At 44.7% G+C, this 72,089-nt stretch overlaps 1 protein-coding gene across 1 annotated transcript; it reads left to right on the forward strand.

Moving 5' to 3' along the window:
• Positions 1-22,681: 22,681 nt before the first annotated feature.
• Positions 22,682-57,949, forward strand: LOC141272091 (uncharacterized). Its single transcript, XM_073682398.1, has 7 exons — positions 22,682-22,834; positions 27,772-27,918; positions 28,048-28,227; positions 28,310-28,433; positions 28,517-28,614; positions 31,051-31,141; positions 54,103-57,949. Exons 2-7 carry the CDS (start codon positions 27,841-27,843, stop codon positions 57,060-57,062), a joined length of 3,531 nt encoding a protein of 1,176 aa, XP_073538499.1. The 5' UTR covers positions 22,682-22,834; positions 27,772-27,840; the 3' UTR covers positions 57,063-57,949.
• Positions 57,950-72,089: the final 14,140 nt, after the last annotated feature.

The raw sequence follows: 72,089 nt of genomic DNA on the forward strand, positions 1-72,089 counted from the left end.
ATGCACTGTCACTTTAGTCCTTTCCCCTAATATGTGGTAGCTATCATGTATTTAGCTGTTATTATGAACAGTAGGTAGTCCTTCCACATCCACTTACTCTATCAGTGCATTGTTATGATACATAATGGAGGGGACCCTTTCAGATAGATCTGTTACCAGTTTGTATCCTGCGTACGATATTCCTCCTGTAGGATCTTTTTTGCTTTTGTTTGTTTCTTTATTTTTGGTTTCATGTTTTTATTGATGTAACAAATATTATATGTTCACTTTATTCGATGTGGTGTAATTGTCTGTAGGTACTGTGATTTTCATGATTGCACGACTACTATATATTGTTTCTTACAGTGTTTAGCTATGCCCCTCAATATAATGTGATGGGCTCGCTTATTACAGTATGATGCTTCCAAAGTCCCATTAATTCAGTAAGATGCTCCCACAGTGCACCTCCAGTACAGCATGGCGCCTCTCGATTCTCAGAAAATTGTACTGCCCCCAAAAATTATTCAACAACTTCCTTTTCTACTATGCAGTGTTCCAGTCTGTGCTGCGTATGAATGGAGGCTCTGGGCAGCAGTCTCAATCTAGTGACATAATCTTGGCTGCTGAGCCAGAGCTGAGATGGACCAGGTGAATGGTGGAGCAATGAGCAAACGGCTCCACCATTGTGTTTAATTGTATCTGCAAATACCATTGAATTTAGGACATCCGGAAGGGGGCAGGGCTGTTTGAACTTCCTGGATGACAGCTTCTGTAGCGGTCATGTGTTCTGCCGACATTGGCAGTCCACCATTGATTAAGACCAGTTTAGAATCAAATAACTGCCTCAGCAACTCTTCCGATTACGTGCAGTAGCATCTCCTCACTCAAGTAGAACAGAGCGGCGTTGGGCAAACCCTTTCAAGCTTCTCACCAATCATTATTAAACATCTGGTTTAAAATCTTTGTGTTGAAATCTTTTTTCTTTACATGTTATGATATTATCATAGAATCTAAAGATCTGTTAGAGATTTTTGCAGAAATAGTGAAGGGAGAATTAGATAGTATCCTATTACAGTTGAAAAGTGATGATTTAAAAAGATAATCTGTTTTCTTAGTCTTGTCTGCAGAAAAACACATGGGGAAATTCTTTACTCTGTTAGCCCATAATACAGCTGAAAATGACTCATGTACAGTATATAAGGTGCTTTAAAGTTAACTCTTTGTGTAATTAAACTTTTATTAACAGGCTAAGAATGTTACAGGAAGGGAACTCTTGTTGCTGATGGGACAATGGAAAAACAGAGTACGTTGTAAATCATCACTTCCCCTACAACAGCACAACTTGTAGGTATATAGCAAACAAATCCCTAAGGCCTTCTTCAGACGCCCGTGTTTGTTCACAATCACATAGGCAAAAAATAGAACATATGTTATCAGTGTTTTCGATCCATGTTTCATCAGTCTGTTTTTATCATCCGTGTTTCTGTTTTTATCATCTGTGTTTCATCAGTAATTTTAACATATGGGTAAATAAATTACAAAGTTTCTCCTATCCGTTGCAGTGTTAAACAGGGACTGCGCACTGATGTTGTGAGTAATTTTTACGGACCTGTATACTGATATTGGCCCTTTTCATCCGTACTGCCAGAAAAAAACAGACATGTCTCCTTGAAATTTGTACAGATTCGCGATCCTCAAAAAAACACAGACATGTGAATAGCACTATAGATTATAATGGATACACGTTCTATCTGTGAAAATATACAAGCCTCTGAATAAAGCCATGTGAGCAGGATTCTTATACTATTACCAGACAAATGTACTTCCTATTGGAAATTCCCATCAGCTGCCCTCTTCTCACAAACATGTTATGAAATTTTGTTAGCTATCATTTCTTTTTCAGTATACTACCCCTAACACAGTTTTCTCAAAACATTGTATAAGAGTTAATAAAATATTAGACCAAATAAGAAACCTTAAGAGAAATATTAGAAAAAATATAAGACTGAGACTAGTTAATACTAAAAAAGATAGACTATAGAGGAAAATATTTATCCTTCTATATCAGTTTCCAACTTTGTAAATGGTATAACCTTTACTACAGAGTAAGTTGATATTCACCCACTGGATTCAGTCTCATGGGTCTAGTAACCATAAGGGGACTTCTTACTTGCTGCACCCATTCACCCTCAGTGTGGACACCCACTCCCCATCAGCAGTGGTTATCTGGGGCCTATAATACATGGATAATTCCGTACTGGAATTCTTGACACATACAGTGCCTACAAGTAGTATTCAACCCCCTGCAGATTTAGCTGGTTTGATAAGATGCAAATAAGTTAGAGCCTTCAAACTGCAAACGAGAGTAGGTTTTATGAACAGAACCATAAATCTTACAAACCAAAAAGTTATGCTGCTCAGTTGAATTTTATTAAATTTTAAACATAAAAGTGTGGGTCAATTATTATTCAACCCCTATGTTTAATATTTTGTGGAATAACCCTTGTTTACAATTACAGCTAATAATCGTCTTTTATAAGACCTGATCAGGCCGGCACAGGTCTGTGGAGTTATCTTGGCCCACTCCTCCATGCAGATCTTCTCCAAGTTATCTAGGTTCTTTGGGTGTCTCATGTGGACTTTATTCTTGAGCTCCTTCCACAAGTTTTCAATTGGGTTAAGGTCAGGAGACTGACTAGGCCACTCCAACACCTTGACTTTTTCCCTCTTGAACAAGGCCTTGGTTTTCTTGGCTGTGTGCTTTGGGTCGTTGTCTTGTTGGAAGATGAAATTACGACCCATCTTAAGATCCTTGATGGAGGAGCGGAGGTTCTTGGCCAAAATCTCCAGGTAGGCCGTGCTATCCATCTTCCCATGGATGCGGACCAGATGGCCATACCCCTTGGCAGAGAAACAGCCCCACAGCATGATGCTGCCACCACCATGCTTGACTGTAGGGATGGTATTCTTGGGGTCGTATGCAGTGCCATCCAGTCTCCAAACGTCACGTGTGTGGTTGGCACCAAAGATCTCGATCTTGGTCTCATCAGACCATAGAACCTTGAACCAGTCTGTCTCAGAGTCCTCCAAGTGATCATGAGCAAACTGTAGACGAGCCTTGACATGACGCTTTGAAAGTAAAGGTACCTTACGGGCTCGTCTGGAACGGAGACCATTGCGGTGGAGTACGTTACTTATGGTATTGACTGAAACCAATGTCCCCACTGCCATGAGATCTTCCCGGAGCTCCTTCCTTGTTGTCCTTGGGTTAGCCTTGACTCTTCGGACAAGCCTGGCCTCGGCACGGGAGGACACTTTCAAAGGCTGTCCTGGCCGTGGAAGGCTAACAGTAGTTCCATAAGCCTTCCACTTATGGATGATGCTCCCAACAGTGGAGACTGGTAGGCCCAACTCCTTGGAAAGGGTTTTGTACCCCTTGCCAGCCTTGTGACCCTCCACGATCTTGTCTCTGATGGCCTTGGAATGCTCCTTTGTCTTTCCCATGTTGACCATGTCTGAGTGCTGTTCACAAGTTTGGGGAGGGTCTTAAATAGTCAGAAAAGGCTGGCAAAAGAGATCTTTAATCCACACATGTGAAGCTCATTATTCTTGGTGCCTGAACTACTTCTTAATACTTTAGGGGGACCAAACAGAATTCTTGTGGTTTGAGGGGTTGAATAATAAATGACACTCTGAATTAACTTTTAACGTTTTAAAAAAAAAAAAAAAAAGCAAAAACAAAATTTGCTGCAGTGCATTTCCCACTTCCAGGCTGATCTACAGTACAAATGTCACAATGCCAAGTTAATTCCGCATGTGTCAACCAGCTAAATCTGCAGGGGGTTGAATACTACTTGTAGGCACTGTATATGTATTACCAAAGCTTTCGAATAGTATATCAGCACTTTTACAGCTACATAGTGCAATAAATAAATTAATAAAATCTGGATGCAAGTCTGTATAATGTCAGAAACCCAATGCACTAAACCCTTAACCCTCAACTGGTGAGGTGGGGTTTGCCACACCCCAGGGAATTTTTGTTCGGCTGCCATTCATTGAAAAATGCTGGTATGAGGATACGTGTCTCACTAGCTTCCATCCATTTGTGGGTGTCAAAAATTTGCTATAATCATGTGTAATCAATCGCCAATAAGAAAACGATTAAAACAAACGTGATCTTTGTATTTTCTTGTATAGGAAACCCCCATCACCAGTTGCATGACAAAAACCTCACCTCACCAGTTGAGGGTTAAACCAGTTGGTCAGATTCAAATAAGAGAATGTATTCCCCCTCCAGGAGTCTTTGTTTGCATTGTGTTCTAGTAACCATTTATCTCTACGTTCACATATGTAAATCTGCTTTGACCCAGAGATTGCCTGTAGGGTCAATATAATGGCAACAGGTGGAACCAATTATTTGGCACATTCCCCGTTCTTTTGCTGTGAGGTAGTCTACCACTAAAGTATGTTGGTTAGTGACTATGATTAATTGTTTCTGTATTGAATTAGTGTCATTAAGAACCTCAAGGACCTGGAAAATTTGATCATGCAGGTAGTCAGTGGCCTCCACTAACTTGTCCCACATTTGTGTTATGAATATTTTGTTTCCTACACCCATTTCTACTATATGAGGCCTACTATTTGGCCTGCTCCTATATCTACTATACTATGAGGAATTATGAAGGTGGCCGGAGTTAGTCTGGCAAGTGTGCAAACCCTCTTATGTCTAAGCGTACCCACTTGTAAGCACGGTGTATAAAAATATTCCTTCTGGGAGGATACAAATGTGGGGTCTGTAATGCCAGTCCTTATTTTGGTGACCAGTCACCCTACATACAGATTGTACTCACTCCACCAGATCTCTTTCTTAGATCGCATTATATTAAACTGGAACTAGGGGTCAGTGATCCATCAAGCTATCATGGAATCCAGCTTTCGTTGTGTATACAGTGTGGCGTTAATACCTCCCACGGTTCCAGAGGTAGGACTAAGTATGGCTTAATCCTGGAAGATATTGGACTGTGTGTGCAGGTCCAATAGGCCTTTGGGTTTTCTCCTTCCATGTCCTTTATAAGAGAAGTATGGTGTTGTATACACTGACAATGGGTAACAATGTTTTGAACTTTTGACTTTCACGTTGCATATCTCAGCATCAACTAGAGGTTCTAACGGGAGCCTACAATCATTTTATAGACAATCATCTTGGCTATCTCATACATAAACTTGACTTGCAATTATTTAGTATATGATTGCCAATTAATCCTAAATGGAGGTAAAGGAGGAACATGAGCAGTAAATTTGACCCTGCAGGGGGTGAGATAAATTGGACAGCAGATGATTTTTGAGTTCTTTCCAAATCTCAGTTAAAGGGGTTGTCCTGTGTAACACTACAAGTCTTTAGTCAATCTGTGTGAATCCTCACATCGTGCGCACTGCAAGGATTCTCCAGTGTCAGCACAGAGAATGGCGGTCATGTGACCACAAGTATGCAATATGAATACTCCCGGCAACCATTCTTCTAGACTGTTTCCGGTCTCGCTCAATACACTTGCATCGAGCGAGGTAGTGCCCATCTAGACACATTGTGTGAGTGAGTATGCATCTATAATATAACCGGGGATGCGTCCCTCTGTCTGAAGCCTCGATAGACTGCGCATGCGTGACGCGCAGTCTGGCTCCAGACAGAAGCAGGCATCCAGCCATTACAGGTAAGAGGAGGTGTATGGCGCCGGAGATCGTGGTATGCATAGGCACTGAACGCATACCGCGATCTCTGGCGCCATACTTGCATAGTTACCTGACCGGGAGGAGCGTTGCCGTTTCGCCTCTCTTCGCCGGAGACCGGGGCAGGCGTGAGGCGTCGGATCGGCGCGTGCACATAGCGCTATCCTGTGCCATTTTACTGAAGACACATTTACAGTGTGTCTTCAGCAAAATGGCGCCGGACAGCGCGGTGCTCCGGCGCCGCACTGCCTCCGGCAGAACAGGATGCAGCAGAGCTGGAGTACAGAGAAGAAAGGTGAGTATAACTTTATTTTTTTTGTATGTGTGTACAGTGTGAAAGGGATGAGGGGACCATGCATACCAGGATTGGGGGATGAGGGGTGCCACACATACCAGGATTGTGAGGTGAGGGGTACCACACATACCAGGATTGGGGGATGAGGGGTGCCACACATACCAGGATTGTGAGGTGAGGGGTACCACACATACCAGGATTGGGGGGTGAGGGGTACCACGCATACCAGGATTGGTTGGTGAGGGGTACCACGCATACCAGGATTAGGGGGTGAGGGGTACCACACATACCAGGATTGGGAGGTGAGGCATACCACACATACCAGGATTGGGGGGTGAGGGGACCATGTATATCAGGATTGGGGGTGAGGGGTGCCACACATGCCAGGATTGTGAAGTGAGGAGTTCCACACATACCAGGATTGGGGGGTGAGGGGTACCACGCATACCTGGATTGGGGGTGAGGGGTGCCACGCATACGGGGATGGGATTGGTAAGAGGGGTGCCACGCATACCGGGATTGGGGATGAGGGGTGTCACGCATACCGGGATTGGGGATGAGGGGTGCCACGCATACCAGGATTGGGGGGTGAGGGGTACCACGCATACCTGGATTGGGGGTGAGGGGTGCCACGCATACGGGGATGGGATTGGTAAGAGGGGTGCCACGCATACCGGGATTGGGGATGAGGGGTGTCACGCATACCGGGATTGGGGATGAGGGGTGCCACGCATACCGGGATTGGGGATGAGGGAGCCACGCATATTGGGGATGAGGGGTGCCATGCATACCGGGATTGGGGATGAGGGGTGCCACGCATACCGGGATTGGGGATGAGGGAGCCACGCATACCGGGATTGGGGATGAGGGATGCCACGCATATCGGGATGAGGGATGCCACGCATATTGGGGATGAGGGGTGCCACGCATACCGGGATTGGGGATATGGGGTGCCACGCATACTGGGATTGGGGATGAGGGGTGCCACGCATACCGGGATTGGGGATGAGGGGCGCCACGCATACCGGGATTGGGGATGAGGGGTGCCACGCATACCGGGATTGGTGAGGGGTGCCACGCATACCGGGATTGGGGATGAGGGGTGCCACGCATATTGGGGGTGAGGGGTGCCACGCATACCAGGATTGGGGGTGAGGGGTGCCACGCATACCGGGATTGGGGGTGAGGGGTGCCACGCATACCGGGATTGGGGGTGAGGGGTGCCACGCATACCGGGATTGGGGATGAGGGGTGCCACGCATACCGGGATTGGGGATGAGGGGAGCCACGCATACCGGGATTGGGGATGAGGGGAGCCACGCATACCGGGATTGGGGATGAGGGGTGCCACGCATACCGGGATTGGTGATGAGGGGTGCCACGCATACCTGGATTGGGGATGAGGGTGCCACGCATATCGGGATTGGGGATGAGGGGTGCCACGCATACCGGGTTTGGAGATGAGGGGTGCCACGCATACCGGGATTGGGGATGAGGGATGGGGTGCCATGAATACCAGGATGAGGAATACCATGCACTCCAGGATAGGGATTAGGGATGGGGTACCATTCATACCAGGTTGAGGGATACCATACATACCAGGACAGGGATGAGGGATGGGGTACCATGCATACCAGGAAAGGGATGAAGGGTGCCACGCATACCAGGATTGGGGATGAGGGGTGCCACGCATACCGGGATTGGGGATGAGGGGTGCCACGCATACTGGGATTGGGGATGAGGGGTGCCATGCATACCGGGATGAGGGGTGCCATGCATACCGGGATTGCGGGTGAGGGGTGCCATGCATATCGGGATTGGGGATGAGGGATGGGGTGCCATGCATACCAGGATGAGGGATACCATACATACCAGGATAGGGATGAGGGATAGGGTACCATGCATACCAGAATGAGGGATACTATACATACCAGGATAGGGATGAGGGATGGGGTACCATGCATACCAGGATAGGGATGAGGGTTGCCACGCATACCAGGATTGGGGATGAGGGGTGCCACGCATACTGGGATTGGGGATGAGGGGTGCCACGCATACCAGAATTGGGGATGAGGGGTGCCACGCATACTGGGATTGGGGATGAGGGGTGCCATGCATACCGGGATTGCGGGTGAGGGGTGCCATGCATACCGGGATTGGGGATGAGGAATGGAGTGCCATGCATACCAGGATGAGGGATACCGTACATACCAGGATAGGGATGAGGGATAGGGTACCATGCATACCAGAATGAGGGATACCATACATACCAGGATAGGGATGAGGGATGGGGTACCATGCATACCAGGATAGGGATGAGGGTTGCCACGCATACCAGGATTGGGGATGAGGGGTGCCACGCACACCAAGATTGGGGGTGAGGGGTGCCATGTATACCAGGATTGGGGGTGAGCGGTGCCACGCATACCAGGATTGGGGGTGAGGGGTGCCATGCATACCAGGATAGGGGGTGAGAGGTGCCATGCATACCAGGATAGGAGACAGGATGGGGGCAGCACAAATACAAGGAGGGGGGCAGCACATACCAGCATGGGAGACCATATACCAATAAAAATGCTCGCCACCCAGGCGTAGAACGGGTTCAATAGCGAGTATTATTTTATACTTGTGGTTACATGACTGCTGTTCTTGGCGCTGACACCGGAGAATCCTCACAGCGCGCATTGCGCACAATGTGAGGATTCACAAGTCCGCAGTTACATATAGTGACTGCAAACTTGTAGTTTTAGACTGGACAAGCCCTTTAACCCCCTTAATGACCACCAATATGCGTTAAAGGGCCTTATCCTGGATCGCCATTTTAAAACGGCGGTCGACAATAATTGAATAACACACATCCTCTCCCCCGCGGGAGCATTTCCTGCAGGTGACAGCTGTACATGATAGTTGACACCCTGCGGTATCGGCCACGGACAGTTTTGGAGCCGATTAACCTCTTAAATAACGCTGACAATTGCGACAGCAGTATTTAAGTGGTTAAAAGGGCGTTAAAAGATACCAGATGGCAGGATTGACCTCACGCAATCGTAATTGCAGCTTCCGATCGTTGCCTTGGTGCCCTGAAGTCATCTGATGACTACGGTGGCCTGTGAGTTCCAGTTATAAGCAGAGTCTCACAGGCTGTGTCAGTGAGTCACTGACAGGTCTCAGGCACTGCAGTACATGAGTATTGCAATGCATGAGACCAACAATCAGAGTAAGGCCACAGCCCCACTATCAGTATTTGGTCAGTACTTTTTCTCAGGAGTGGGAGCCAAAACCAGGTGAAGAGCAATCACAGAATAAGTATAATAGAAACACGTGCACCAATTCTGCATTTATCATATATTTACCATATATACCAGGATGGGATGGAGGTGCCATATACACCATGATGGAATGGAGGGGCCATACACACCAGGGGCCCTATATACCAAGATGGGATTAAGGGGCCATAAATACCAGGATGGCATGGAGTAGCCATATATACCAGGATGGGATGGAGGGACCAAGGGACCATATACTAGGTTGGGATGAGGGGCTATATACACCAGGATGGGATGGAGTGACCATATATACCAGGATGGAATGGAGGGGCCATATACCAAGATGAGGCCATATATACCAGACTGTAGGAGCCATATATACCAAGAGGGAGGGGGTCATATATACCAAGATGGAGGGGGCCATATATACCAAGATGGATGAAAACGTCTTCCAGAGTGCTCTGGACCTCAGACTTGGCGGAAGGTTCATCTTCCAACAAGACAATGACCCTAAGCACACAGCTAAAATAACAAAGGAGTGGCTTCAGAACAAATCTGTGACCATTCTTGACTGGCCCAGCCAGAGCCCTGACCTAAACCCAATTGAGCATCTCTAGAGAGACCTGAAAATGGCTGTTCACCAACGTTTACCATCCAACCTGACGGAACTGGAGAGGATCTGCAAGGAAGAATGTCAGAGGATCACCAAATCCAGGTGTGGAAAACTTGTTGCATCATTCCCAAGAAGACTCATGGCTGTACTAGCTCAAAAGGGTGATTCTACTCAATACTGAGCAAAGGGTCTGAATACTTATGACCATGTGATATTTCAGTTTTCTTTTTTAATAAATTTGCAAAAATGTATACTTTTCTGTTTTTTTTTCAGTCAAGATGGGGAGCAGAGTGTACATTAATGAGAAAAAAAAATAACTTTTTAGAATTTACCAAATGGCTGCAATGAAACAAAGAGTGAAACATTTAAAAAGGTCTGAATACTTTCCGTACCCACTGTATATGGGGTCATTATACTGTAGGGCACTATATGGAGCCGTTATACTGTGGGGCACTATATGGGGCCGTTTACAGAGGACTCGGCGACTCTGATGAGCTGTGTTGTTACTGACATCACTGTTCATCACCGCCACCGAATCTCGAGGGGCACAGCGGGTCCTGGAGTGGCTGCTGCTACAGCCTATGGAGCGTTGCCATGTACTACGTCAGACCTGGATGGTAACTTTAAAAAAAATAATAATAATTGTTGACCGAGGGACAGTGCTTTGTCTTTATTTATTTCATTTTATGTTTTTCAGGTTTTCATTCGTGGACTACGGCAGACCTGCATGTTGTTTTTTTCCCAAAAATAAATTGGTAAACCATGGATCGTGTCGGGGAGTGTTTTTTTAAATACTATTTATTTCTCTGCCTCTGCTGCTTTTTTTCATTATTGGGTTAGTAATGGGGGTGTCCAATAGACACCTCTCCATTACTTACCCCAGGGCTTGATGCCGAATGTGATTTTTGACAAATCTCATCTCAGCTGTCATGAACTCCAACTACCATTACCCCTGTTGCCACCGCACCAGGGCAGTTGGAAAGAGCTAGGAAAAGCGCTAGAATTGGTGCATCTAATGTGATGCGACACTCCTGGGGCGGCTGTGGGATAGTATTTTTAGGCTGAGAAGGGTCCAATAACTAGGGACCTTCCCAGCCTGATAATATCAGCACATAGCTGTCTGCTTTGCCTTGGCTGGTTACAAATAATAGGGGGACCCTACATAGTTTTTTTCATTTATTAAGGTAATCACCCTTTAGTATCAAAGGAAAGGCATTAAAGAGTGCAAGTTTATTGTATGTAGGGGGCTTGTGAAATCATATATCTACTGGACATTTATATATTCTATCACACCACTGCTCCCATACTAGTGGACAGAGCACGGTTACACATTTCTAAGGGAGCAGAGGTGTAATGTATGACCCTGCTCTGTCCACTTATATGCGAGCAGTGGTGTAATGGACCCCGCTCCATCCATGGGAGCAATGGTGTAATGTGTGACCCCGCTCCATCCACTATAATATTGCTCCCATAGAAATAGACAGAGCGGGGTCACACATTAGACCACTGCTCCTATAAAAGTGGACGGAGTGGGGTCATACATTACACCACTGCTCCTATAGAAATGGAAGGAGTGAGGTCACACGTTACACCACTGCTGCTATAGAAGACGGAGCGAGGTCACATGTTACACCACTGCTCCTATAGAAGTGGACGAAGCGGGGTCACACATTACACCACTGCTCATATAGAAGTGGACGGAGCGGGGTCACACATTACACCACTGCTCCTATAGAAGTGGACAAAGCGGGGTCACACATTACACCACTGCTCCTATAGAAGAAGACGGAGCGAGGTCACATGTTACACCACTGCTCCTATAGAAGAAGACGGAGCGAGGTCACATGTTACACCACTGCTCCTATAGAAGTGGACGAAGCGGGGTCACACATTACACCACTGCTCATATAGAAGTGGATGGAGCGGGGTCACACATTACACCACTGCTCCTATAGAAGTGGACGAAGCGGGGTCACACATTACACCACTGCTCCTATAGAAGTGGAAGGAGCGAGGTCACACGTTACACCACTGCTCATATAGAAGTGGAAGGAGCGAGGTCACACGTTACACCACTGCTCCTATAGAAGAAGACGGAGCGAGGTCACACGTTACACCACTGCTCCTATAGAAGTAGACAGAGCAAGGTCACACATTACACCACTGCTCCTATAGAAGTGGACGAAGCGAGGTCACACATTACACCACTGCTCCTATAGAAGTGGATGGAGCGCGGTCACACATTACACCACTGCTCCTATAGAAGTGGACGGAGTGGGGTCACACATTACACCACTGCTCATATATAAGTGGACAGAGCGGGGTCACACATTTATAAGGGAGCAGTGGCGTAAAACGTGACCCCGCTCTGTCCACTTCTATGGGAGTAGTTGTGTAATGTGTGACCCTGCTCTACTTCTATGGGAGTAGTAATATAGTGGACGGAGCGGGGTCACACATTACATCACTGCTCATATAGAAGTGGACCGAGCAGGGTTACACATTTCTAAGGGAGCAGTGGTGTAAAACGTGACCCTGCTCTGTCCAGTTCTATGGGAGCAGTGGTGTAATGCGGGATACTGCTCTGTCCACTGCTATGGGAGCAGGGTCACGTATCTAACCCCAGCTTTTGAAACAGTGACCAGCACCAACTAACAGAATCGGAGCTGCCTGCTGTCCTTGGTGACACTGTTTACTTGTCAGTATCACTGGCAGTAACCAACAAAATGTACGATACGCCCAAGACCAGTGTATCTAATCCCAACATGCGCAATACGCCCCAGACCGGCGTATCTAATCCCATCAAGTGTGATATGTCCCAGATGAGTGTATCTGATCCCATCATGCGTGACATTCCCCAGAGTGATGTATCTAATTCCATCATGCGCGATACACCTCAGGCCGGTGTATCTGATCCCATCATGCGCGATACACCCAAAACCGATGTATCATATCCCATCATGCGCGATACACCGCAGACTGGTGTATCTAATCCCATCATATGATACACCACACTGAGCCCTGTATCTAGATATGTGTAGTGTATCGTGCTGTGAATAATCTCAGTGTGTGTTACACTCCATGTATCTAACCCCAGTTTATGATAGTGCGGCTTGCTGTAACAGAATCGGTGCTGCCGGCCGTCCTCGGTGACACTGTACTTGTCAGTATCACTTTGGAGTCACCAATAAAATGGCTCTACACTGTGATCCTACACTTCATTCTTTCTTATCTTTTTGCAAACACCCAGAAGGGGAGGAGAGGAGTGACATCACACACATGTGAGCAGATTCGGCCAACATTTACTGCAGTCGTAATGTGAGCTAGTTGTATACTAGGTTTTCATGGTAAATTTCAGCAGCTGCTCCCCCTAGTGTTTAAAATACTAAACTTTTTACAATTATTTTTCATATTTTACTTCATTAAAAACAAATGATATTTAAAAAAAAATCAAAACATTAATATTTTACAGATTTTTAATTGTTGAAAAGTTTTGTTTCGATGGCACCTTCCTTTTAACAAACTGAATGTTATGTCCCTTGAATGGGAAATTTATGGACTATGTTTGGACTTCTTGCAGTTTCCATTTATTGCGGGTTATTGAATTGCTGTAAGGTTCGCCTTCCTTAAGTTTGTCCCTTCTCTCTCCATGTCTCCCTCTCATGTGACTGTGTTGTAGCTAACCCCTCCCTTCTTTTTCCCTGTCTTTCCTCATTCACTATCTTGGCACCATCAGAAGCTCATGTGTTTCACAGCCTGTCTAAGAAAAGTTTCTTTTTACCTGCTGCTATGTATGCATTCTCACAAGATTCATGCAAGAAAAATAAACATTCTTCTGGATTCTTCACGTGTGTGTGCCTGCAGCTGAGTTAAGCTGTTACCATCGCCATTGTAAGTACAGGTTGAAGAGACAGCGTCTCACGGAGCCATATATTTACAGCACAGCCGTGGGGACAGAATAGTAAAAATAAACTTTCCAGATTCATCTGTAAAGCCTGCCACAGCTTCTATAAAGCTACAGAACATTCAGCAGAGTATCTGCTCTCAGCATATAAGAGATCACCCAGTCACCCAGTGCTCCTTCTCCCTGTAAATTAAGATGGCTTCTCTCAAGCTACCACCAGAGGGAGCCCTTGCACAACTGTGTTCAGATATCAACTGTATATAGAAACAACAGATGAATATGTCACCATTTTACAAAAACTTAACCCTGCTGTTTCTTGTAAAGAGCCGAAAGCTTTCCAACAACTTAACTCAGAGAGAATGCATGGTACGTTTTATTAAAGCCAAGACAGAGGAAAGAATTGCACTAATGGCCGAGATGTCATCTGGCATTTCTGGCTCAGCCAGGCAGTCAAAGCGATCATCTAAGTCACACTCTTCAAAATCTTCAACCCTCAGCGAACAGCTTTATAAGCGCACGTGCAGAAACTGAGGCCACTGAGGTACAAGCTGCCTTTTCTCAAAAGAAAACTGAGATGGAGGTAGAGGCAGCCAAAGCAGTGCGCAGAAAGGCGGAAATAAAGGCAGAAATGGAAACCAGTGCAGCACACCAAAAAGCGGAAATGGAAGTGAAAGCAGCCGGAGCAGCACGCAAGACGGCAGAAATGGAAGCCAGCGCATCATGTAAAAAGGCAGAAATAGAGGCCCTAGAAAAGGAATGTGAACACGCCACAGCCATGGCAAGGTTAAAGGTCCTGGAATAAGCAGTAGGAGCCAAAGAGACAGCATCAGTTTAATTGAGCTTGATACTGAAGACCCCCTTTAGCGTACAAGAGACTATGTACAAAGCCAAAATAGTGCACCCCTGATTCCAGCAATCATTCCTGATGCCACAGACGTTCCTCTAGGGCAACAGGGCGCAGAGCATTTATCAGCATCCTGCATTCAAGGTCAGTGCAATATGTTGCCAACCCTTCATCCTGATCCTCCGTGCACCGGAATGTACCAGGCCCCTGCACCTCACTAAAACCTATACACAGAAGCACACATGCAGGCCAATATGCAGGCAAGTCATCACATTCCGGTCAGCCACACAGTTCCAGCTCCATGTGTGGCAAAAACTAAGTACATTAAGCAAGTTACTGAACTGAATGCCTACGCTGCACCATACTTTCCTGCACTCCCAGGTCAAAACACCACAAACTGTATGAACAATGCTACCCAGCCAGCAACTGGCTTTCCAAACTCAGAGAATACCGACATGTCTGCCTTTGCAAGATACATGATTCACCGTGAGGTCTTACTAAGTTTGATGATCAACTTGAAAACTACAGGGGTTGGAAATGCACCTTTAAAACAGCAATTAGCGACCTCGGCATCACCACTGCTGAAGAGTTAGACCTGCTGATCAGGTGGCTTGGGCCACAATCCACAGAACGGGTCAAGAGACCTAAATCTGTCCACATCGGTAATCCAATGGCTGGTCTCACTGCTGCATGGGAGAGACTAGAACGACGCTATGGTAGTCCTGAGGCCATAGAAAATGCCCTGTTCAAGCCTCTAGATGACTTTGCAAAAATATCCAGTAAGGACAGTCTAAAATTACAAGAGCTCAGTGACCTCCTGTTAGAGCTTCATCTGGCCAAAGCAGACCCGCACCTGCCTGGCCTCTGCTCGTGGGGTAATCCCAATAGTTTCTAAGCTACCATTCAATATCCAAGATAGGTGGGTCATGCTTGGAACAAAATACAAAAGGGAAAACCAAGTCTCCTTTCCTCCATTTTCTTACTTCTGTAAGTTTATCAAAAATATTGCAGAGTCTAAGACTGACCCAAGCTTATTCCATGGCGAACCCAGCGGCTCTGGTTCATCCCCTCCCAAGTATGAATGTCCACATGCAAGCAGCAGTCCAGTGTCAGTAAAAAAGACTGATGTTCTTCCCACACCTTCACCAGCTCCAGACAAGAGCGAGGTATGTGAAAAGGTTGAAAATCCTAATCGAATATGTCCCATTCATAAGATGCTACATCCGCTAAAGAAGTGCATCGGATTCAGAAAGAAACCCCTCCAGGAACGCAAGGAGCTTCTAAAGAAGTTTGGGGTATGTTACAGATGTTGTGCGTCTACTGAACACTTTGCTAAAGACTGTAAAATTTCTATTAAGTGTTCTGAGTGCGACAGTGAGGACCACGTACAAGCACTCCATCCTTTCCAACCTGACTCTGCACCGCTTCCGAATTCTCCCACCACAATGCATGGCGGGGAAATTGAAGAGCAAGCAGCAAGTCCTACCACAATATCTTCTTCATGTACAGAAGTCTGTGCAGAAGACTTGTGTGACAAGTCCTGTGCGAAGATATGTCTGGTGAAAGTGCATCCTAAGGACCATCCAGAGAAAACCGTACACCGTTCTGGACGATCAGGGCAACCGATCCCTTGCAAGGTCAGAACTCTTTGATCTATTTGACTTAAAGGGAAACTCTCACCCCTACACTCTGGGCGCCTGTAGTGGTGTTACAGAGGTCTCTGGGAGAAGAGTCAATGGACTCATAGTATCTTCTCTCGAGAACAATGTAAAGATACCCCTACCCCTTTAGTCGAGTGCAACCAGATACCATCCAACAGAGAGGAGATCCCAACTCCAGAGGCTGCTCTTCATCACCCCCATTTAAAGACTATAGCCAACAAGATTCCAGCTCTTGACAACAGTGTGAATATCTTGATTCTCCTTGGCAGAGACATTCTGCGGCTACACAAGGTACGTCGGCAAATCAACGGGCCATATGATGCTCCATTTGCTCAACGCTTTGATCTAGGCTGGGTTATCATAGGTGATGTCTGCATGGAAAGGAGACCTGCAAGGATCTTCTCATTTAAGACTCATGTCTCACCAAATGGTTGCAATACTCACTCTCTATCATGCCCACATCATTACTGGGTGAAAGAGAAGCCGAGTAACTGTAAGTGGCAGCTATAAAACCGTAACAACATAAACACGTTCCCGTCCTGTGATGATAACCTCGGGTCAACGGCGTTCAATTCTTCAAGTGAAGACAACCGGCTGCTACCTGCTAGAGAAGACAGTGGAAACTATCTCAAACTATTGGACACAAGGACAATGACGTCCACAACGAGGTTATAGACTACCGGACAAAGGTACATGTCTTCGGCAACAGCCCCTCACCTGCTGCAGCAATCTGTGGACCGAGACAGACAGCCCAGGAAGGTGAGAGAGTATGAATCTGATGCTCCTCCATCTGTGGAGAACTTCTATATAGATGATGTGCTTAAATCTCTACTCACAAGTAAAGAGACAATTGATCCGCTCTCTGAAGCACAGGAATTGTTGTTAGCAGCAAACCTCAGACCTCACAAGACCATCTCCAGCATCCAGGAGGTAATGAAGGCATTTCCATCTGAGGACAGTACAACGAGCTTAAAGAATCTTGATCTGGGTTCTGACGTACCTTCTATGCAACGCAGCCTTGGCCTGCTCGGGAACATTAAACAGGACACATTCTCATTCCAGGTGTCAGTCTGCATTAAACCCTTCACCTAACCAGGAGTCTTACCTATTGTGAACAGTATCTACGTTCTTCTTGGGTTTATAGCACTCATCACCATTCAAGGCAAGATCCATATACCAAACACAAATCAGGTCTACAAAATCATGGATGTCTTTTCATGTACATCCTCCAATGTGGTGTACATGATACAATGTACAAGGTGCCCAAAAGGAGTTTATATTGGAGAAACTATGCAAAGGCTGCAAACGAGGATGAATTTACACAGACACACAATTAAGAATGAACTGGACACGCCTGTGGGAAAATATTTCTCTAGTCAAGGACACTGTATGAAAGACCTAAAAGTTTTAGTACTAAAAGGTCACTTCAAAGACGACAGGGAGAGAAGAATCTGGGAATTCAAACTGATAAAGATCTTCAATTCACTGACAACAGGACTCAATCTAACACCTGCGTTTTTGACTCACTACATGGAGTCAATGCACACCTCCACCAGATGGTCTCCAAATAATTAAGCATTCCCACAGACATCTCTTGGACTTATTAGGAGGCATCACCCCCTCCTCCTCATGAACAAATGTTGGACTGTAACATCTCTTAAATGTTGTGCCCCTTGTCTTGTGAATTCATTTGTAATATTGCCTGAAGAAGGAGCCTCTGTGCTTTGAAAGCTTGCACATATATCTTTTTCTGGTTAGCCAATAAAGGTATCACTCCAAGAATACTTTTGTAATTTTTGGGTATAAAAGTATTTACATTGATCTAAAAGGAATACAATTTTTATCCCTATGTGTAATAGACCCCATTCTTAGAGGATTATCTAAGATGTCGGTCACAGAGAGAACAAGTGCCGCATTTAAAATTACCAATAGGTGTACAGTATACATGACACCTATTGTTATGACACCTTTTATAAGATATAATAGGTTTGTGACCAGCAGTCATTGCAAGGTCTTTGGCACTCTCAGTAAGGTGCCAGTTGTTATTTATGACTTTCCTTATGATGGCATCTAAAGGGCCATGTTTGAAATCAAACACAAATCTATTTTGTTTGTGGGTTTGTCTATTCTTCGATCTGTATAGTAAATCCAACTGGGGAATCTTTGCGGCTTTTTCCAAAGCCGTATTAAGTGCTGCCTCAGGATAACCTCTATCTATAAAGTAGGATATCAATTCATGTGCATGCTCAAAAAAGGTGTCATCAATATTATAAATTTTTCTGAGCCTGAAAAATTGGCTATAAGGCAAACCAGCTTTTGTGTGGACAGGGCACTACAATAATGCAAAAATGAATTAGTCGATGTCAGCTTTTTATAGACTGTTGTAGGTATCTCACCATCTTGTATTGAAATAGACACATCCAAAAAATTAAGAGTATGGCCCCCAAATTCCGAAGTAAACTGCATATTAAATGTATTAATGGTAATCAAATAAGAAACAAAATCATGAATATCTTTAGCAGTCCCAACCCATACAATGAAAATGTCATCTATATATCTTAAAAATAATTTAATATATTTAATGTAAGGGTTCTCAACTGTACTGATATATTTACTCTCGAAATAAGCCAAAAAAAGATTTGCATATACGCAAGCGACGGGTGTACTCATCGCCGTGCCGGTGCTTTGCTTATACCATTTTTGTAAAAATTGAAAACTATTGTGAGAAAGAATTAATTCTAAACTTTCACTAACAAAAGCTATATACTCATCACTTTTGTTGGATTGTGATAAGAAATGCTTAGTAGCTTCAATTCCAAGATGGTTAGGAATGCTGGTATATAGACTGACAACATCTATAGAAACTGAAAAGAAATCTGGCTGCCATACAAAATCCTTTATTGCCAATATAAAATCCCATGTGTCCTTGACAAAAGATGGGACACTTTTAACAGCGGTTTTAGCATCCAGTCTAAATACTGGGAAAGTAGCTCAGTGATGAACCTTGTTGCAGCTATAATTGGACGTCAGGGGGGATTTGATGGAGATTCATGAATTTTTGGTATAGTATACCAATAAGGTTTATCTGGAAATTCTGGAAACAATTTCTCTGCCCATTTTTTTTTAGACAAAACACTCCTTTCAACATATCTCCTAAGCAAAGACCACAAGATGTTTTTATACTTAGTTGTTTGGTCTCCAGGTAATGCAATGTATGTTGTGGTGTCAGACAACTGTGTGAATGATTCTGCGATGTAATCATCCCTGTGTAGGAGGACAAGATTGCCCCCTCTTATCCGCCTTACGGATGACAACATCACGCCAGGATTTAATCTTATTCAGTGCTGCGGATTCGTTAGACGTTAAATTAGGAGATACTGATTTATATATTAATGATTCAACCTCCCTGATGACGCGGCTTTGGAAACAATCCACCATATTTCCAGGAGAAATCGGCTGCATGTAAGAAGATGGCAAACGACCTGTAAAGGGAGAAAAATCATTATCGTGCAAAGAGGCTAGTTCAGTCTGGGATACTGCACGAAAGTCATGTGTAGAGTGTAAAGAATATAATAAGGTGGCATCCTCTTGTACCAATCAGTCGTCCGGATTAACCACGGTAAAACCCAATATTTGTGGACTGCATGGGATCTCTCCTTCAGGAATTACTGATGTGATTTCAGATGGACTCTTTTGGGCAAAAGCCTTGTGCTAATGCAATTTCCTCGTTGCCTTGAATAGGTCAATTTTAAATTCAACAGGATCAAAATTCTCTGGCAGTCAATAGTTTAATCCTGTATTTAATACTGCCACATGATCTTTAGATAAACAGTGATCTGTCAAATTAATAATTGAATTAGGGGATCCTTGGTTCTCAAAGAGACCTGTTTCCTCTTTGTGCCGAAGTTGTTGCTTCCATTTCTTTCTGCCCCTTCTGATTTTTTTCCTAAAGAGCCATTAGATGATGAAGCTTGGGCTACTTTCAAACTTGTATCCATTTTATCATTCGAATCCTCTGCAATGCTAGAATCGGAGTCTGTTGTTCATCCATTCTGTACAGACGATTTATTGAATTGGGAAAATCTGTTTGTATTATTTCCTTGTTTGTTTTTATTCCAAGTGAAAACACAACCTGATTCAAAGTCTTTTTTTATCACGTATAAATTTGATTTCAGATTGAATTGGAACAAGTTTCTTATTTAGTTTAGAAAAAAATGTTGATGCCTGCGAGTCCGAGAATCAGGAGTGGATTTCTGTTTCAGCTTGTGCTAATTCATTTCTAATGAATTAGTGTTCTTTTTCATTCCTTTTGAGGACTAATTTCATTAAATCACTCGAACACCTCAAATGAATAGCCTCCCATTCATGCTGAAATTCAACATCGTCTTGAAATTGAGAAATCTCCTTATACACGTGAAGTCCGCTTGGTGGGATCCACATAAGATTTGAGATAATTTATAGTCAAAAAAATTCTGATCTTTTTCGTATAGAGATCTTATATTCTAAGGATTTCAAGCCAAGCTCTTGTATGTCAGTCAGAATTTTTTGGACTATAAATTTCATCTTCAACTTGCTTAACCGTTCACAATAACAGTAATTTTGACCAGGGGTGTCCAAACTTTTACATGCCACTATACTTAGAGCAGATTGTACAGCCGAGGCTCTATATCATATTACATGGGGTTTGGGCAGGATTCATCAGGTGACAGGTTCCCTTTAAAAACTCTGTTCAAATAATAAATCATTAAAAAAAAATCCCACTAGGACTCTAGGATATCGGCGAATCCTTGCTGCACATCTATAAAGGATAAGAATCCGTCGGAGCTGGAGAAAAACATGAAGAACTCTCCACAACCACGAGGGAAGATCTGTGGGGGTATATTGGGATATAAGCAGAAGAATTAGGTCTCATTCACATGTCCGATTTTTGTGTTTGGCTTCACTTGCGTCATGCACACATTGCTTCACTTGCGTCATGCACACACACAGGGCTCGGCTCCGCGCGCGCGCGCACACACACACAGGGCTCGGCTCCGCGCGCGCCCACACACAGGGCTCGGCTCCGCGCGCGCCCACACACAGGGCTCGGCTCCGCGCGCGCCCACACACAGGGCTCGGCTCCGCGCGCGCCCACACACAGGGCTCGGCTCCGCGCGCGCCCACACACAGGGCTCGGCTCCGCGCGCGCCCACACACAGGGCTCGGCTCCGCGCGCGCCCACACACAGGGCTCGGCTCCGCGCGCCCACACACAGGGCTCGGCTCCGCGCGCCCACACACAGGGCTCGGCTCCGCGCGCCCACACACAGGGCTCGGCTCAGCGCGCGCACACACAGGGCTCGGCTCAGCGCGCGCACACACAGGGCTCGGCTCAGCGCGCGCACACACAGGGCTCGGCTCGGCGCACACACACAGGGCTCGGCTCAGCGCGCGCACACACAGGGCTCGGCTCAGCGCGCGCACACACAGGGCTCGGCTCGGCGCACACACACAGGGCTCGGCTCGGCGCACACACACAGGGCTCGGCTCAGCACACACAGGGCTCGGCTCAGCACACACACAGGGCTCGGCTCAGCACACACACAGGGCTCGGCTCGGCGCACACACACAGGGCTCGGCTCGGCGCACACACACAGGGCTCGGCTCGGCTCAGCACACACACAGGGCTCGGCTCGGCTCGGCGCACACACACAGGGCTCGGCTCGGCGCACACACACAGGGCTCGGCTCGGCTCAGCACACACACAGGGCTTGGCTCGGCTCGGCTCAGCACACACAGGGCTCGGCTCGGCGCGCACACACACAGGGCTCGGCTCGGCTCAGCACACACAGGGCTCGGCTCGGCTCAGCACACACACAGGGCTCGGCTCAGCACACACACAGGGCTCGGCTCAGCACACACACAGGGCTCGGCTCGGCTCAGCACAGCACACACAGGGCTCGGCTCGGCTCAGCACACACAGGGCTCGGCTCGGCACACACAGGGCTCGGCTCCGCACACACACAGGGCTCGGCTCCGCGCACACACACAGGGCTCGGCTCGGCTCAGCACACACAGGGCTCGGCTCCGCGCACACACACAGGGCTCGGCTCGGCTCCGCGCACACACACAGGGCTCGGCTCGGCACACACACAGGGCTCGGCTCGGCTCAGCACACACACAGGGCTCGGCTCAGCACAGCACACACACAGGGCTCGGCTCGGCTCAGCACACACAGGGCTCGGCTCCGCGCACACACACAGGGCTCGGCTCGGCTCAGCACACACAGCTCTGTTACAACCACACTGTAAATCCATCATGATCCTACACATAACCATCAGCTCCTCCAGCAGAGTCCTGCATACAGTCACCTGATCATGTGACCCCCTGACTCCTCCCCTCCTGTGACCTCATCACAGGTCCTGTACGTTACACGTCTTGCAGCAGTTTATTCCTGGTTACCCATCACACACGTGCACTGCTGTGAGCGCGCCCTTTCCTGTGACGTCATCATTTACAGGAGCAGCTCCATTCAGACTGTATATCTCCTGTGCGGCTCTGCAGGTGGAGGTATGTGCAGATTCCCCATTACTGGGCGCAGGGGACATTAACCCCTTCACTGCTTAGGCTGTTTAGGTGCATTTGTATCTCTGCAGTGTAATAGTCAAAACTTTTTATTTTTGTTTATATTTATTCACTGTACTTTGAAGCACAGGACACATGTTGCCCCCTCAGTACAATATTCCTTCGTGCCCCTCACACAGTATGATGCCCCCACAGAGCACCTCCCCCAACCCAAGCAGTACGGCCCCCCTCCTTCCCCTACAGTCTCTGATTATCCCGCGCTGAGTGCGGCAGATCTACAGGTGGCGCCACTGTGCGGTGTGTGGTTTGCTGCATCTGGGGTGATACAGCCAAGATTGGAGTCATCTCTGCTCATGACTGTTACAACAGGATCCAGTAATCAATTACTGGAACGTCAAGGTGCTCAAGTCAACGTTATATTAATCACAATCATTGTATAGGCTGACTAGCAGTGTCTGTGCAATCACTCCTAAGCCTCAGGTAAAATGGAGGCGGCCCTGTCTCTCTCTGCGCGCCTGAGGTAAAATGAAGGTGGCCCGGTCTCTCTCTGCGCGCCTGAGGTAAAATGGAGGTGGCCCGGTCTCTCTCTGCGCTCCTGAGGTAAAATGGAGGCAGCCCGGTCTCTCTCTGTGCGCCTCAGGTAAAATGGAGGTGGCCCAGTCTCTCTCTGCGCGCCTCAGGTAAAATGAAGGCGGACCGGTCTCTCTCTGCGCGCCTGAAGTGAAATGAAGGCGGACGAGTCTCTCTCTGCGCGCCTCAGGTAAAATTGAGGTGGCCCGGTCTCTCTCTGCGCGCCTGAGGTAAAGTGAAGGCGGCCCGGTCTCTCTCTGCGCGCCTGAGGTAAAGTGAAGGCGGCCCGGTCACTCTCTGCGCGCCTGAGGTAAAGTGAAGGCGGCCCTGTCTCTCTCTGCGCGCCTGAGGTAAAGTGAAGGCGGCCCGGTCTCTCTCTGCGCGCCTGAGGTAAAGTGAAGGCGGCCCGGTCTCTCTCTGCGCGCCTGAGGTAAAGTGAAGGCGGCCCGGTCTCTCTCTGCGCGCCTGAGGTAAAGTGAAGGCGGCCCGGTCTCTCTGCGCGCCTGAGGTAAAGTGAAGGCGGCCCGGTCTCTCTCTGCGCGCCTGAGGTAAAGTGAAGGCGGCCCGGTCTCTCTCTGCGCGCCTGAGGTAAAGTGAAGGCGGCCCGGTCTCTCTCTGCGCGCCTGAGGTAAAGTGAAGGCGGCCCGGTCTCTCTCTGCGCGCCTGAGGTAAAGTGAAGGCGGCCCGGTCTCTCTCTGCGCGCCTGAGGTAAAGTGAAGGCGGCCCGGTCTCTCTCTGCGCGCCTGAGGTAAAGTGAAGGCGGCCCGGTCTCTCTCTGCGCGCCTGAGGTAAAGTGAAGGCGGCCCGGTCTCTCTCTGCGCGCCTGAGGTAAAGTGAAGGCGGCCCGGTCTCTCTCTGCGCGCCTGAGGTAAAGTGAAGGCGGCCCGGTCTCTCTCTGCGCGCCTGAGGTAAAGTGAAGGCGGCCCGGTCTCTCTCTGCGCGCCTGAGGTAAAGTGAAGGCGGCCCGGTCTCTCTCTGCGCGCCTGAGGTAAAGTGAAGGCGGCCCGGTCTCTCTCTGCGCGCCTGAGGTAAAATGAAGGCGGCCCGGTCTCTCTCTGCACGCCTGAGGTAAAATGAAGGCGGCCCGGTCTCTCTCTGCACGCCTGAGGTAAAATGAAGGCGGCCCGGTCTCTCTCTGCGCGCCTGAGGTAAAATGGAGGCGGCTCGGTCTCTCTCTGCGCGCCTGAGGTAAAATGGAGGCGGCTCGGTCTCTCTCTGTGCGCCTGAGGTAAAATGGAGGCGGCCCGGTCGCTCTCTGCGCCTGAGGTAAAATGAAGGCGGCCCAGTCTCTCTCTGCGCGCCTGAGGTAAAATGAAGGCGGCCCGGTCTCTCTCTACGCGCCTGAGTTGAAATGAAGGCGGACTGGTCTCGCTCTCTGCGCGCCTGAGGTGAAATGAAGGCGGACCGGTCTCGCTCTCTGCGCGCCTGAGGTGAAATGAAGGCGGACCGGTCTCTCTGCGCGCCTGAAGTGAAGGTGGACCGGTCTCTCTCTGCGCGCCTGAGGTGAAATGAAGGCGGACCGGTCTCTCTGCGCGCCTGAGGTGAAATGAAGGTGGACCGGTCTCTCTGCGCGCCTGAAGTGAAGGTGGACCGGTCTCTCTGCGCGCCTGAGGTGAAATTAAGATGGACCGGTCAGTCTCTCTGCGCGCCTGAGGTGAAATGAAGGTGGACCGGTCTCTCTCTCTGTTAGCCTGAGGTGAAATGAAGGTGGACCGGTCTCTCTCTCTGCATGCTTGAGGTGAAATGAAGGCGGCCCGGTCTTTGTACATGGTCATTCAGAAGTAAGTGAAACATAACCTGAGTACGGACCGCGATACAGACTGGCTGCGGGTACAATGGAGACGGTCAGTCACAGGGCTGTGGAGTCGGTAAGTCAAACCTCCAACTCCAATTCCGGCTCCTCAATTTCCATGACACCGACTCCAACTCTGACTCCCTCATACATGGCTCATGTTTAAGTGATAAATTTACTGTAGCACAGATTCATCTCCGCTAAAAGTCTAGACCCTTAGATCAGGAATAGGACAGACATTTATAGGACATTTCATAACTTTCCCAAATTCTTATGAAAAAAATATTCCCCACAAACTGCATTGAACTACTGTACCCAATTTATTATATATTTTAGGAGTCCCTTTTATTCCAGTCAGACTACTATAGTGGATCCTCCCTTCTCTCCATTATCTTCCTGACATGACTGGCATCCCTCCAGCTTACTCTCTCCTCACTTTCCTTAAAGGGGTTGTTGTCCACTACTTTATATGATTCCCCAATGTATTCCCCCAGGGCTCATAAGTGTTTCTCTAACTACCTTATGGCGCTATCACTGGCCGCTCACAGGCATCATGTGACCCCCGGCTGCAGCCGGCTCTGACATCCGCTGACGTCATGACAAATCCAAGCTGCAGCCAAGGGTCCCTCTTCCGCGTTCCACCTGTGGCTGCTGGGTGCTGCTGATAAAAGTCTTCCATGTAAACTGAGAATAATAATAATGATTATTATTATTAACTGAGACATTGCAGATGTGTATCTTCTGTCTAATTTATGCTGACGTCCTGCTACGTTTAATTTCTAATGTTAGGTTGTTTTATGACCTTGTGGACCTATCAGTTTGATGGATTTTTTTCATTACTATTACCACTACCCTTACTTTTCGACTTCTGTGATGCTTCCAATTCTTAATAATAGCATTGTGTTCTATCAAGTCATGACAACTCGTTTATCACTATGTTACAAGGCCAGTTACATTTTTTTTTATTTGAATGCCAATTGAGCTTTGTGAGCAGGGCTGTGGAGTCGGTAAGTCAAACCTCCGACTCCTCAATTTCCATGACACCAGCTCCAACTCCCTCATACATGGCTCATGTTTAAGTGCTAAATTTACTGTAGCACAGATTCATTTCAACTAAAAGTCTAGACCCTTAGATCAGGAATAGGACAGACATTTATAGAACATTTCATAACTTTCCCAAATTCTTATGAAAAAAGTATTCCCCACAAACTGCATTGAACTACTGTACCCAATTTATTATATATTTTAGGAGTTGGAGTCGGTCCATTTTATACCGACTCCAACTCCGACTCCACATCCCTGTTTGTGAAGGCTTGATTTTTTTAACTGATAATTTTATTGATAACAATTTGGGGCACATACAACATTATGATAGTTTTTTTTAATTGACATTGTTTTGGGGGAGGTGTGGTGACTGAAAAATAAAATTCTGTCATCTTGATGTTTTTTTTTCCTTATAGCGTTTATCATATGGGTTAATTATTTTTATATTATGATAGGCTGGGCTTTTACAAATGCAGCTACACCAAGCATTTTTTTGTAATCTTATTTAAGGAAAAGGGTGGTGATTTGTATTTTTATATGTTTTTGAAAAAAAAAAAAAGTAAGTTCCCTTACGGGAATAGAACCGGCGATCGTCTGACTGCTTATACTTTACTGCAGTAGACATTAGCTGAGCTTGACCAGAAGACCAAGTCAGCAGCAGACTTGGCCCTTGACTGCCATGGTAACCAATCATTGCCCCGCGTATGGGTAATGGAAGTCGGTACGTGTGCATCGGCAACTGGTTCATTTGAATGCTAGTGTCATCTAAATGGTTAACAGCAGCAATAGGAGCTCATCTTGGTGAGAACGCCTGTGTACCCTCTCAACACGGTAACCCAAGCACTGAAGCATTTACATCATTTTGTGCTGAGGGTATAACAGTCCCATTCCAGTGCTTCCTGTTTCTCCCGTTTAGTTATTGTACTTCCTAGTCGAATATGTAATCACTACATTAGCGGCCTAAGCACTTCTAGTCCTTAAAGAATTTGTCCACTACTTGGACAACTTCTGTTCATGCCCCTCGTTTGGCCCCGATAAAATAATAAAGCCTATACTCGTCTCCTGTGCTAGCACCATTCCTGCGGCGTCTGCACTTACGGTCCTGGGCTACCATGCTGTTGTTGTGACACTTGACGCCGGCGCCCATTCAGCGCTGGCGTCACTGTCCACACCGCAAGGTTACTTGAGCATGAAGTGGAAGTCCTGGATCAACTGCAGCCCCGACTTCCTGTTCAGGTTCAGTTCGTATGAAGACAGGAACAGTGACACAAGCGCTGATTGGGCGCCGGCATCACGTGTCACAACAGCATCACGGCAGCTGCGGGACCGTGGGAACAGTGCCAACACGGGAGGTGAGTATAAGCTTTATCAAACATTTTGATCAAGAAGGGGTTGTCTTACTAGTGGACAACCACTTTTAAGAGAAGAGAGAATGCTCCTTCATCTTTCCCCTTATCTCCAGAAATTGTATTGTTAAATGGCATTCTTTATGATTTTCTTTCTTCATCCCATTTAGATTCCCATAGTATCGGATCCTCTCAGTGGAGATCTATAGAAGATAATTTTCCTCATTGACCCATCAAGGATGGATGGGGAGAGGGACAAGATGGTGGAGAGGATAATACATCTCACTCTGGAAATCCTCTTCCGGCTTACTGGAGAGGTGAGAGATTTTGATGACGTCCCGTTACATTATTCTGATCTATGGGAATAACAGATGGACAGAACTGGGGAGGTGAGGACTCTGGAAATATCTGTAGTGAGATTAATTAATGTATCTCTCCATAACCAGGATTACATAGTAGTGAAGAAGACCTCTAGTGAGCGTTGTCAGCACCCTGTGTCTGAGGGATATGGAAGAATCCTGAGCCCAATCACGAGGCCTCTACCTCACTCCCTGATACATGAGGACATCAGTGACCAGAAGATCCTAGAACTGACCTACAAGATGATTGAGCTCCTGACTGGAGAGGTGACACTGCTGGGAATGCTGGGACATTATACAGTAACGCTATGAAGGGATCGGGGGATGACGGTATCATTGTATGTGTCAGGTTCCTATAAGGTGTCAGGATGTCACCGTCTATTTTTCTATGGAGGAGTGGGAGTATTTACAAGAACACAAAGATCTGTACAAGGATGTCATGGTGGCGGTTCCCCAGCCCCTCACATCACCAGGTAATAGACAGGACTAAATACATGCGGCGATTCTTTATCTGTACGTAAAGAATGAATTCAGTTCCTGTATGTGTTTTCTCCAGTTCTATCCAGTGAGATGACAGCACCAGAGAGATGTCCCCGTCCTCTTATTCCACAGGACAGTTCCGAAGAAAATCCCAATGTTCCTCAGGATCATCAGGTAGATGGAGAGAAGGTGTCATAAAATCTGCCCTATGATGTGTAGAAGGCTTTGAATGTCTTGTGTTTAGTCTTGTGTTATCCACCAGTATTAAAGCCAATTTATTAGGGACACTGGCCCTAATAAACATTGGAACTATATGGAAATTAGACTTGAGACGGACTGCAGCATGAAATTAGGTGTTCCGTTTTCTGTGTTTCAGCTTTAAGTGTGAATCCATATTTGTGTGGAAAAATCTACTGATAGGAGCAACTTCAAATGAGAGTTTAGTCAGGGCCAGTATTTAAAAAACTATCAACTTTGTAGGGTTTATATGTGCAATCTTTTCAAGAGTTTTGTTTTTTATTGTGATGAAGGAAAAACATCCAATCAAAGGAGATCCTGTGGATGAAAACAAATCGTTGAGGAGTCATTTGATGAACAAGAGGTGGTCAGTCATGCAAACTGAAGTTGAATACAACTCATGTCCAACGCTCATGTCTAACTAATGTGTCTTAATGCACTTTACGTTCATTAGACATCAATGGAATTTAATCTGTCTGCTGCTATAGCCCATCTGTGCTGTAGGGAAAACTTAATTGGGCAAAAGAGGGAAAAAATTACATCTCTGAGCAGTGGAAAACCGGGCTCTGGAGTCGGTAAGCCAAACTGCCGACTCCTCAATTTCCATGACTCTAACCCCGACACCTTCATACATGACTCATGTTTAAGTGACAAATTTACTGTAGCACAGATTCATCTCAGCAAAAAGCCTAGACACTTAGATCAGAAATAGGACAGACATTTATAGGACATTTCATAACTTTTCCAAATTCTTATGAAAAAAATATTGCCCACAAACTGCATTGAACTACTGTACTCCAATTTAATTATATATTTTAGGAGTCCATCTTATACTGACTCCGATTCCGACTCCACCAAAATGGACACAGACTCCCAACTCCACAGCCCTGGACAGTCAGACTACTATAGTGGATCTTCCCTTCTCTCCATTATCTTTCTGACATGACTGGCATCCCTCCAGCTTACTCTCTCCTCACTTCCCTTAAAGGGGTTGTTGTCCACTACTTTATATAATCCCCCAATGTATTCCCCCAGGGCCCATAAGTGTTTCTCTAACTACCTTATGGTGCCTATTTTAGGGGTTGGAGTCGGTCCATTTTATACCGACTCCGACTCCACCAAAATGGACACCGACTCCACAGCCCTGGTGGAAAATATTGAATGGTCAGATGAATTCAGATATCTGATGGTAGGGTCAGAATTTGGCACACGCGTCATGAATCCTTCCGAACAGATTTCAATGTTGCGGTAGGTGGAGTAATAGTGTGTGCAATATTTTTCATGGCACATCCTCTGTTAGCTGTGAATGGTTGTTTGGACGCTATGGCTTGCTGAAGCATTGTGGAAAATGAAGCTCTTCAGCTGTTTACCCTTGGTAGAAAGACAATGCACCTGTTAGTCTCACCTTGTGAAGTATACCGACTAAGCCCCAGGTCCGAGTCAGTACCCAGACCATGCTTTTTGGTGCAGCTGACACGATGGCATGTGGAAAGTGGGAACATGGCACACTCAGGAATCTTTGGTGCAGCAGGATGGATGAAGTGGAATTCAGCAGGAATTGAAGCAAGTTAAAACACGGCATGTACAAAAGGTGGCATACACCAAACTAAAGTCTTAAATCTCAATCCCGGAACATAGGTGTGTGTCCTAATGGGTCTTACAAGGCCTAGGGAGATGATGTCACTGAGCAACGCTGGGCAACCTTCAAAACCCGACGTGGAGCATAACAGAGAGCAGTGGACTAAGGTTTAGAAAGCAGAGTCTGGGATACCTGGGACAAGTGTGTAAAAGCATCACGTCATAGTGGTAGTGTAGTTGTGGATTGCTTCCAGGAACATGACAGTTATTTTTATTTATTTTTTTGTTCTTAAGCATTCACAGTCCTCAGATCTTTAACCTATAGAACATCTCTGGGAAGAGGTAAAATGGGCTTTTAACAATTCAGACCCATCTAATTTGCAGCAACTGCAAAAACCTCTCCAGTTGGCATGGACCAATATCACTGCAGAATAATTTTATCACCTAATGGAATTAATGACGTGATGAATTGTTGAGGCTCTGAAGGCCAAAGAAGATCCTACGTGCTACTAGATGGGTGTCTCTAATAATGTGGCCATTCAATGCATATTTTATACCTGGTGGAGATGACAGGATAAAACTGATTATAGACATTAGATGTTGTCTTGACTTTCTATCAGTTTTCTGGTTATGGAAACTGCTGTTTAGAATTAGGATCTGACAGGTTGAATTTGTACAGGAGACCTACAGATTTGTCACAACTACTGCCGTAATTACATTTTTGTTTGTCATGATCTTTTCTGTTGTTCGATATCCTTCTCCATTTGTCAGTAACTTTTACAATATTTGTTTTAGGGAAAAAACATGACCCATATTACTATTACAGAGACATATATGATGAGTGATGAGCAGTTTAATGAGGAGATTCCTACAGATAACCGCACAGGTGAGTAGTAAATGCAGAGAAGTCATAGAGTATTCATTCATTGGCTTTTACAGCTATGTGTTGACATTTTAGGGTGTGATACAATTTTTTTGTAATAAATATGGATTGTATGCCTAATGATTGAATGCTTAACCCCTTAGCATGTAAGTAAGTGAATAAAAGTCATGCATTGAGGTCGGCAAGTGTATAACATAGTCTTCCTTCAACCTTAAAAACTAAAACTAAGTCCATCTAGTTCAACCCATAGCCTAACATGTTGATCCAGAGGAAGGCAAAAAAAACCATGTGGCAAACACTAAGCTCCACATTGGGGAAAAAAATTCCTTCCCGACTCCATACGACAATCAGACTAGTTCCTTGGATCAACGCCCTATCAAGGAATCTAGTATATGTAACCTGTAATATTATACCTTTCAAGAAAGGCATCCATGCCCTTCTTAAATTTTAGTAGAGAATCACTCATTACAACATCATGCGGCAGAGAGTTCCATAGTCTCACTGCTCTTACAGTAAAGAATCCGCATCTGTGATTATGATTAAACCTTCTTTCCTCCAGACGTAGAAGATGCCCCCTTGTCCCCTTCTCTGGCCTCAGAGTAAAAAGATCAGTAGACAGGTCTTTGTACTGTCCCCTCATATACTTGTACATAGTAATAAGATCACCCCTAAGCCTTCTTTTTTCCACAGTAAATAACCCCAAGTGTAATAACCTGTCTTGGTATTGCAGACCCCCCAGTCCTCTAATAACCTTGGTCGCTCTTCTCTGCACCCTCTCTAGTTCAGCTATGTCTTTCTTATACACCGGAGACCAAAACTGTACACAGTATTCTAAGTGTGGTCGCACTAATGACTTGTATAGAGGTAAAATTATGTTCTCCTCATGAGCATCTATGCCTCTTTTAATGCATCCCATTATTTTATTTGCCTTTGCAGCAGCAGCGGCCTGACACTGGCCACTAAACGTGAGCTTGTCGTCCACCAATACACCCAGGTCTTTTTCAGTTACAGTTTTGCCCAGTGTTTTACAATTAAGCATATAATTATACATTTTATTTCCTCTGCCCAAGTGCATTACCTTACATTTATCCCCATTAAAGCTCATTTGCCATTTATCAGCCCAAGCTTCTAGTTTACATAGATCCTCCTGTAATATAAAATTGTCCTCCTCTGTATTGATTACCCTGCAGAGTTTAGTGTCATCTGCAAATATTGAAATACTACTCTGTATGCCCCCTACAAGGTCATTAATAAATATGTTAAAAAGAAGGGGGCCCAATACTGACTCCTGTGGTACCCCACTGTTAACTGAGACCCAGTCTGAGTGTTTTCCATTAATAACCACCCTTTGTTTCCTATCACTGAGCCAATTCTTAACCCACATACATATATTTTCCCCTATCCCCATTGTTCTCATTTTATGTATCAACCTTTTGTGTGGAACCGTATCAAAAGCTTTTGAAAAGTCCATATACACAACATCCACTGCATTTCCTTGGTCCAGTCCAGAACTTGCCTCCTCATAAAAGCTGATCAGATTAGTTTGACAGGAACGGTCCCTCGTAAACCCATGTTGATATTGGGTCATGAGGTTATTCTTCTTCAGATACTCTATTATAGCATCTCTTAGGAAACCCTCCAGGATTTTACCCACAGTAGAGGTTCAGCTTACTGGCCTATAATTTCCAAGTTCAGTTTTTGTCCCCTTTTTGAATATTGGCACCACATTTGCTATACGCCAGTCGTGTGGTACAGACCCTGTTATTATGGAATCTTTAAAGATTAAAAATAATGGTCTATCTATGACGTTACTTAATTCCTGCAGTACTCGCGGGTGTATCCCATCCGGGCCCGGGGATTTGTCAACTTTAGTGATTTTTAGACTCCGCCGTACTTCCTGCTGGGTTAAGCAAGTGACATTTACTGGAGAATTTTTGTTATCACTGATCATGTTTTCTGTCATGTGATTTTCTTGTGTAAATACGGTTGAAAAAAAATCATTTAGCATATTGGCTTTTTCCTCATCCTCATCCACCATTTCCCCCAGACTATTTTTAAGGGGGCCAACACTATCATTTTTTAGTTTTTTACTATTTATGTAGTTAAAGAATATTTGGGGGTTATTTTTACTTTCTCTGGCAATGATTCTCTCTGCCTCAATCTTTGCTGCCTTGATTTGTTTTTTACAGAATTTATTTAATTTTCTGTATTTATTTAATGCCTCATCACTACCTACTTGCTTTAGTTCTCTTAATGCTTTCTTTTTGTCACTTATTGCGCCCCTTACCATAGTGGTTTCCTCCTATTTCTAGCATGTTTATTCCCAAAGGGTATATTTTGTGCGCAGGTCCTATTCAGGGTGTTAATAAATGTCTCCCATTTGCTTTGTGTAGCTTTATGTCTCAGGATATCGTCCCAGTTTATTGCACTAAGATCATCTCTCAACCGTTGGAAATTTGCCTTCCTGAAGTTTAGTGTCCTTGTAACCCCTCTACTACACATCTTATTAAAGGTTACATAAGTGTATAGGTCGGATCCAAAGTGGTAGATGCTGGCTGTATTGCATATTACATTACCGGCATCTCTTGTCCATCAATTGAAGCCAGAGCTGATTGCAGTTGTTATCCATTTAGATACTGCTGTCAATTTCTGGTACCAGCGTTTAAATGGAATGATTGCCAGTGCATGTGCACTGCGACTTCAGTCTACCTCCTGTGGCACACCGATGGTTTACTATGGCAGCCAGACGCCTGCTGAAGGGCCCTGACCATCTATTTTAGTACTCCTGTGCAGGTCAGTCACAGGCTAAGCTCCATAAGCCACCCCCACCCCCCCAAGAATCCGATCTATCAAAATATAGAATTAATTAACAAAACATGATAAGGAGAAAAAAAAGTTAAACACTGGGAAAAACAAAAAGCGATCAAAACATTGTATGAACCATGAATGGATATCAATAAAAGTGTCAGCTCAACATGCTAAAAGCCCGATCAATGAAAGAATAAATACGTTACAGGTCTTGGAAAATGGTTACACAAACCAAAAATTCAGCATTTTTTTTTCAAGTGTTGAATAAAAAAAATGCAAGTTTGGTATCGCAGTAATTATTCTGACATGGAGAATCATGTTTTCAGGTCGTTTTTACCACACGAATGCAGTAAAAATAAAACACCAAAAACAATGGTGGAATTGTGTGTGTGGTTTTCATGACAAATTTCAACACCTGCTCCCCCTGGTGTTTAAAGTTGAACTGATCAAAACATTTTTAATTATTTTTCACATTTTAAACAATGAAAAAAATGAATTGAAATAATGAAGAAAAAAAATTTAATGTTAACTTTCATTTTTTCAATTATTGAAAACAAATATTTTTTGAGACAACATATTCCTATTAAAGAGAACTTGACAGCACAATTTCGTTATGTAAAGACCTGCCTGTCCTGATGCTGTAACACAAATTAAATTGATATCTTTGGTGAATAAATCCGCAGTGTGGTTCTTCTTTAACACCTTCATGACTTTTGACGTACATGTATGTCAAAAGTCGTGTCGATGCCTTTGATGTGGGATTGTACACGGAGCCCGCATCTTTCCCTGCACATAATGACTGATTTAATCTGCTGTCATGTACCGTTAAAGGCACATGATGACAGCGGCTTTTAACTTTCGCCTGCAGGGAGCGCGTCATTTCACGTGCCCATCAAGGGTGCACCCGTGACGTAGTGACAACTGGGATGGGGTTTGTTGATGACCCCCGTGCCCATCATAACCGAGCGTCTGTGAACTCTGGCCAATGGCTGGTGTTCATGGATCATGATTTCGGCTATATATAGCAGTGCTGATGCACTCCTATGTAAAGCACGGGCAATCAGACGATCGCAGCTTCAAGTCCCCTAAGGGGACTGTTAAATACAGTGGAAAGTGAAAAAAAAAAGTTTTTAAAAATATGGAAAAAAAATTAATTCAAATCACTGCTCTTTTGCCCTATATTTTACGAAAATAAAACAAAAAAATACACACATTTGGTATTGCAGCGTTCAGAAATGTCCGATCTATCAAAATATAAAGTAATTTAATCCGATCAGTAAACAGTGTAACGAAAAAAAATAAAAGCTCCAGAATTTCCCTCTTTTTTTGGCTTTTGCAGTATTGCAATAAAATGCAGTAAGGCGCTCAAAACATCATATCTACCCCAAAATGGTATCAGTAAAAATACCAGCTTGAGGCGCAAAAAATAAGCCCTCACACAGCCCCAGATCCTGAAAAATTAAAATGTTACGGGTCTCTGAAAAAAACGACAAGCAAAAATTATTATTTATTTTTTTTACAAATTTACAATTAGTTTTTCACCACTTAAATATAAAATATATATACATGTTTAGTATCTGTGCACTCTTACCTACCTGGAGAATTATTTTTGCAGGTCAGTTTTACCATATAGTGAACATGGTAAATAATAAAATACCTTAAACAATTGTGAAATTGCACTTTTTTGCAATTTCAATGCACTTGGATTTTTTTTTTTTACCTTTTTCCAGTGCAATATGGGGTAGAATAAATGGTGTAATTTAAAAGTACAACTCGTCCCGCAAAAAAAGAAGCCCCCATACGGTTATGTGGACGGAAAAATAAAAAAGTTGTGGCTCTTGGAAGAAGGTGAGGAAAGAAAAAAAAAGAAATGGAAAATCCCCAGAGGTGAAGGGGTTAATCACTATTAAGTTTTTTGCTAATTAGATTTAACTGCATAGGAGCTGAATTTTTTTCCTCTCCTTCTGTGATTCCCCAGCCTCTCCACTTACCTCCAGTGTGTGAATGACCTGATTCCTCTGTTTCAAGTCTCAGCAGTGACCTGTCATTTAACCTCTGTATGACCTATGACATATAGGTATATCATAGGTTGCCCCCCCTTATTTGATGTGGGCTCCGGCGATGAGCCCGCATCTTTTCCGGCACATGACAGCTGATTTCATTAGCTGACATGTGCCCCTAACAACAGCCTCGGGTGGAATCGCGATCCACCCGCGGCTGTTAACTTGTTAAATGCCGCTGTCAAACTCCCTCACTAGCTCTGCCCATCGGCGCCCCTGTCACATGATGACGGGGCACTGATGGGTTGGCATGACAACCCGGGGTCTGCAGGAGACCCCTGTGGTTGTCATTGCCGAACTACTATGTGCGCCGCCCCGTGGCCGGCGCTCATAGCAGATGAGCATTTTTTGCTGATGCCCTGCTATGTGTAGCACAAGAATTCGAATGATTGCAGCTTCTAGTCTCCCATGGAGACTATTGAAGCAAGTAAAAAAAAAAAAGATTTTTAAAAATATAAAAGTTCAAATCATCCCATTTTTGCCCCATGCAAAATAAAACTATTAAACAAATACACTTTGGTATCGCCGCGTTCATAACCACCCAATCTATCAATGTATGAAAAAAATTAATCTGATCTGTAAACCGCTTAACAAAAAAAAAAACTCCAGAATTACGTTTCTTTGCTCGCCGCAGCATTGCAATAAAATGCAATAACGGGCGATCACTTCTGTCCCACAATTGTATCAATAAAAACATCAGCTTAGTGCACAAAAATAAGCCCCCACCCAGATCATGAAAAATGGAGACACTTCGGGTCTCCGAAAATGGCGCCATTTTTTTTTTTTACAAGCTTTGCATTTTTTTCACCACTTAAATAAAAAAGAACCTATACACGTTTGGTATCTATGAACTCGTAATGACCCGGAGAATCATAATGGCAGGACAGTTTTAGCATTTAGTGAACATGGTAAAAAAAAAATATATATATATATATATATAGTGAAATTGCACTTTTTTTTGCAATTTCACCGCACTTGGATTTTTTTTTCCGTTTTCCAGTACAATATATGGTAAAATCAATGGCGTCGTTCAAAAGTACAACCCTTCCCGCAAAAAATAAGCCGTCAAATGGCTATATTAACGGAAAAATAAAAATGGCTCTGGGAAGAAGGGGAGCAAAAAACAAAAACGGAAAAACTCAAGGTGGTAAAGCGGTTAAAGACCAGAGGCACTGGGAAATTACTGACAGGGAGAGAAGACCTAATCAGTAAAAAAAACGTCAAAATTTGATTACATAACAACAACAAAGCAGATTTCTTTGCTAAAAGGTGTCAATGTAATCCGTATTACTGCGCCATTGGCCCCTGTAAAATAAAAAAGCCTATACTCGCCTCCCATGCAGGCTCTGTTCCACTGGTGTCCGCACTCGCGGTCCCGGGGCTGTGATGTGGTGGAATGACACGTGATTCCCAGCGCCCAATCAGCGCTGGTGTCATCATCGGACAAACTGAACATGAAGAGGAAGCTAGAGATCAGCTGCACAGATGGTGAGTATAGTATTTTTTTATTTTATCGGGGCCGAACATTTACTTTAAGAAGGGGTTGTCCTAGTAGTTGACAACCCCTTCAAGGGTATTCATTAAAGCTTCTGAAAAGGCTCTTGAAGCTAGAAGGGCCCAATTAATCCCCATACCGTTAACCTGAGTCTCTGGATGTTCCTGCAAAACTGGCTGTCCTGAGACACCAGATACATTTTCTCAGGAACTGACAATGGTTTTTCTGTATCAGCTGTAGGAAACACACTCTCTTGAGCCAAAATGAAATTTGTGCAATCGTTGATGTATGGGCCATACGGATCTTGGATAACAATCTCTGAATCGAGTAGCTAGGTCGAAAAACATACGACAGACTGCATTTTCCGGGAATTGACATTGTATCCACTGCCAGTGGAGTGTCCTTCTGATATAGAGAGTAAAACATTGGACACTTTTGGCATTGACTTTGGTCACCATGAGGTCCACAACTGGGAGTCCCCATGAGACTTGGAAAAATACCAAATGATCATTGGATTCAGAGACTCTAACTGTCAGCACAGAATGACTGTTCAAACCAAATACAGGCTCAATGCATGATAGCACGGCCAATCATTTAAATACACTACCTGCTTGTTTTACATCTATCTGCATCCTTCTCTTGCTCTCTGAAGCACTTGGTTTGAACAGTCCTTCTGTGCTGATAGTCCCTTTAAAAGATGCGACGGCAGAGATAGAAGCAGAGTGCGGACGCTGCACTCGCCTCTCCCACAGCTTCTACAACCATGGATCCAGGACATCTTTAGAGGGTGGAGATGCACAAAACTATAGTAAGTAACTGCAGCTCTGCCCCCTGATGATGTTGCAGAAGGGGCTATAGATGCTTCAGGGAAGTAAGTGCAGCACCAGCCTCCTGTGACTTCCTGTTTTAGACTCTGCCCAAACAAAACTTCACAGACTGAAGTTTAAAAAAACAAACTCATTTAGAGATTAGCTAAATAGGGAGAATTGTAGGAAATTTTTTTAATAAAGCTAATTACAAAAGTGGTAGGGGTATAAAGATCGATATTAAGAAAGGACATTTTATTTGGCGGATCAACACTTTAAGGAGGGGGAGGTCATTTGGGGTTATGCTGATCACCGGTCTTTTACAATCATGTGAAAGGAGGCGTTTTGGACAGTTTGGCAGGAAATTCCTTAAGGCTGGCGTAGCGCACACCAGACTTAATAAAGTACTCGCTGGAGTACAGTCCTCTGATTCATTAAGTGGCGTGCGCCGCTTAATGAATCAGGCACGTCTGCTACCGAGCACGTGCTGCCAGATATGTATATCAGACGGTTGCTGGTGTACATTTCTGAAGTTACGCCACTTTGCTGATCTAAGTTATCATGAATTTAATGGGTGGGAGTGAGATTGCGCCGCAAGTTGCAATATGACTCAATATGTTTACACCAGATTTTAGGTGTAAGTACTTTTTTTTAATGAATCACCCCTATTGGCTATAGCCACATCCAATTGGAGGAGTAGGGGCATCAGTCAGTTTTTACTCTGTTCTACTTAACATGAGTTTGAATATTTTCGACCATGTGGGGCTTTGTCCAGAGATTTCTACTCGGCGGACATAAGAACTGTGAGGGAATCGTGCAGTTTGAATAACCTGGGCTCCCTAGAGTTGGAGATTTGCTCATCCGTCAGAGCCATCTCCAGTACTGTTTTTTTCCAAGTCAAATCTTAAATAGATTAAGTTTCTTTGACTCTTTTAGAAGAGGAAAAATGGACCTAATCAAGCACTCTCATTTCTCTATCTTTAGAGATGGCACGGGAGGATAATTCTCCTCTAATCCTCTAAAAAAAGTGTTAAAGAGAAGTCTTTATTTCCTCTTGTTCCTGGATGGAAGAACGCACATAATTATTCACCCAAATAACCATATCTGTAGTTGAAGGACGGCTTGCAGAGGGATCCTGCTGTCTTGACAATAGGTCAAATCAATGCCATCAGGCTAGGAAGTATTTCACTAGGGAGATGTCTTCATATCTTGAAAACATATGAATGAAAAGAATATGATTAAAAAATATGAAAGAAGAGAGCACAGGATAATGAAAAATAGTGTAGTACCCATAGAAAACCACAGTGATACAAAGTGTTGAAGAGGACCTTTCACAAAATTTTCCATGTTGAACTGAACACATGATGTAATAGTGGCTGCAGAGTGGAATATTTTTTTAAAATTTTGCCTCTCTGTTTGGTGGATATTAGCAATCAAAGTATTTGTACCTAATGAGTTTTTTTTTCATTGGGGGCATGTATCTTCTGCCTATATGAGTTGCCCAATCATAGGCAGGTAGCAACATTCTAGAGAGAGAACATGCGCCCACCATAGCTTAATTTTCTCTGTGTGAGATGTGCATATATAGCTCTGATCTCTTGCTCTAACTTCCTGCATGATTAATAGAAAAAAGGAGATTTGACTTTTCAGAGTAGACTCTGAAATGTAAAATTTCCTTTATTCTATTAATCGATATGCAAAAAAAACCTTCATTTGTCGACCTGGACTGCAACATCTGTAATATTCATGGGCAATTATTGGAGTTGTGACAATCACAACCCTTTCAGGTGAGCAACTCCATAACTCCCTTCTCATCTGTGCCTTTCAATATCACCATATGTGTGCTTTTTTATCCTGCATGATTAGACAGTGCTGTGTGTATAGCACAGATGATTCAACCCCGGTTGTGTTACACTATCCCACACATCAACCTTATCTGAAAGGTTTATCAACAAGGCTCACATAAAATCTTAGATGGGATAGAGTATCCAGGGTGATCTGGAGACTCTAGGCTTGCTGAATAGGATGGATGGCTGAGAAAATCATCCAGGTAGGGGATGACCAGAATCCCCCAGGTTCATAGGATGGCTATGATCTTTGTGAATATCCTGAGTGCAGTGTCCAGTCTGAAGGTGAGATCCACGAACTGGTGAGACTGTTTGATGAAGAAATCTCTGGTGGTCCGGAAAGATGGGTATGTGAAATACGTATCCTGAATGTCTACTGAGCAGAGTAATTCCTTGGGTTCCATGGAGGATATTGCCAAACGGAAAGACTCCATCCTGAAATGGCATAGGCATACTCGTTTGTTCAAAAGCTTGAGATCCGGAATGTGCCGAACAAAGCCGCCTTTGTTTGGTACCACAGAGATGTTTGAATACAAACCTATGAAGTATTCCTTTGGAGGAATGGGAACAATAACGCCTGATTGATTGAGATGAAATGACCTTGAAAAAAACGTGAACTGGGAGGGGAGGGAATCCTTGAGGAAAGGAAGGCTGGTGAGGGACTTTTTGGATCCAGAATTCACGCTTCAAGCCATAGAACCCTACAAATGGCCACAATATTGCTAAAAGCTAGGGAAAAAGAACTGGTGGCACCAAGGGAAGCAGAGAGAAGGTATTTTCCTGCATGGGAGATCTGGTCTGCCAGGTCCGCCAATTTGTCTGGTGTGGCACCAGTAATAATGCCCTGTTGTATTTGTTTAGGCCAAGACCAAATTGGAGACCTAGGTAGCAGCGAAAGCTGGGCACCAGACAGGCATATAGGACCCTAAACCTCATATGTCTCTCCCAGGCTAAAAGTCTACGATTTTAAGGGCAGGTAGGATCCACCTCTAATTAATTAAAAACGCCTTAGGCTGGTGGGAAGAGTGCACAGTCAGAAAGAGTGTACTACAAATATAAAAAAAACTGACTAGCACCTCCAAACAGAATAAGGCTTTTAGCCCAGAAGAGGCATATAAGGTTTAGGGTCCCAACAAAGGTCACAGGCTCTTGGGCTCTCACAAATTAGCCAATTTGTGCGCTAAGTACCTTCATTTTTTAACATATTTTATAGCAGTAATGCAGTTCCAATTTCGTATATTCGATGTTTGCATATAATAGCATTTCATAGTGAAGCTGCATTTTCTTGCGTTTCACCTGTCAACTGGGAATGCCCCCTGGGCTGTCCAATTCACAGCTGTGGGCAGAACCAGGCGCCAATTTATTGTAGTTCGCAGTTGTGCTATGAGCTACATCTCTCCACTGTCACTGCTCACAGTGTTCAGCATTGAGCAGAGCATCAGAGTGGTGGTTGACAGTGTGATATTGTACTACTAGTAGCCTACGGAGCTGTTCTCACCACTGGAAGAAGTCCCCGCCACAGGACTGCTCTGAAAGGTGAGAACACTGTACACAACAGAGACTTCTTTCAGCTATGAGAATAGTTCAGTAACCTGGTATTAGTAGTACGATACCAGGCTGCCGAGCAATACTTACCGCCACTGTTCACGCTGCAGTGTTCAGAGCACAACAAGTAATCACCACACTGCTGTGCTCTGAACACTGACTGAGCTCTGCTATGTCACTGGAACACCTCATTCAGACATCACTGCATTACAGACATCTGAAGGAGTTTTTTATTTCACCCATAACAGCACCACCTGAGATGATCCGCCCATCCAGGACAGGAAACCCACTGGAATGAAAGGGCAGCACATCTTCCCTGCATCAGTTCTGTTTCCTGTCCTTGATGGGAGACCTCAAGATGAAAGAGTGGCTGGACAATGGTCCCAGGCCTGAGCCGGTTGCTGGAAGAATGGCTGACCTGCCCGTGGCATCGGTATGTTGGGTCCTGGAAGCACCACTGCAGGTTTTGAAGGTTCAGTATCATCCAAAACACATACATAATATGTGTCATTATATTTAGACCAGCCTACTACCCAAATACGGTATATAGGCTGAAATGGGTAAATACCCTTGGATACTCAAAAGCAACTTATTCCTACAAGAGACATAGAGTAATAATCCAAAACTATAAATCAGACAAACGGGCACAATACAAGATTAAAAAGATAGCAAGGTCACAGGTATTAGGGTGACAGTTCCACAATCTAGTGTTGGGTAGGGGGAGGTTGTATATCAAAACCTAATCGCTATAGTCTATACATAAGATGTAATATGGGTACTTCCTCACATAGTGTGCATCAGTCGCACAATATAAATTCCAACAGTTTGGAACATACAAAAATGCAAGTGCATACAGTGTGGGATTACTCATGTAGACACAATATACACACCATCTGAAACGGTTCAGTGATGTGTGTGTATATGCAAGCAATCCTTGCATATGACCTTATGTGCATAGTATAATCAAAGATATATAGAAAGTAAAACATATTGCACCTTACCCATAAAGAACCTGTGTGGACCCACACACTAGCGCAGCTCCAACGCGCGTTTCGCGTGTGCTTCCTTGAGGGGCACACAAGTGCAGGAGGGGCGTGGCCTCGCTTCATACAAGTGTGTGGAGCGAGGCGGCGCTGAATGGCCGGGGGTATGTATAACGTATACATAGCCTCCGGTCCCCGGTCTCGTACCGGCGAATCCCCACAGTGCCTGTGCTGGGGGGATTCATAAGTCTGCAGTCACACAGTCTTACAGACAGACAGAGTGACTGCAGTCTTACCACTTTTTACCGGACAACCCCTTTAAGCTTCAGTGCCTTAGGGGCACTGTATAATTATAACATAGTGGCCAATAGATGGTTATCTAGGTTTATTAAGTCAAATACAACACTCTAGATTGCCCCATTGAATATGAGAAAGGGGTTATATAAACAGGTATAGCTCTAGGTGTTCTCTCACAAATGTAAATGCATACTACAAAATAGATAGAGAAACACCAATATAATTATAAAGCTATTAATTTTTATTAGTACTTTGTTAAAAAGCCGCCAACAGGCAGACCAGTAAATTTATTAAAAGGGGAAAAAATAACACATAGAAAATAAATCACAGGGGAACATAAGTATTCATGGGTACAATAGATTGGTAAGAATTACACATTGAAAAACATGATGGAAACAGAATATTGCACAGGCCAGGTAAAGAATATGTATATATAAATATCCCAGATGGCAAGGATTACTCCTTGAGAAAGCCACTAGGTGAAACGTGCGTTGGACCTGAGCGTTGGGACAGTTCTATCTGGTATCATTACCTTTATTTATACATGATTGTTATCAGACAGTAGGGCCCATTGTTTAATCCCCAGTACGGATACACTATAGATATTGGTTCTAATTTATAGTCCACACCCCTTTTCCATCTACATTTTTGGGCTCTGTTTTACCATATTATTTATAAGGGATATTATTATATATTGTGCCATCTGGGATATTTATTTATATATACATATTCTCTACTGGGCCCGTGCAATATTCTGTTTCCATCATGTTTTTCAATTATTTAATTCTCACCAATCTATTGTACTCATGAATACTTATGTTCCCCTGTGATTTCTTTTCTATGTGTTATTTTTTCTCCTTTTAATAAATTTACTGGTCTGCCTGTTGGCAGCTTTTTAACAAAGTACTAATAAAAATTAATATTTTTATAATTATATTGGTGTTTATCTATTTTGTCGTATAGGTTTATTATGCCCTGTGATAGGTCCAAACCAATCCCTAGTCCAAAGATTCCTCCATGGGATTTTAATTTAGTATTGGAAGTGTTGACCAAAACTCTTTGAATCTTTACAGGACTTATTGATTAAAAACCTCACCTTAATGGCCGTAATCCTAGTTGCGTCAACATCAGCTCGTAGAGTTAGCTATATTCAGGCTTTGTTAATTTAACCCCCATTCACTAAGGTTTCAGAAGACAGGCAGGATCAGGTCTCAAAACTGTCCTATCTACCAAAAGTGGCTAGGAGATTCCATAGAAGTCAAGAAGTTATACTTCCCTCCTTTTGTGATAACCTTAAGAGAAGAGCAGTCCCACACGCTGGATGTTAGAAGGGCTCTAGTTGAATACATAGAAGCAACTAAAGAGTAAAGGAAGGGCCAATCGTTGTTTGTGTCTTTTCAGGGGGCTAGGAAAGGGCTTAAAGTCTCAAAAGGCACCCTAGCCAGGTGGATTAGGGAATCCATTAGAGTAGCATATTCTGCCAGTAATGTATCAGTTCCAGAAGGTATAAGAGCTCATTCCACTCTAGCAATTGCAACTTCTTGGGCAGAGAAGGCAGAGGTGTCCATTGACCAAATATATAAGGCAACAACATGTCTTCTCCTTTAACCCTTTTACCACCTTTGGATTTTTCCATTTTCACATTCTCGTTTTTTGCTCCTCTTCTTCCCAGAGCCCTAACTTTTTAATTATCCATCAATATGGCTGTGTGAGGGCTTGTTTTTTAACGGACGAGTTGTACTTTTGAATGACACTATTGTTTTACCATATCGCGTACTGGAAAACGGAAAAAAAATTCAAAGTGTGGTGAATTTGCCAAAAAAGTGCAATCACACAATTGTTTTTTGGATTTTTTTTTACCATGTTCACTAAATGCAAAAACTGACCTGCCATTATTATTCCCCAGGTCATTATGAGTTCGCAGACACCAAACATGTATAGGTTCTTTTTTTATTTAAGTGGTGAAAAAAAATAACAAATTTTGCCCCCCAAAAAGTTGCCATTTTCCAAGACCCGTAGCATCACCATTTTTCGTGATCTGGAGCTGGCTGAGGGCTTATATTTTGCTCACTGAGCTGATGTTTTTATTGATACTATTTTGGGATAGATACGATCTTTTGATCGCCTGTTATTGCAATGTTGCTGTGACAAAAAAAAGAAAGCAATTCTGTCGTTGATTGGGCGATTCTGAACGCGGCAATACCAAATATGTGTATATTTGATTTTTTTTTTTGGTTTTATTTTAAATGGGGTGAAAGGGTGGTGATTTCAACTTTTTATATTAATATTTTTTAAATCATTTTTTTCTACTTTTCACTGTCTTTAATAGTCTCCATGGGAGACTAGAAGCTGCGATCATCCGATCGCCTGTGTTACACCCAGCAGGGCTTCAGCCCTGCTTTGTGTATATAAAGTGCTCAGTTATTATGAACGCTGACCGCTGGGCGGCACGCATAGCATCTCTGCAATGACAAATGATAACTGCAGGGGTCTCCTGCAAACCCCAGGTTGTCATGCCAACCCATCGGTGACCCACAGTCATATGACACGGGCGTCAGTAAGCGGGACTAGTGATGTCCTTCCGCCACTGCCATGTTAAATGTCGCTGTCTTAGAGATTGACATTCGCGATTCCACCTGCAGCTGTTAGGGGCACATGACAACTGGTCAGATCAGCTGTCATGTGCCTGAAAACATGCGGGCTCAGCGCCGGGGGGATGCTACTTTGGACGTATGAGTACATCCAAGGTCGTAAGGGGTTAACCTTCTATATACACTATAGGCTGGATTTATCCTCAGCTGATATATCCTTTCTAGAAGGTTTCTGCAAGCGGTGGTCCCTCCCTAAGGTGGATTGTTTTCTCTCTAAATCTCTCAGGTGGTGCTGTTATGGCTGAAAGGAAAAATCAGCATTAATCAATGGGATTTTCCAGAGCCCATGACAACACCCTTATATGCCCTTATAATTTGGTGTAGATATGTGCATATAACTATTTGTAGGTCCTCTCATGCTCAGTAACCCAATTGATGCGGGGAAGAGGTGCTTCCCTTTTATTTCAGTGGGTTTCCTGTCCTGGGTGGGCGGATCATCTCTCAGATGGTACTGTCATGGGCTCTGGAAAATCCCATTACCAGTGAGTAACTTAGATGTTTACACTGAAATAGCAGAGCCGCGTATCTAATCTCATCATGTGTGAGACAGCTCGCAGAGCCACGTCTCTGATCCCATCTTGTGTGATACTGCACGAAGAACCGCTTATCTGTTCTCATGATGTGTCAAACGGCTCGCAGACCCGCGTATCTTACTCCAGTGCATGATGCAACGAGCAGCACCATCTAGCAAAAAATGTGATGCCAGCCATCCTTGGTGACACTGTCCTCATGTCAGTATCACTTTGCAGTCACCAGCAGAATGTCTCTGCACTGTGATCCTAAACTTCATCCTGTACAGGCCAGAAGGGTAGGAGTGATGTGACACACATGTGAGCAGATCCCGTCCACTTTTACGGCAGTTGTAATGTGAGCAAGCACTACACTAGGTTTTTATTGCAAATTTCAGTAGCTGCTCCCCCAGTGTTTAAAAGTTGAAAATATCAAAACTTTTATTTTTTAATATTTTATAAACAAAAATTACAGTAATACTGTACATTTCTTCAATTATTGGAAAAAAAAAAGTTTTTTTGATACATTGTTTTGAGATAGTCTAAAACCTGCCCATAGAAACACACCAATCTAATAAGCAGTTGACCATTGTAAATTAAATAGACCCCTAAACAATATGGCCAGTACTGGCTTCATATATATACTTCGCAGCGTGGGCATATCGTGCATGTTCACCAAAGTTGTCAGGATTGCCACGATAAGGTTATGTGCACACTGTGCGGATTTGCTGGTGTTTTGACGCTGCGTTTTTATGCAGCGTCAAAACCGCAGCGGCCAGATGTTACAGCATAGTGGATGGGATTTCTAGAAATCCCATGCCCACTATGCGTTTTTGTGCACCTGTGGAAACTGACCTGAGGGGCGTTTTTCAGATCCGCAGCATGTCTATTTCTCTTGCGGAAACCCATGCGGATTTTCCCCATAGACTTGCATTAGATGAGGAAAATCCGCATGCGTAAAAACCGCATGTGTGTTTTGTGTGCTTTAAAGTTTGTTAAAAAAAAAAAAAATTCTCTGATTTCAACATGAAGACATGAAAAACGCATGCGGCAAAACCGCATGTAAAAACCGCACCAAAAAATGCAAGTAATCTAATTTGCATATTAGGTGCGGAAATGGTGCAGAAATTCTGCAGCGTCAAAACTGCAGCAAATCCGTACCATGTGCACATACCCTAAGGCCGAAGTTATGTAACACTTTTTTTTTCTGCAGAAAAAATAAACGTGATCACCTGGGTGCCTGTAAAAAAAAAAAAATGCTTTGCAACAAATTAGAAGGTAGAATATTAATAGTGGATAGATAATATTCTAAATAAGTCTTCTACAAAAACTGAAAGGAGAGTGCACATGATAAGGAAAAAAAATGATTTAACACAATTATTCGGATATCACCACCTGGGTGGGGTCTCTTGAGTCCTTTATAGACTCGGGAGTAGTTAAAATTCCACCTTTCCTATCACATCTAAGGGCAAAGAACTGTTGAACTACGTAAATGGACCTAAGGGAAAGGTTGTTTTTCACGTATGATCAAAAAACAGATGTATGATTGAGAACTAAATGTAATGCTCACATTTTGAAGTGCTGTTCGCTGAACACTCTGTTGGTGGGGGGTTACATCTTGATACACAAAAAAGGAAAAAAATGGACCCTGACATCAGAGGCGTATCTAAGGGGGAGCAGGCTGGGCATGTGCCCTGGGCGCAGCCAGCAGGGGGGCGTCGTCGGGGCACCTAATGCGGCGGTCTGAAGGGTCTCCCCCAGCGCATATATTTTCCCACACCTCGGACTGGGAGTCGGCCATTCTCTGAGCCTGCTGTCAAGTTGACAGCCGGCTTAGAGAAGCTGCAGCTTTCCGGCTCTCAGTGATCAATTGTACTCGCGTCTGTAGAAGCGAGTACAATTGAAGCTCTGACCGCCGGGTTAGATTAACCACATATCTGCAAGTTAATAGAGTTATTTCTGTTGACAGATTCCCTTTGTGTGTGGGGATGGCGGTATGTAATGTGTTGGGGAGATTTGATGACACAAGTTTGGAGAGCAAGGAAGGGACAGGTGTAGACACAATATGGGGAGCTGGAGAAATTTAAAGACACAAAATGAGGAGCAAGGGTGGAGATAAGGGCATGTATGAAGAAACAGTATGAGGGGGTGGATGTGGACACAGTATGATGAGTGGGGGGTGGGTGTGGACACAGAATTGTGAGTAGTGGAATGGGTGCGAATGCAGTATGGGGAGCGAAGGTGGGAATGTATGCGGACACAGTATGTGGAGTGAGTGGGGGTATGGGTGTAGACACAGTATGAGTAGTGAGGGGAAAAATGTATGTGGAGCAAAGGTGATGGGATGTGTGCAGACACAGTATGGGCAGGCGGGGGGGATGTGTGAGGAGGCAGTATGGAGAGTGAGGGGGTAAATATATGAGGAGACCGTATGGTTAACGTGGGATGTGAGGAGACAGTATGATGAGGGAAGAGAAAAAGTGGGGGGAGAAAGTGTGAGTGGGCACAGAATAGAGACTGAGTAGTGTGGGGGGTAGCATGGGGGGACTGTGTAGGGGCACAGTCAGGAGTGGACAGTATGCCAAGGAGGGGGGACTGTAATGAGGGGGCACAGTATAGAGACCAGGCCCTATAGGGGGGACAGTGTGAGAGGATAGTGTGAAGAGAGGGCCCAGTATAAAAAGTAGAGGGCAGTGTGGAGGCCATGTACCATAAGAGGAACAGTGTGGGGGTCATATTTTGTGCAGGGAATATGGTGAGGGACAATTATTTATTCAGGGGCTCAGCGCAGGGCTGATATTTTTATTCAAGTGCATTATAAATACATTGCTATTTTTAAGGGCATCTTGTGGGGATGTGCTTCACAAGACCAGACAAGATGGAAGTCTGCAGAGATGCGCTGTGGATGAGAAAACTCATCATGGCGTCAGGACAAGAGAAAGAAAAGAAAGAGATCCAATCAGCGAAAACGTCGTCTATCATGTATTTGAATGTAGATGAGTCTTTAGTCATTCAATGTGACTGCAGACTTCTGAATTCTCACAGTGCGCACTACACTCTGTCAGAATTCTGTGGTGTCGGCGATTTGCATACTCACAGTTACGTGCCGAATAGGCATGCGTGGCCTCCCTCAATGAAAATGAATTTAGCGAGGCCGGACACATCTGGGCGGAATGTGGTCATAAGTATACAAATCACATACTTGTGCTTACATGACCGTCCACTCATACCACCAGCAAGGGAAAATCCTAAAAGTATGTCATGCGCTCTGAGAATTCAGAAGCCTGCAGTCACATAGAGTTACTGCAGACTTTCATCTCAAACCTGGAGAAGCCCTTTAATTATAACATGAAGCCCTGTAGCATGCTAATCCTAACAGCGTGTAATATACTCACTTTCATGATACATCTCTGCTTGCAGGTTCCAGCAGTCATCACATGCCATCTTCACTCATATGCGATTTTCATACTTAGCCACGTAAAAACGAGCTTCTCTTCCTGCTTCGCTCAGTTTTTCACTGAACATTGAGAGAATTAGGGAGAGCAGCTCGTCAGCACATGACTAAGTGTGTAAATCGCATATATGGTGGGGAGGGGGGGTGCGACAAAATGAATTTTTGCCCCGGGTGGCAGAAAACCTGTAAACACCTCTGCCTGACATGTCCATTTAGTGCAGGGGTGGGGAATCTCTGGCCCGCAGGCTGTTTACGGCTTGCACTGTCCTTTCCTTCAGCCCCCGAGCAGATTCCTGGGAACCACAGTGCTCATAGCGGTGGCCCCTTTTTGCCGGCAGCCTGCCCTTTAATTGCATGCAATATGTGTTCGGAACAAAATACTGCCATGATCAGTTGTTTACAAAGTGTATTGCGAAGAGTGAACTGCGCTCCAGACTGACGCAAACTTGGAAAATCAATTTCGAGTAGCAATATCAATACTCACAGCCTCACCAAAGAAAAGCAGCTCCAGCCATTACAATAGGGATAAGTTAATTAATTAAGCAAATGAACCCCTTCCTGACATTGTCAGTAATAGTACGTCCTTGTGCCCTAGGCCTATTGGACCAAGTGCGTACTATTACGCGCAATGCCATCGCGCCCGCACAGAAGCTGACACCCGGTGCTATGTGCCAGGAGCAAGGGGAGGTAAGCGCAGCCTCTTACCTTGTCTTCTGCGTCCCTTGCTATCTGTGCCGGGTCCCTGATAGTTGCCATGGTGACCTGATGTTGTCCTGACGGAATCCGGGTCACCAGGCATCAGCAAGTTAGCTAGATAATGCTTAGTGTATGTTCTAGCTAACTTGTGTGTGCTTGGGCTGCTGCGTGCATAGCATAGAGATGCTGCTGCATTTCTATGCTATGCAAGCGATCAGCCTTCAAAAAGTGAAAGTCCCATAGTGGGACAAGGTGTAAAAGTTAAAAAAAAAAAAAAAAAAAAAAAAAGTGTCAGAAAGTGAAAACAAAATTGTACAAATATTTAAAAAAGAAAAATGAAAAAATAATCCAAAAAAAATTAAAAATATACTGTACCCATAAATATTATCATGAAAAAAAAGAAACAACAAACCAATAAAAGTACACATATTTGGTATCGGCGTGTCCGGAACTACCTGACCTATAAAACTGTCCCACTATTTAACCCCTTTAGTGAACACTGTATCATCATACCGGCAAACAAAAAATGGAATAAAAAGCGATCAAAAAGATGAATGTAAATAAAAATGGTACCGCTGAAAACATCATCTTGTCGCGCTAAAAATAAGCTGCCATGAAGCTCCATCCGCCGAAAAATAAAAAAGTTATAGCTCTCAAAGTTTTTATTGTGTAAAAGCACCAAAACCTAAAAAAACGTTATGTGGTACCGCTGTAAACGTACTGACCCGAAGAATAAAACTGCCTTATCAATTTTACCACACGAGGAACAGCATAAAAAAAAAAAAATTCCTGAATTGTTGGTTTTTATTTATTCTACCTCCCAAAAATCAGAATAGAAAGCGATCAAAAAATGTCACGTGCCCGAAAATGGTACCAAAAGAAACATCAACTCGTCCTGCAAAAAACAAGCAAAAACCAACATGACTCTGTTGGTCGAAATATGGAAAAATGATAACGAAAACTAGTCTTTGCAAAAAAAAAAAAATTGAAAAAGCGTCTTTTAGTGTGCGACAGCTGCCAAACATAAAAACCCAATATGAATCTGGCATCGCTGTAATCGCACCAACCCAAAGAAAAAAGGAGGAATGGCGTAAAAAATAAACTCTAGGGATAGGGTTGGGGATAGGGTTGTGTTGGGGTTGGAATTTTTTCAAAAGTAAAGAAAATTTTGTCACTCGAGAACCCGATATACATGGTGCATAACCGAGAACTTGATGCAAACTCAAGTAGCGAGCACTTGCACTCAAGACTAATGACAATTTATTCGATATGATGACCTAATGTTATCAAATTCTGTGTAGTCCCTCTGGGTTCAAAATGTTCACTATACCCCTTGATAAAATCCTTGAGGAGCCTAGTTTCCAAAATGGTGTCACTTGTGGGGGGTTTCCACTGTTTAGGCGCATCAGGGGCTCTCCAAACAACACGACATGGCGTCTGCTCTCGATTTCAGACAATTTTTCTCCTTCCCTTCTGAACCCTGCCGTGCGCCCAAACAGTATTTTTTCGCACATTTGGGGTATCGGCGTACTCAGAAGAAATTGCAGAACAGTTTTTGGGGTCCATTTTCTCCTCTTACCCTTGTAAAAATAAAAAAAATTGGGGGCTAAAAGATCATTTTTGTGGAAAAAGTTAGATTTTTTTTTTGATTTTCACAGCTCCATGTTATAAACTTCTGTGAAGCACCTGGGAGCCCAGTGTGCTCACCACACATCTAGTTCCCTGAGGGGTCTAGTTTCCAAAATGCTGTCACTTGTTGGGAGTTTCCACTATTTAGGCACATCAGGGGCTCCTCAAACGCAACATGGTGTCCTCTAAGTATTCAAGCAAATTTTTCATTCAAAAAGTCAAATGGCGCTCCTTCCCTTTTGAACCCTGCCGTGCGCCAAACAGTGTTTTTTCCCCTGCATATGGGGTATCGGCTTACTCAGGAGAAATTGCACAACAAAAGGTATGGTGCAATTTCTCCTGTTACCCTTATGAAAATGCAAAATTGGAAGGCTGAAAAACATTTTTGTGGGAAAAATGTGAAAATGTTATTTTTACGGCTCAATATTATAAACTTCTGTGAAGCACCTGGGGGGATTCAAGGTGCTCACCACACATCTAGATAAGTTCCCTAAGGGGTCTAGTTTCCATTTTAAATGGGGTCACCTGTGGGGGGGAGCATATCAGGGGCTCCCTAAACGCAACATGGCGTCCGCTAATTATTCAAGCAGATTTTACATTAAAAAAAGTCAAATGGCTCTCCTTCCCTTCTGAATCTTGCTGTGTGCCCAAACAGTGTTTTTTCCCCCACATATGGGGTATTGGCGTGCTCAGGAGAAATTGCATAACGAATTTTGGGGTCCATTTTTTCCTGTTAACCTTGCAAAAATAAAAAATTGGGGTCTAAAGTAAAATTTTTGTGAAAAAAGTTAAATGTTCATTTTTTCTTCCACATTCCAAAAATTCCTGTGAAGCACTTGAAGGGTTAATAATTTCTTGAATGTGGTTTTGAGCACCTTGAGGGGTGCAGTTTTTAGAATGGTGTCGCTTTTGGGTATTTTCTGTCATAAAAGCCCCTCAAGGTCACTTCAAATGTGATGTGGTCCCTAAAAAAATAGTTTTGTAAATTTTGTTGTAAAAATGGGAAATCACTGGTCAACTTTTAACCCTTCTAACTTCCTAACAAAACAAAAAAATTTGGTTCCAAAATTGTGCAGATGTAAAGTAGACATGTGAGAAATGTTATTTATTAACTATTTTGTGTGACATATCTCTCCGATTTAAGGGCATGAAAATTCAAAATTTGATTAATTTTTACCACTATCATGAAGTACAACAGTCTCAGAATCAGTGTGATCCTTTGAAGCATTCCAGAGTTATTACCTCATAAAGCGACAGTGGTCAGAATTATAAACATTGGCCTGGTCATTAACGTGCAAACCACCTTCAGGGGTAAAGGGGTTAATGATAATGCTGGGTTCAGAAGGCTGTGTCAAAAATTGTGCTAGTTATATTTAAAGTCTGTGGCATTTAGCTCTATCTGCAGCACTAGATTTGCATTGCATATGGTCATAGGGCTGCCTTCTATTGTGTACAATATTCTGGCCAAGAATACCATATGTTTCAATGGTAAATGATTACCAATTGGCAGTAGTTCTGCGTAAATGGACCCTTAGTAACGTGTTGACCTATATTTTGTGAACAAAGTTGGCCTTAGCCTCTAAAGGCATTATCCAGGACTTTTATATATTTTGGATATGGGGCTAAGAACTTGCAGGTATGTAGTTGCCAACCCTGCCTGTTCTGACAGGTAATTTTCCTAACGTCTCATCGACAGAGCAGCTTCTTCTTTTCCACTCTGCTCTGTGGACATTTTCACTGAGGATGTCATGCTGGCCCCACTGCTTAACTATGGGGGGGCCGGCTGTCAATTGTCAATCAGCATGGTGTCGGTAGTGATGCCCCATTGACAGAGCTGGCAAAGATCGTCACCAGATAGTTAGCAACTACCTCCCTGTAAGTTCTTAACCAACCAAAGTCCCAGATAACCCCTCTAATCTACATGACCTAGAAAAGAACCAGGGACTAGAAACCATTGCTAGCAAAGGACCATTGCTTGCACAGCTTCAACTTCTTTTTAAGATCACATGTACCTGTCAGGGAGGGTATGAGACAGACACCCCCAATAGCACTTATTTAGTCTGCTTTATGAGTCTCAATTTAACATGTAGCTGGAAATGATTGGTGAAACGCGCAATGACACATGAACCTATGGAGAACATTAATAATAATGAAAAATAATAAATTCTGTTTTATTCTTGGCAGATAACTGTATGAAGAGCTCAGAGGGAATTCTTATATTTTCAGATATTGGAACAGATGAGCATGGCATCGGAAATGCATGTGAAGAATGTGCCATAACTCCAGAAATACCTCAAGCACATCAGCGAATTCACACAAGTGAAAAGCCATATTCATGTTCAGAATGTGGGAAATGTTTTAATCGGAAAACTAATCTTGGTCCACATCAGAGCATCCACACAGGGAATAAATCGTTTTCATGTTCTGAATGTGGGAAACTTGTCTCAGATAAGGGTATTAACGCGCAAGAGAAGTCATTTTCATGTTCGGACTGTGGGAAACGTTATAACATGAAAACCAAACTTTGCAAACATCAGAGAGTTCACAAAGGGGATAATCCATTTTTAAGTTCAGAATGTGGGGAACCTAGCGAGAAATCCAAACTTGTTATAGATAAGGGAACTAACACGGAAGAGATGCCATTTTCATGCTCAGACTGTGGGAAATGTTTTAACCGCAAAGCGAAGCTTGATACACATCAGAGAGCTCACACAAGGGATAAACCATTTTCAAGTTCAAAATGTGGGAAACCTAGCGAGAAATCCAAACTTGATACAGATCAGGGAATTAACACAGGAGAAAAGACATTTTTATGTTCACAATGTGGGAAATGTTTTAACCAGAAAGCAAAGCTTGATATACATCAAAGAATTCACTCAAGGAAAAAAACATTCTCAAGTACAGAATGTGGGATACCTAGTGAGAAATCCAAACTTAATACAGATCAGGGAATTAACACAGGAGAAAAGACATTTTCATGTTCAGAATGTGGGAAATGTTTTACCCTCAAAGCAAAGCTTGATACACATCAAAGAGCTCACACAAAGGATAAACCATTTTCAAGTTCAGAATGTGGGAAACCTACTGAGAAATCCAAACTTGCTACAGATCAGGGAATTAACACAGAAGAGAAGACATTTTCATGTTCAGAATGTGGGAAATGTTTTAACCAGAAAACAAAGCATGATATACATCAAAGAATTCACAAAGGGGATAAACCATTTTCAAGTTCAGAATGTGGGGATCCTAGCGAGATATCCAAGCTTGTGATAGATCAGGGAATTATCACGGGAGAGAAACCATTTTCATGTTCAGAATGTGGGAAATGTTTTAAGAAGGAATCCAAACTTGTTAAACATCAAAGAATTCACACAGGGAAGAAGCCAATTTCATGTTCAGACTGTGGGAAATGTTTTATTCAAAAAGCAAATCTTTTCATACATCAGAGAACTCACAAAATGGATAAACCATTGTCAAGTTCAGAATGTGGGATACCTAGTGAGAAATCCAAACTTGTTACAGATCAGGGAATTATCATAGGAGAGAAACCATTTTCATGTTCAGACTGTGGGAAATGTTTTAAGAAGGAATCCAAACTTGTTAAACATCAAATAATTCACACAGGGAAGAAGCCATTTTCATGTTCAGACTGTGGGAAATGTTTTATTCAAAAAGCAAATCTTTTCATACATCAGAGAACTCACAAAATGGATAAACCATTGTCAAGTTCAGAATGTGGGATACCTAGTGAGCAATCCAAACTTGTTACAGATCAGGGAATTATCACGGGAGAGAAACCATTTTCATGTTCAGAATGTGGGAAATGTTTTAAGAAGGAATCCAAACTTGTTAAACATCAAAGAATTCACACAGGGAAGAAGCCATTTTCATGTTCAGACTGTGGGAAATGTTTTATTCAAAAAGCAAATCTTTTCATACATCAGAGAACTCACAAAATGGATAAACCATTGTCAAGTTCAGAATGTGGGATACCTAGTGAGCAATCCAAACTTGTTACAGATCAGGGAATTATCACGGGAGAGAAACCATTTTCATGTTCAGAATGTGGGAAGTGTTTTACGAAGGAATCGAAACTTGTTAAACATCAAAGAATTCATGCAGTGGAAAAAACATTTTCGTGTTCAGAATGTGGGAAATGTTTTAAGAAGAAATCCAAGCTTGTTATACATCAGGAAATTCACACAGGGGAGAAGCCATTTTCATGTTCAGATTGTGGGAAATGTTTTAACTGCAAAGCAAAGCTTGATATACATCAGAGAGCTCACACAAAGGGTAAACCAATTTCAAGTTCAGAATGTGGGAAACCTAGTGAGAAATCCAAGCTTTTTACAGATCAAAAAATTAACACAGGAGAGAAGCCATTTTCATGTTCAAAATGTGGGAAATGTTTTAAGAAGAAATCCAAGCTTGTTAAACATAAAATAATTCACACAGGGGTGAAGCCATTTTCATGTTCAAAATGTGGCAAATGTTTTATTCAGAAAGCAAATCTTTTTATACATCAGAGAATTCACACAATGGATAAACCATTCTCAAATTCAGAATGTGGGATACTTAGTGAGAAATCCAAACTTATTATAGATCAGGGAATTAACACTGGAGAGAAGCCATTTTCATGTTCAGACTGTGGGAAATATTTTAAGAAGGAGTCCAAACTTGTTAAACATCAGAGAATTCACACAGCGGAGAAACCATTTTCATGTTCAGACTGTGGGAAATGTTTTAAGAAGGAATCCAAACTTGTTAAACATCAGAGAATTCACACAGTGGAGAAACCATTTTCATGTTCAGACTGTGGGAAATGTTTTAAGAAGGAATCCAAACTTGTTATACATCAAATACATCACAAAAGGAAGAAGTCATTTTCATGTTTGGATTGTGGTAAATGTTTTATTCAGAAAGTAAATCTTTTTCTGCATCAGAGAACTCACAAACTGGATAAACCATTGTCAAGTTCAGAATGTGGGGTACCTAGTGAGAAATCCAAACTTGTTACAGATCAGGGAATTATCACGGGAGAGAAGCCACTTTCATGTTCAGATTGTGGGAAATGTTTTAACCGCAAAGCAAAGCTTGATACACATCAGAGAACTCACACAAAGGATAAACCATTTTCAAGTTAAGAAGGTGGGAAATCTGTAAAAAGTTTAGATTTCTCAATAGATCAAGGAATTAACACGGGAGAGAAGCCATTTTCATGTTCAGAATGTGGGAAATGTTTTAACTGGAAAGCAAGGCTTGTTACACACCAGAGAATTCACATGGGATAAACCACTTTCAAATTCAGAATGCAGGAAGCCTAGCGAGAAATCCACACTTTTCACAGATCAAGGAATTAACATGGGAGAGAAGCCATTTTTGTGTTCAGATTGTCGGAAATATTTTAACAAGAAATCCAAATTTGTTACACATCAGATAATTCACACGGGAGAAGCCATTTTCATGTTTATAATGTGGGAAATGCTTTAATCATTAATCAATTCTTGTTACACATCAGAAAAATCACACAGGGGAAAAGCCATTTTCATGTACTGAATGTGTGACTTGTTCAATAAAAAAATCAACTCTTATAAAACATCAGAGAGTTCACACATGTGACTAGCCATTTTTTTCAAACTTTAAATGTTTATTGAAAATTTTGAACATACAGAAAAAAACATTTGAAAATGACAAAGGTTCAGGATTTTGATTATAAGGGTTAAATGATACAAAAGAAAGGTGTGGGGGGAACTAACTGGAGAGTAGGGGAGGGGAGGAAGAAGTGTGCCCATGACGTAAGGGGATCTCCCCGAGCAGAAAAGGGAAACTGGGAGAATCAGGCTGTAGTGGTATTAACTCAAAGGGGGTATGATTACTGTATTCCGCCCAAGGAGCTGAAATTTTATTAAATTAATTTTTGTCGGATAATATGGCTGGTGGTTTTTCATTGATTATATACCATGAAACCCGATTCTTCACTTAAGATCTAATCCTGGTTTTCTCCAGGTTGAAGCGATTGTCTGTTTAGTAGCCAGGAAATATATTGGAAATGAGAGCATGGGAATATTTAGAAATATTGGGGATATCCTTTACAGGAATTTTTTATTTTTCTTTACGTTGTGGCCTGTGACTGAGAGGATACAGAAATATACTCTAATACAGAGTCTACCCACTTTGCTGCAAACCCGCCATATGCCCTCAGATTGGCATTTGCCTTCAGACTGCTATCCCTGAAAACATTGAGGAAAGTAGTTATGAACAGCTTTGGTCACTCTAGCGGCAGTCAAATACCATCTCATTATTTTAACCCCTTCTTGACATGTGCCGTGTATATACTGCTTCACGATTACGCGTGCTCACGCTGAGCGCTGATGCGATCGAGTGCGGGTGTCAGCTCTATATGAGAGTTGACACCCCGCAGCAACGGCCACAATCGGTGTTGGTACCGATTGTGGGTATTTAACCCCTCTGATGCCATTGTCAATAGTGACGGCAACATAAAGGAGCATCGCCGAGGGAGTGAGCTTCCTCTGTGCTCCCATCAGCACAATGCAATGCGATAGCGTTGTACTGATGGTCTCCATCCTGTAAAAGCGCCAAAACATAAAAAATTATAATACAGGGCCTTGTGAAAGTATTTGGCCTCCTTGAACTTTTCTAGCTTTTGTCACATTTCTGGCTTCAAACATAAAGATATAAAATTCAAATTTTTGGGGGAAGAATCAACAAGTGGGACACAATCGTGAAGTGGAACTAAATTTATTGGATATTTTAAACTTTTTAAAAAAATTAAAAACTGAAAAGTGGGGCGTGCAATATTATTCGGCCCCCTTGAGTTAATACTTTGTAGGGCCACCTTTTGCTGCGATTACAGCTGCAAGTCTCTTGGGGTATGTCTCTATCAGTTTTGCACATCGAGAGGCTGAAATTCCTTGCAAAACAGCTCGAGTTCAGTGAGGTTGGATGAAGAGCGTTTGTGAACAGCAGTTTTCAGCTCTTTCCACAGATTCTCGGTTGGATTCAAGTCTGGACTTTGACTTGGCCATTCTAACACCTGGATACATTTATTTTTGAACCATTCCATTGTAGATTTTGCTTTATGTTTGGGATCATTGTCTTGTAAGATAAATCTCCGTCCCAGTCTTAGGTCTTTTGCAGACTCCAACAGGTTTTCTTCCAGAATGGTCCTCTATTTGGCTCCGTCCATCTTTCCATCAATTTTAACCATCTTCCCTGTCCCTGCTGAAGAAAAGCAGGCCCAAACCATGATGCTGCCACCACCATGTTTGACAGTGGGGATGGTGTTTTGAGGGTGATGAGCTGTGTTGCTTTTACGCCAAACATATCGTTTTGCATTGTGGCCAAAAAGTTCGATTTTGGTTTCATCTGACCAGAGCACCTTATTCCACATGTTTGGTTTGTCTCCCAGGTGGCTTGTGGCAAACTTCAAACGAGACTTTTTATGCATATCTGTGAGAAATGGCTTTCTTCTTGCCACTCTACCATAAAGGCCAGATTTGTGCAGTGTACGACTGGTTGTTGTCCTATGGACAGACTCTTCCACCTTAGCTGTAGATCTCTGCAGTTCATCCAGAGTGATCATGGGCCCTTTGGCTGCATCTCTGATCAGTCTTCTCCTTGTTAGAGATGAAAGTTTAGAGAGACGGCCGGATCATGGTAGATTTGCAGTGGTCTGATACTCCTTACATTTCAATATAATCGCTTGCACAGTGCTCCTTCAGATGTTTAAAAGTTGGGAAATCTTTTTGTATCCAAATCAGACTTTAAACTTCGCCACAACAGTATCTTGGACCTGCCTGGTGTGTTCCTTGGTCTTCATGATGCTCTCTGCACTTGAAACAGAACCCTGAGACTATCACAGAGCAGGTGAATTTATACGGAGACTTGATTACACACAGGTGGATTCTATTTATCATTACCAGTAATTTAGGACAACATTGGATCATTCAGAGATCCTCACTGAACTTCTGAAGTGAGTTTGCTGCACTGAAAGTAAAGGGGCCGAATAATATTGCACGCTCCACTTTTCAGTTTTTAATTTTTTTAAAAAGTTTAAAATATGCAATAAATTTCGTTCCACTTCACGATTGTGTCCTACTTGTTGATTCTTCCCAAAAAAATTTAATTTTATATCTTTATGTATGAAGCCAGAAATGTGGCAAAAGGTAGAAAAGTTCAAGGGGGCCAAATACTTTCACAAGGCACTGTAAATGTTGTATCTCTGTCATTGTACTGACCCGAAGAACAAAGCTGTCTTATCAATTTTACGACACGCGGAACGGCTTAAAAAAATTCCCCCAAAAAAGTTACTGAATTGTTGGTTTTTCTTCATTGTGCCTCCCAAAAATCAGAATAGAAAGCGATCAAAAGATGTCATTTGCCCCAAAATGATACTAATCGAAACATCAACTCGTCCTGCAAAAAACAAGCCCTGACATGACTCTCAGCCGAAATATGGAAAAATTATAGCTATCCAAATATGGCAATCAAAGAACTTGTTTTTACAATAAAAAGCATATGTTAGTGAGTGACAGCAACCAAATATAAAAAAATATATATAAATCTGGTATTGCTCTAATCGCACTAACCTCTAGAATAAAGTAGTCTAATCACTTATACCACACGAGTAACGGCGTAAAAAGTAAAACCAATTCTTCACCTGCTGTTGATTTGTCCATTCTGCCTCCCAAAGATTGCAGTAAGGCTCGGCTCACATTTATCTTACGCTCTATGCTGAGCGCTTACATCGAGGTTTCTGTGTAAATCTCTCAAATATGTGATTCATACTGAACCTCCGGCGGAAGATTCCCTATAATGAGGCAGATGGAGACACTGTGGATGCCGTAGAACCTCTGATCCAGCGGTGTCTTGTCTTTTTAGGAATGCATAAAAGCTTGATTCGCCACAGTTTTGTGCACTTCTCAAAAGAAGGACAACTCTGAATAGAGGCCAGATGGAATCCAGAGTAACTCTGCTGCCTCATTATATTGAATGGATCACTCAGAGATTTAGATGGAAACCCTATATAAGTGCTTAGAGTAGAACACCGGGCAAATGTGATCCCAAATGTTATGTAAAATGTTCCCAATAAAAGCTTCAACTCCATTCACAAAAAGGTACATAATCTGTTTATGGAAATATAGGGGCTTCCAGGTTACTGGTAGCACAAAGGCTCTGGAAAAGCAAAATTACTCCGCGCCCTCCAAAAGAAATCCAGCAAATTCTGCTCTCCAAAATCCAAATGCACCCCTCCCTTCTGAACCCCACAGTGTGCCTAAATCACATTTCTGGTCCCCACAATGTGCCTAAATCACATTTCTGGTCCACATGTTTGGCATTTCTGTAGCAATGAGAGGCCGCCTAATTGACGAGTGTGTGTTTTCAGAACCACAAGCTGGCCATAACGTACTGGTCACTTCAACGGCAGTTTGCAATTTTCACTCAGCAGCATCCACTGCTGCTTGTTTCTGGAAAGCACCCATGGAGTCAAAATCTATACCTGTAGATAAATTCACAAAAGGGTATAATTTCCAAAATGGGGTCACTTGAGGGGGAATAATGCTCTTCTAGGATGTAGGGGCTCTGTATATGGAGTCTGCAAACTATTCTCTGAAAATCTACGCTCCAGGAGGCAACCAGCGATCCGTCTTTCCCGAGTCTCACCGTATGGCTAAGCAGTACTGAACAGACACATATGGGGTATTTCTACATTCAGCAGAAATTGTGGGACACATTTTGGTGCCACTTTACCCATTTCCCAATGTGAACATGTAAAATATGTCTCTAAAACAAAATGGTGGTAAAAATGTAATTATTTTTTCTTCACTACCCAATGGTATAAAATGCTGTGACACACCTATGGTGTCAATATGATCACTGCATAGGCGGATTATAATGAGGGCAATCCGGGCTACCGCCCGAGGCCCCAGGGGGTCCATGAATTGCTCCCATTATAATGCGCATTTTTTTCGGTCACAGGCACAGCCGCGCTGGCCGAAGATTAGATGATCACGGTCACCGCTGCGGGCCCACAGCTGTAGGCGGTTTGAATCATGCTGTGTCTCCCCGCCCTGCCAGTGTCACATGACGCTCCCATCTGGCCGCCGCAGCTGTCTATTCACTAGCACGGGCGTGCAGTTTAAATGCTGTTGGGACCGCCCTGCCTGACGTCATGTGGCAGGGCGGTCCCAACATCATTTAAATTGTCCGCCCGTGAAAGTGAATATACAGCCGCCGCGGCCAGATGGGAGCGGCTGCGTGATGCATGCGGCCAGCGTGTCTGTGAGTGGCCTGACGTCATGTGGCAGGGCGGTTCCAACATCATTTAAATTGTCCGCCCGTGAAAGTGAATATACAGCCGCCGCGGCCAGATGGGAGCGGCTGCGTGATGCATGCGGCCAGCGTGTCTGTGAGTGGCCTGACGTCATGTGGCAGGGCGGTCCCAACATCATTTAAATTTCCCGCCGGTGCGACTGCAATTACAGAGCTGCCTGATGCAGCCAGCGTGTCTGTGAGTGGCTGGCTGCTGTTGGGACCGCCCTGCCTGATGTCATGTGGCAGGGCGGTCCCAACATCATTTAAATTTCCCGCTGGTGCGACTGCAATTACAGAGCTGCCTGATGCAGCCAGCGTTTCTGTGAGTGGCTGGCTGCTGTTGAGACCGCCCTGCCTGACCTCATGTGGCAGGGCGGTCCCAACATCATTTAAATTTCCCGCCGGCGCTAGTGCATATACAGGGCTGCGCGATGCAGCCAGCGTGTCTGTGAGTGGCTGCTTTGAACTTTGGGACCGCCCTGCCACATGACGTCAAGCAGGGCAGTTCCAAAGTTCAAAGCAGCCACTCAGACACGCTGCATCATGCAGCCGCTCCCATCAGGCCAGCTGCAGATCCACCGGGGCGGGCAGTTTGAATGATGCTGGGACCGCCCTGCCACATGACGTCAGGCAGAGCCCAGCATACACAGGGGCGCGGGTCTATTTAAAAGTTCATGAAATGGCTGACATGAGCCAGTGTCATTCTGCCCTGCAGCATCTGCTGAAGAGGAGCCGCCACCCACGCACAGTGACCCACAGTTTGCAGCCTGCCTGTTCTCCTGCTGAGCCCTGCTGCTTCAGTCTCAAAGTGTGTATTCTGTCTTAAAAGTATGTTTTTTGTATATCAATGAATAATGGATGGTCCCCTGCAGTTTTAAACAGAGTGCTTGCTGGCTGCCTTCTAGTGTTCCTACCACTTGCCACAGACAAACATTAGCTTATATCATCGTCTGTCTCAGACAGTGTCTGTGGACTGTGGCAGTGGAACGGGGTGGGCAGTCAGGCAGCCAGCAGCACTTTGTATGAAAGGGCAGAGGATCATTGTCATTTTTAAAATTTGTACATAATGTTGGGGATGGGAGAGGAGTGGACTGAAACTACATAAAGACAAATGCCCCTGCACGCTGTCTACTCCTTCCCCCCATCATCTTAGAAATTTTGCTTGCATCATGTATTTCATTATTTGTATAAATATACAAGCAAAATTTCCAAGGTGGAGGGGTACATAGTGTGCAGGGGCATTTTCTCCATGTAGTTTCAGTCCACTCCCATCCCCCACATTTTTTACACAATAAAAGGATCCTTGCCCTTAGATACAGAGCGCCACTGCAAATTCTGCTTATACATGCCCATGATCAGGATTCAGGAATGGTAGCGTTTTGGATGCAGCGTATTTTCGCTGCATTGTAATTACAGCACTTGTGTTTAGTTACATGCTGAGTTACCTCATCTAATGACATGCTATTGGTTATACACTGAAGACACTGGTCTTTGCTACAGAAATTCACATGCAGCCATGCTCCATCTTGTAAACCCGCACCACAGGTGAGATTACATGTCATTAGGCTGGTTTCACACATCCGACTATTTCCGGTACTAGAAAAACCGGTACTGGAGATATCCGTGTCCGAGTGTATCACACATGATGTGCCGCCCGTGTGCTGCATCAGGATCACACAGACCAGCGCCTGGGAATCAGTGTACAGTTAGTACTTTTCCCAAGCGCCGGGTGCTGAACGCTGCCCTCATTGCGGTTCCCTGCCCGCTCTGTGATCAGCAAGAGCAGGGACAATGATGAGGGTAGAAGTGTCTGTCCCTATGTAAAAATAAGATTAAAATAATAAAATCCATATACTCACTTTTCCTAAGTGTCCCATGCTGTAATCCACTGATGCAGGCGGGGAAAATGAGCCGCTCCACAGCTGTGCTCAGGAGCGATGTCCTGTCACTCACTGAGCACAGCTACAGAGCAGCTCATTCTCCCCAGCTCCTCTGCAGCAGTGGTCGCATGGATTACAGCGCGGGACACCTAGGAGAGGTGAGTATAAGAATTTTATTATTTTAATCTTAATTTTGCAGGTGGATCATGCGGAAGCAGACAGACACTACTACTCTCGTTATTGTCCCTGCTCGTCCTGATCGCAGCGCCGGCAGGGATCCATGATGAGGGCAGCGTTCAGCCCCCGGGGCTTGGGAACAGAGCTAACTGTAACGCTGATTCCCAGGCGCCGATACGTGTCACACTGATGACACACGGATGTTATCCATGTGTGAGACAGTTTTGCGGACCGTGCATCTGCAAAAAACTAACATGTCTCCGTGTGGAGCACACGGACAGACGGTCTGTGAAAACACACTGACATGTGCACACACCCATTCATGTGTGTGTGGAAACTGTCACCACTCATACTGGAGATACTGACGTGTGAAAGAGCCCTTATACTCAGTGGGCATGGGATTTCTATATATCCTATTCACTGTGCTTGTAATGTGGAACGCAGCGTTTTGGACATAGCGCAGGTGAGCTTCATCCAGAATGCTGCTATTCCTGATTATGGGCACGCAACCTGATACTACTGTCTCTGTTTCACGGTCTGCAGTCACATAGTGATTGCAGATTATTGTTAGGAACCAGACAAACCCTATCTAGTAAAATAAACACTATTGACCTGCAAATATGGGGTTAATCTGCAAATGAATAGTGTTCTGAAGCCATGCAGCCACTGCACTTAGAGCCCTGTTGCTAGGAGCAAATAGACTATAATCCTCCTGGCAGCCTCAGGCTTTCAGTCATAGAGGTGCTGCTGGGCGGCTTCAGTAACTGCTCAGTGCATAGTGAGTGGCAGCTGTAACTGCGGCCCAGCACTAACTTAAAGCCGGCTGGATCTGTCTCTTGCAGCTGTGGGTGGAGTTGAGCTTCGCCGACTGCTGTTAACTCCTTTTTAAAGGGGTTTTCCACTACTCAAACTATCCGCTAGTTGTGTACCAACGCTGCCACTAGTACAGCAGCGGCAGTGAGTATGTGTTTTTTTTTTTTACAAGGGGGAAACCTAGGGATTGAGATGGGGTCGTCTGAGTAGTGAACAACCCCTTTAAAGGGACTTGTCATGCAGATATAGGGTTAATCTAAGTGTAGAAAAGTGCCCATCCGCTGTATTGAAAGTGCAGCTCATGGGGGAAAAAAATAGACTTCATCACAAGAACCGCCGGTTTTCAGTCATACATGTGAGTGGCTGCTGTAAGCACACCCTAGCACTTTGACCTCTCGCGATGCAGTGCATCACTGTAGAGCCAGCTGTCAGTCAAAGTGCCAGGGCGTGCTTGCAGCAGCTACTCGCAGTGCTATGGGCTGCAATTGTAGACGCTTTGTACACACCCGTATGACTGAAGGCCGGTAAAGGTTCTTGGAATGATTTAAATTCCTTTTTTTTTCCCATGAGCTGCACTTTCAATACAGCGGTCGGGCACCTTTCTATACTATTAACCTGCACTGCAGGTTAATAGCGTTTGGGGACATGGACATAATAGGTTCTCTTCACATGCCACTGTCATTCTGTGGTTGGGCTTCACAGGCAATAGTGATTTTTCCTATATGTAGCAATGCAAAAGAACTGTTGAATATAGACAAGTGATCGAACGTGTAACGGGTCTGGGAGGTGGAACCTCTGAGCTACTATACAAAGGGGCAGTCCTTGTAAGGAAGCTGGTGGCTCCCAGGGAAGACGGGCAGGTAGTCACGGCAAGTGACAGGGACAGTCTCTGGGTAGAAGGGCAGGAGGTCACGGCTAGTGACGGGGACAGTCTCTTGACAGGCGGGTGGTCACGGCAAGTGACAGCAGGGTAGGAGTCTCTAGACAGGCAGGTGGTCACGGCAAGTGACAGCAGGGTAAGAGTCTCTAGACAGGCAGGTGGTCACGGGAAGTGACGGCAGAGCCTCCAGGTAGGCTAGCTGGCGGGTAGCAGGTGAGCGCTCCCAGGTGAGCGGGTAAGAGTCTCTCGGCTGGCTGGCAGGTGGTCGCGGCAAGTGACGGCAGAGCCTCCAGGTAGGCTAGCTGGCGGGTAGCAGGTGAGCTCTCCCAGATGAGCGGGTAAGAGTCTCTCGGCTGGCTGGCAGGTGGTCTCAGGCAGGTATCAGGCAGGTGCTTCCTGATCCGCACGCGGACTGGTCCATAGACAGACTGGCGGATGCTGGTAGACAGACTGTCGGACCGCAGGGAATACAAGCAGGTAGACAGAGCTGGAAAACAGACTGGCAACGGGACCTGAGGGCTGAAGCAGAGGTGAAAGGCTTTGCAACAACTTTGCTCGGGCACCTCCATTTTGGAGGAGGTGCCTTATATATGGGAGCTCCACCAGCAATTGGCCGGGGACTCCTTAGGATGGCGCGCGGTGCCCCTTTAAAAGAGAGGGAGCTCGCGCGTGCGCGAGCCCTAAGCACAGTGCCCGGGAAGCGGCGAGCGCTGCCAGCAGCGCGGGAAGAGGACGCCGAGGACGGAGCAAGGAGGTGAGAGGAACGGCGTCTCTGCCTAGCAGGAGGCAGGGACGCCAACGCTACAGAATGTTCAGTTTCAAGTTGCCTAAGGGGACTAACAAAGTAAAAGAAATGTTAAAAATCCACACCCATTTTCTCACGTTAAGAGAAGTAGACGTTCTGAGAGAAGTAATGACAATTTGGTCAGAACTGACTCGCATTATGTTTTTCAGGGTTTGTCTACAGGAACTTCTCTCATGCTTTGATCAATGGAACACGTGTCAGGACCAAGAAGCTGTTGGAGAAAGACAAAACGGAGACCCAGAGACTTCACTTTCTAGTAAGTGTTTCTCAAGTACACTCGCATACGACAGACACACATTCTTATCAATTTCACTCGGGGATATTAATTTGGAAAAACGAAGGCTTAGGGGTGATCTTATTACTATGTACAAGTATATGAGGGGACAGTACAAAGACCTTTCTACTGATCTTTTTACTCTGAGGCCTGAGACGGGGATAAGGGGGCATCATCTACGTCTGGAGGAAAGAAGGTTTAATCATAATCACAGACGCGGATTCTTTACTGTAAGAGCAGTGAGACTATGGAACTCTCTGCCGCATGATGTTGTAATGAGTGATTCACTACTAACATTTAAGAGGGGCCTGGATGGCTTTCTTGAAAAGTATAATATTACAGGTTATATATACTAGATTCCTTGATAGGGCGTTGATCCAGAGAACTAGTCTGATTGTCGTATGAGGAGTCAGGAAGGAATTTTTTTCCCCCAATGTAGAGCTGGTATCAGGCAGGTGCTTCCTGATCCGCAGGCGGACTGGTCCATAGACAGACTGGCGGATGCTGGTAGAAAGACTGTCGGACCGCAGGGAATGCAAGCAGGTAGACAGAGCTGGAAAACAGACTGGCAACGGGACCTGAGGGCTGAAGCAGAGGTGAAAGGCTTTGCAACAACTTTGCTCAGGCACCTCCATTTTGGAGGAGGTGCCTTATATATGGGAGCTCCACCGACAATTGGCCGGGGACTCCTTAGGACGGCGCGCGCGGCCCCTTTAAGACAGAGGGAGCTCGCGCGCGCGCCCTAAGCACAGTGCCCGGGAAGCGGCGAGCGCTGCCAGCAGCGCGGGAAGAGGACGCCGAGGACGGAGCAAGGAGGTGAGAGGAACGGCGTCTCTGCCTAGCAGGAGGCAGGGACGCCGACGCTACAGTACCCCCCCCTTTAGGCCCCCCCTTTTTTAGGCCGGAGAGAAATTTATCAAGGATGAGCGGGGCATGGATGTTCTCCCGGGGCTCCCATGTTCTCTCCTCAGGACCAAACCCCTTCCAATCCACTAGAAAAAAGGTCTTTCCTCTTACCCTTTTGGTGGCCAGAATGCTCTCTACCTCAAACTCGTCTTCAGCGGAAACCGGAGCAGAAGGCGTACCTGTAGACTTGGAAAAAGAGTTAAGTACCACGGGTTTGAGTAGAGATACATAGAAGGAGTTAGGGATCCGCAAGTTGGCCGGGAGTTTCAATTTATAGGCCACCGGGTTGATTTGTTTGATAACTTCCAGTGGGCCGATGAACCGAGGCCCTAACTTGTAGGAAGGAATCTTGAGCCGGACATACTTGGACGAGAGCCGGACTTTATCTCCAGGACGGAATTGGGGTGGATCCAGACGTCTTTTGTCAGCCTGTTTCTTCATCCGCTCGGAGGACTGAAGAAGTGCGGATCTGGTACTCTCCCAAATGGAGGAGAATTCGCTAACAAGAGATTCCGCGGCCGGATTATCCACCGAGTCGGAGACGGGAAACGGGATCCGAGGATGTTGACCGTAGACCATAAAAAACCGGGATTTGGAGGAAGACTCGCTCTCGTGATTGTTTATAGGAAAATTCGGCCCACAGTAAAAGATCCACCCAGTCGGAATGGTGGGCATTAAAAAAAAGTCCGGAGGTAACTGGTTATACTTTGGTTGATCCGCTCTACTTGACCATTGGACTGTGGGTGATAAGCAGAGGAGAAGTCCAAGGTGACCCCCAGCAGTTTACACATGGCTCTCCAGAAGCGAGAGGTGAACTGAACTCCTCGGTCGGATACGATGTGGAGAGGGAGACCATGAAAACGGAAAATATGATGGATAAAGTCTTTAGCCAATTCAGATGCAGACGGAAGGCCCGGCAGGGGAATGAAGTGAGCCATCTTAGAGAAGCGGTCAGCGACCACCCAGATGACCGTACAACCAGCAGAGACAGGGAGATCCGTTATAAAGTCCATGGCTATATGCTGCCACGGGGCAGCAGGTATGGGAAGAGGCAGAAGGAGGCCGGCTGGCAGATGTTTAGGAACCTTGTTGCGGGTGCAGGACGCACAGGCTGAGACAAAGTCTATTACGTCCTTGTGCAGGGTAGACCACCAGTAATGCCGGGTAATAAGCAGGAGGTTCTTTTTCTGGCCAGCATGGCCAGCTAGCTTAGACGAATGTCCCCAATGTAGGACTTTCTCACGATCAGGTACTGTTACGAACGTCTTACCGGGTGGAAGACGATTAAGATCCACGGGAGCCACCAGCATTACCTTGGCGGGGTCGATAATGTGCTTTGGCTCCTCCTCTAGATCAGAGAACAAAAAGGATCGGGACAAGGCATCAGCTTTGATATTTTTGTCTGCCGGGCGAAAATGAAGAATGAAATCAAAGTGGGCGAAGAACAAGGACCACCGGGCTTGGCGCGGGTTAAGTCTTTGGGCACTTTGGAGATAAGCCAAGTTTTTGTGATCCGTGTAGATTATTACCGGGTGAAGAGCCCCCTCGAGCAGGTAACACCACTCCTCCAGTGCCAACTTAATGGCTAACAATTCTCGGTCTCCTATAGAATAATTGCGCTCAGATGAGGAGAAGAGTTTGGAGAAGAAGCCGCAGGTTACCATTCTTCCGGAAGACGACTTTTGGGTGAGCACCACTCCGGCTCCGGAGGAGGAAGCGTCTACTTCTAAGAAGAATTGTTTGTGGCTGTCCGGACGGTGCAGCACAGGAGCGGAGGAGAAAGCTTGTTTCAAAGACAGGAAGGCCTCCTCTGCCTCGGACGGCCATTCTTTGGGATTAGCGCCCTTACGGGTGAGCGCAGAGATAGAGAAGTGCGGAATGAAGAGGCGGTAGTAGTTGGCGAAGCCCAGGAACCGCAGGATAGCCTTTAACCCCTCCGGTCGGGGCCACTTCTGGATGGCAGAAAGTTTCTCAGGATCTATTCGTAGACCGGTCTGAGAGATGATGTAGCCCAGAAATGGAAGCGAGGTCTGCTCAAAGAGGCACTTCTCAAATTTTGCGTAGAGGTGGTTTTGTCTGAGCCTGAGCAGGACCTGACAAACGTCCCTCCGGTGTGTGGGGAGATCCGGAGAGAAGACCAAGATGTCGTCCAGGTATACCACCACGCAGGAGTAGAGAAGGTCACGGAAGATATCATTCACCAACTCTTGAAAGACGGCGGGAGCATTGCAGACACCGAAGGGCATTACGAGGTATTCATAGTGGCCGTCCCGGGTGTTGAATGCCGTCTTCCATTCATCCCCCTGACGGATACGACCAAGGTTATAGGCCCCACGGAGATCCAGCTTGGTGTAGATTCTAGCACCCCTCAGATGGTCAAATAATTCGGGAATGAGCGGAAGGGGGTATTTATTCTTCACCGTGATCTGGTTAAGGCCTCTATAGTCTATGCATGAGCCGTCCTTCTTTTTAACGAAGACAAAGCCTTCTCCCGCCGGGGAGGTAGATTTCCGGATAAATCCCCGGGCCAGGTTCTCCTCGATATATTCAGACATGGACCGGGTCTCAGCAGCGGACAAAGGGTAGATACGCCCTCGGGGCGGAGTAGCGCCAGGTACCAAGTCGATGGGGCAATCGTATGGTCTATGAGGAGGTAATGTCTCTGCTTCCTTTTTATTAAAGACATCAGCATAAGACCAATAGGGTACCGGCAGGCCGGGTAGATTGGCTGGGGGAGGAGAAGGACGGGCAGGACGAACGAGAACTAAACAAGTCTTATGGCAGTCCTGTCCCCAGCGAAGGACTTCTCCGGTCTGCCAATCAAGCACGGGTGCATGTCTCTGGAGCCAAGGTAGGCCAAGCAAAACGGCATGAGAGAGTCCAGGTAGAACATGAAAGAAGATGCTCTCAGAGTGCAGCATTCCCACCTGCAGAGTTATGGGTTCGGTGATAAGTTGGATGGGATGCGGTAAGAGACCCCCCGTCCACAGAGGCGATAGATAAGGGTTCGACCAGAGGTTTGGTGGGAATGCTGTATTTCTCTACCAGGGACTGAGAAATGAGATTTCCGGCAGCTCCAGAATCAAGTTGAGCTAGTTCAAAGTAACGGTTCTCCTCGCAGATGATAGAGACCGACAGCATCAGAGATGGAGAGGGTTTACTCTTGTCTAGGACGACCTCTCTGAGCGATCCTAGACACAGGCGTTTCCCGACCTCTCCGGGCAGGAACGGATCCGGTGCTCCTTACTGCCACAGTAGAAGCAGCTCCCCTCGGCACGGCGTGACTCTTGACGGGTTTTGACCATCTTGGTCCGGTCGACCTGCATAGGCTCGGGTGAGTGCGCCTGGGGAGTAACAGAGGAAGTGACGGGATTCTGGAAGGTAGGAGCAAGGCGAGGAAACCTCCTCTCACGGGTGACCTCTTTGGTACGCTCCTGGAACCGGATGTCAATCCGGGTGGCAAGAGTTATTAAGTCGTCGAGAGTGGTAGGAATGTCCCGACCGGCAAGTTCATCTTTAATCCGGCCAGATAGACCTTCCCAGAAGACGGACACCAGGGCTTCGTTATCCCAGGCAAGCTCAGAAGCAAGGGTACGGAACCGTATGGCATATTGGCCCACGGTGAGACTCCCTTGACGGAGGCGTAGCAGAGATGAGGCGGATGAGGTCTTTCGTCCTGGTTCATCGAAGACTTTCCAGAAGGCCGTGAGAAAGGCTGGCAGGTTGGACTCCTCTCTCCCATAGAGGATTTAGCCAGGCCAGCGCCTCCCCAGTGAGATGGGACATGATGAAGGCCACTTTGGCTCGGTCGGTGGAAAACTGGTGTGCCAAAAGTTCAAAGTGCAGGGTGCACTGGTTAATGAAGCCCCGTGCCTGACCGGGATCTCCACCAAAACGAGGCGGAGCGGAAAGTCGGGGACCGGGAAAGGATGCCATGGTATTGATTGGCAGCGGCGCTGCCGGGGTAGTAGTTGTGCGAGTGGAAGCAGCTCCCGACGAGGTAGTCAGTGTGTCCAGGCGGGAGTGAACACTACGCAGGTGGCCCAAGATGTAGTCCTGTTGGGACCTCTGACGGGAAAGTTCATGACATAGGTCCGAGAG

Source organism: Phyllobates terribilis, unplaced genomic scaffold, assembly GCF_046119375.1.
Source record: "Phyllobates terribilis strain yellow unplaced genomic scaffold, ASM4611937v1 Scaffold_5__5_contigs__length_657084704, whole genome shotgun sequence".
Lineage (NCBI taxonomy): Eukaryota > Metazoa > Chordata > Amphibia > Anura > Dendrobatidae > Phyllobates > Phyllobates terribilis.

What these genes read in the sequence shown, in the direction of transcription:
- LOC141272091 (XM_073682398.1), top strand. Translation starts at nt 27,841, where the DNA reads ATGGATGGGGAGAGGGACAAGATGGTGGAGAGGATAATACATCTCACT. An exon ending in ATGTTCCTCAGGATCATCAG is followed by an intron (nt 28,615 to 31,050) that starts GTAGATGGAGAG and finishes TATTTGTTTTAG; the next exon opens with GGAAAAAACATGACCCATAT. An exon ending in TCCTACAGATAACCGCACAG is followed by an intron (nt 31,142 to 54,102) that starts GTGAGTAGTAAA and finishes TATTCTTGGCAG; the next exon opens with ATAACTGTATGAAGAGCTCA.